The 72,089-nt window shown below is 35.1% G+C and overlaps 5 protein-coding genes and 1 non-coding gene across 7 annotated transcripts; 2 read left to right on the top strand and 4 right to left on the bottom strand.

The window, feature by feature from the left end:
• Positions 1–18,726: 18,726 nt before the first annotated feature.
• Positions 18,727–22,156, top strand: LOC104216417 (B2 protein). The gene is made up of 5 exons (XM_009766444.2): positions 18,727–19,564; positions 20,847–20,947; positions 21,059–21,142; positions 21,636–21,746; positions 21,858–22,156. The coding sequence occupies exons 1-5, from the start codon at positions 18,895–18,897 to the stop codon at positions 21,897–21,899; spliced, it is 1,008 nt and encodes a 335-aa protein (XP_009764746.1). The 5' UTR covers positions 18,727–18,894; the 3' UTR covers positions 21,900–22,156.
• A 12,006-nt stretch (positions 22,157–34,162) lies between these two features.
• On the top strand, positions 34,163–34,234 carry TRNAC-GCA (transfer RNA cysteine (anticodon GCA)). The gene has a single exon. It is a non-coding gene; the product is annotated as a tRNA-Cys (tRNA).
• A 428-nt stretch (positions 34,235–34,662) lies between these two features.
• On the bottom strand, positions 34,663–36,857 carry LOC104216416 (uncharacterized protein At3g28850). Its single transcript, XM_009766443.2, has 2 exons — positions 36,652–36,857; positions 34,663–35,929 (listed from the first exon to the last, which is right to left on the bottom strand). The coding sequence occupies exons 1-2, from the start codon at positions 36,775–36,777 to the stop codon at positions 34,883–34,885; spliced, it is 1,173 nt and encodes a 390-aa protein (XP_009764745.1). The 5' UTR covers positions 36,778–36,857; the 3' UTR covers positions 34,663–34,882.
• A 5,069-nt stretch (positions 36,858–41,926) lies between these two features.
• On the bottom strand, positions 41,927–45,545 carry LOC104216414 (RNA polymerase II transcriptional coactivator KELP). The gene is made up of 3 exons (XM_009766442.2): positions 45,051–45,545; positions 43,969–44,074; positions 41,927–42,187 (listed from the first exon to the last, which is right to left on the bottom strand). Exons 1-3 carry the CDS (start codon positions 45,360–45,362, stop codon positions 42,096–42,098), a joined length of 510 nt encoding a protein of 169 aa, XP_009764744.1. The 5' UTR covers positions 45,363–45,545; the 3' UTR covers positions 41,927–42,095.
• Positions 45,546–54,704: 9,159 nt separating this feature from the next.
• LOC104221965 (uncharacterized) lies at positions 54,705–58,450 on the bottom strand. The gene is made up of 4 exons (XM_009773132.2): positions 58,058–58,450; positions 55,769–56,017; positions 54,935–54,981; positions 54,705–54,813 (listed from the first exon to the last, which is right to left on the bottom strand). Exons 1-3 carry the CDS (start codon positions 58,369–58,371, stop codon positions 54,945–54,947), a joined length of 600 nt encoding a protein of 199 aa, XP_009771434.1. The 5' UTR covers positions 58,372–58,450; the 3' UTR covers positions 54,705–54,813; positions 54,935–54,944.
• Positions 58,451–60,918: 2,468 nt separating this feature from the next.
• On the bottom strand, positions 60,919–66,748 carry LOC104221950 (F-box protein SKIP8). 2 transcript variants are annotated; one of them, XM_009773117.2, is made up of 4 exons: positions 66,144–66,673; positions 62,590–62,786; positions 61,304–61,443; positions 61,006–61,213 (listed from the first exon to the last, which is right to left on the bottom strand). In XM_009773117.2, exons 1-4 carry the CDS (start codon positions 66,510–66,512, stop codon positions 61,191–61,193), a joined length of 729 nt encoding a protein of 242 aa, XP_009771419.1. In that variant the 5' UTR covers positions 66,513–66,673; the 3' UTR covers positions 61,006–61,190. The 2 variants fall into 2 exon arrangements, with proteins under 2 accessions (XP_009771412.1, XP_009771419.1); XM_009773110.2 differs by having other exon boundaries at positions 60,919–61,443; positions 66,144–66,748.
• Between the last annotated feature and the right edge of the window lie 5,341 nt (positions 66,749–72,089).

Genomic DNA, 72,089 nt, shown 5'->3' with positions numbered 1-72,089 from the left:
TCACATCCGACGAGAATCAAACCGACGTAGTTCGGGTAAGAAAAATTGATTAAACCAAGAATCCAATTTTCTTCCTTAAAAAATCAAAATTTTGGCAGAGTTCTCACATTACTTGGACATTGGTTTTTTTTTAATGAGTAGTTCTCAATTCCTGTTTTCACTAACCGGTCAACATGCAAGTTCGGAGGAAATTAAATGCGCCAAACAAACAAGATGCAGCAGGATGGTCATTTTTTGTTTTAGGTTACTTTACCTAGACGGGCCCAACCCCTGTGTTGAGCCCCCTAAGTCAAATGTAACGTGATACAAATAAACGTTTCCTACTAGGGATCCGGCATGAAGTCATGTTTTACTAAGTTTCAAAACTGGTTTTGTTCTAGACCTGGCTTACCCGAGCGGACAACTCGAGTCGAGGAGGGGGCAACTTATCGGGGACCTGCGAGATCGTCCGGCTTCGAAACTTATCTGAGCCTCTTTCTACTTGGTTATGACACTAACAAAATAGGGAGTTTCAAACCAGTGAGCAGCATCCCCGGAGGTAAGAAGAGAAGGGTTCGACACAGTGTATATATACAGTCAAATAATATCAAAGCGGTAACACACATCATTTTGCACATGAAGCACATATCATATGAAAATATCAGATAATAAACAAAGCCAAATAGAACAATTATTCTAAGCTCAAATTTCTAACCCTAAACCAGTGGTTTTGGGTTACGGTCCCCAGCAGAGTTGCCAGAGCTGTCACACCTCCTTTTTTCGCCCCCGCAAGGGGTGAAAGAGTTTTTCCAATTAAAGTACAATCGAAACAAGATTTGTTTATTTATTTTAGAGTCGCCACTTGGGAGATTTAGGGTGTCCCAAGTCACCGGTTTAATCCCGAATCGAGGAAAAGAATGACTCTGTTTAACAGTCCGCGAACCAGAAATCCGGATAAGGAATTCTATTAACCCGGGAGAAGGTGTTAGGCATTCCCGAGTTCCGTGGTTCTAGCACGGTCGCTCAACTATCATATTCGGCTTATTTATCTGATTTTAACAATTGTGCACTGATATGCAAATTATAACTCTTTTACTGCTATTATTATTATTATTATTATTATTATTATTTTAACAAAAAATTGCAACGTTGTGAAAATGTATCTCGAACCACGTCATAATCAATATACTCGTGGTCGTCGACATATTTTAACTTCGTTGAGACTTGGATTTGGGTCACATCAATGTACACCCGAGTTTAAGAAGGTGAGATTAATTAAAGCGCGTACCTAAAGAGACTAACGCGTTGTTATTTTTGGGGAAAAGCCGTGAAGTTCACTAAGCGGCCGATCCCGAAGTCTATCCACTTATTATGCCCATTTATTGAGGCCCCCGCAACTTGTAATTTATTTGGCGAGGCACGCCTTATTTTTATTTTAAAGGATCATCCTACAGTTACTATGTTTTTCTATTTTTGCATCCGTCTCTAAAATGAAAGAAAAGGTCCTAATTTATTTGCATTCTTGTGAATTGTTATGGTTGAGTTTCGAACATGATCCGTTAAATCTGAAAATGATGCAATAAGGGCGGTCCGTTTGCCAACGTCGGCCCAAGTCCAACGTCTGAAATGTTAAACTGAACCTGGGCCGTCTTATTCATATGTTACTACCTAGCTACATTATTTTACATACATTCGGCATTTAAGAGGCAGAAATGTAGAAATGAGAACATCTAATTAACATATCCTCGCGAGTTAGATTAGGCAGTTTGTTAATTGAAATAGCTTAACTTGTCTAGTAGTTAATTAACTAAAGCCTGTTATGCTTTTGAAACATGTTGTTTAACAAGCAAGTTGAAATAGCAGTATATTAAGGAATACACCATCAATCCCTTTTTTAAACTATAAGCAAAACATAGAGTTCACCAACTAAATGACATGTATAAATGTTCAGTTACATCACAACCAACTACATGGTTCTAGTAGAGAAAGTGAACTATCGTACATACAACTAATGTTCAGTATATTTCTAAAGTGAATTCAAAATAACTTCAACTCTTCATTTTTTGTATTCATGCTTCAAATTTTGCCTACATTGACCAGTGTATCAGTTGTGTACCTGGTATAGGAAAGCAAAAGAAGAAGAGGAGTGATCAGTGCAGCAGTAGCATACGCAGCAACAACAACAATAACAACCAGCAATCAACAGCACAAAAGGACCCAGTGGCAGATTTTTAAAACCAAACAGAAACCCAGGACACTCAATGAAACATTAACAGGTCAACCAAGTAACAGACCCAGCAAAACCAGTTTGAAAAACCCAGCAATGTTGAACAATCGACAAACCAATGAAGCTATAACAGTATTGTATTCAGCAGTGAAGAAAAGACTTCTCTTTTCAGTTCCTATCTCTCAATATGCTGAAAATAGCTGTAAGAAAGCAGCCTAGAACCACAAATCTCTAACTCTGGACTTTTCGATTCAAATTCCAGCCTATCTCACACTCAATATCTTCTGACTTATGAAGATTCAAAACCAGCACAGTAGAGCCCTTTTTTTTAATTCTGAAATCTTAGTGTTCAACCCTTTACTTTGTTCTAAATGAGCCTATTTGTAGGCAAAGATAGGCAAGCAACATGCTCCCCTCTCTATTCTGCCCATACCCTCTACTTCCCCACTCCTAAGTGTCTTTTCTTGATGTAAACTATTTGGTTCCCCATGCTAGCATGCATTGTCTCTATTTGTTTTAATCAAGAGTTATGGGAGGGGTTATAATATTCAAATAAACCCATGCTCTCATGTTATGCACCCCACTGACAATTAAACTAAGGTTAACAAATGACCACTAGGCAAACTTAAGCTTACAACCTGTTAAAATCCTATTAAACTCCCAAAATTACCCCTTAACCCTTGCGTATTACTGTATTACCCTAAGCCTTACTTTTCTAAAATTACCAACTATATAAGCTTAAACTTAACACTGATTTCTAGTTGATCTATTAGATTTCTATAGCTATATCCGATTCTCAGCCTAAGTTCAACTTAAAATCAGATCACAAAGGGGTGTCAATCAGATGAAATAAGTTGATCGAATTGGGAACCAATCCTAATCAACTCAAATCAAACAATCAACGGGGAGCAAACGATGAAGCAGTAACAATCAGGCTTCTATGGCAAACTATGAAGAACATGGGATTACTGAATGAACGAGCAGTCTAGTTCAAAGACAAAACTGAACATATCAACAGGTTCATTACAAGTTTAGCATAGCAGATTTAGAACTGGTAAACATACATGGAGAACATCAATGAACTACTATCATGTTTTCTCTAATTTTTAATCAAATTAATTGGCGACACTTATTTAACCGACTATACAAGCTATAACAGATAACAAACAATCAATAAATACACAAGCTAACAGGTGATTCCAGCGGCTTTGGACAAAACCAGGACTTTATACGAAACTAACTAATCGACGAACTTGTTCGTATTGATTGTATAGTTTAAAGAACATTCAAATGAACAGAAGAAAGTTTTGACCAAATAAAAGGTCTGGAGATCAACAGACTCGACAGAAAAATCAAAAAATAAACTAAACTAAACATGAAAAAAGATAAAAATCATAGAAGAACAAAAGAAAGGGAAAAGTTACCTCAGGGACTCGAAATCAAACTGACCCAGGCTCGAACTCGGACTCGACCATTTTTAGGTCGAACGGACCTTAATCGAAGTGTCCTCAACTGAGAACATCTCTATTAAGGTCTATTAGACCTCACATCGTCCTTTAATTTGGACAGATCTCAACTTTTGGTCTTTTAGGTTCTTTGTGGTTTGATTTGGGATTCGTCCAGCTCCGGTCAGATTCAAACCCAACCTTCGTTGGTCTGGTCTGGAGTGCCAGACGGAGGAACTGGAGGCGCTGGGTGCCTTCTAATATCCTCTGGAGGAGATGGAGTAGATGAGGTATGAGAGGGCATCTCACTTTGAGCCTCACTTTGTCCTGCTCTGACTTGGGGCACCTGACTGGTACCCTCTCCCGCTGCTGTATCAAGCCGTCTACTAATCGTTTGCTTCCTAGTCGAAGGCATCACTGAAAAAAACAAGGTGAATATTAGAGACGAACACTTACGACTCAACTCTACGCACGATCTAGATTCAGGAAGAAGGTAACAACCCTAGATGTCATGTAGCCTCCTGATTATAAATGTGGCGCGCTACACATCCATAATCAAGAATCTACTAGACACGGCTCATAGACAACCCCTAGGACAGACTTGCTCTGATACCAAGTTTGTCACGACCCAAACTGGAGGGCCATGACTAGCACCCGACCACACTTGCCGAGCACCAACGTACATTTCATCTAACCTTCATTATTATCTTTTAGGGCTGACGAGATCAATATAAATGGTAGACCTGGATCATGGACAACCAGCAATAAAATATGACGGCATGAACATACATAGCAGGGGATGACCAGACAATCAAGAAACTACATATAAGGTATGAGCTACCACGCTACTATGAAAGACTATACAACAAAAACTAGCCGACAAGGCATACCAAACTATACATGAGTCGACACCTGTCTATGAGCCTCTAAAGGAACATAAGTGCTGCAACATAGCCGGAACAGGGCCCCGACATACCCATAATGTCTATAACAAAAATGCATACCAAGACCAAGGCAAGTCCGGAGAAGGGATCTCGCCAATCACCGCTGAACTGGACAGCCTACTGTGGTGGGGAGCTGCACCTGCCTGTCTATCAGGACCTGCAGCATGACATGCAGCATCCACAAATAAAAGGACGTCAGTACGAATAAAGTACTGAGTATGTAAGGCAGGGAACCATAAATACGATCAGTAATGTAAGCAAGGATAGAGAATATACAACCTGTAACATCTTAGTACCTCTGAGGGCTACTTACATGAAATGCATGATACATATGTATAAATACATAAACCTTTAAAGCATTCGCCTCTGTGGGCATCATCATCATCATATCGTACCCGGCCATAATAGGCTCGGTAGAATCGTACCCGGCCACGTGGAGCTCGGTAAAACCCAACTGATCAGTGGTTGCACAATAGGTGCCGTACCCGGCCAACTATAGCGTGGCTCGGTAGAGTAAAATAGATACATATATATAATGCATGCTCGACTCATGGAATCACATTCTAAACCTTTCGGAGTGACGTAAGGTCGGTATCCTCTGTACACGTTATTAGGACTAACTCTTCACTATGAACCTTATAAGAATCAGGAAGTACCAACAACATTGATAACATAAGAATAAGAGAAGCAACATTAACATCAATCGTTCCATAAGAGGGAAAACAATGTAAGTACTGCTAGCTTCTAAGAGTAGAGTATCTTGGAAGCTCGTTCATTACATTATGTACAATCGGAGTCGTGCAAAAGAAGGAAAGGTATAGCCTCACATACCTTGTATATACTGCCCCAATCTCAAGCTATGCAATTGTCAAAACTCCTTAGTCTACAATAAGAGAAACGATACTATCGTTATCATTTAAGCGTCATAACTATTATGTATCGACCACAACCTATTTTACGATGAAACGGACAGCACCTCCCCTATATATATGACCTCACACCATTCAAAACAGTCACCAAACAGCCCAAACAACATCAATAATAAACATATTGAGCCTCCCAAAATAGTCCACACACAGCCTAATCACTCCATACATACGACGACCACCGTAGTCGTGTCAAACAACCTGGAAATATTACGAATAACTATCAGCCCATAACCCTACATATATATGGTGTTTCTCCACACCCTTCCTCCTCCAAAACTCCACAAAACAGTAGTAAAATACGCAGCCCAACAGCAACGCAAAACAGTCCACAAAACAATAACATTACTACCAAGCCTTTCGATATATATTTCACAAGTTCTAGCTTCAATGGCTTAGCCGCAACTTGGATAATCTTAAATATATATAGAGTAAGAGGTTCCTTACCTTTATACAGAAAGAACAACTCCAATTTGACCTTAAATTTCCATGAAATATCCCTCCAATGCTGCCACAACAACAAAAAAGCGAAACTAGTGATCAATTAGTGTTTTTCGGCACTAGAATCACTTTAGAAGGCTTGAAATCACCTAGGATTGATATTAAAGGGTTTACAGAATATAAACCCTTTAAAACAACCTCCCACACGAGCTGGAATGACACAAAAATGAGCAACAACAAGAAGAACAAGAGACTTACTAGCCCCACGGAATTCCCGACACTTGATTTGTGTTGTTTGCCCTTTTTTGGGTCTTGAATCTTGAGAGGATGTTCCAAGGATTCTAAGGTCTGAAAATAGTAAGAAAAAATGACTTAAAACGGGTTGGAGGTATCCTATATAGGTCCAAATATCTTAAACCGCCTTAGTGGGCCCCATAGAGAGGTATTTGGCGCAGTCTCACGAAAACGTGAATATCTCTCTACTCCGAGATTGTATCGATGAACGATTTAATGCGTTGGAAACTAGACTCATAGATCTTTAATTTGGTTGGTAGATCACCCCGTAATTCCTTGTAAATTAGGAGAAAAGATTAGAAACATTTGACCTAATGTTTAAGTAAAATTATGAACCTAAGTTGCGACAACTTTTGTCGACTTTTGTTTCATAACTCGTTTGACTTCAAGACTTATGATACAGATATTATATGATTAAAATACCTTAATAAATGACCTCTTGAGTGTATTAAGCACCGCTAGATTACCTGAAAATACGAGTTACAACATCCTTGATTCATTTAACTTCTAATACTTGTTAATCACCCTTATACACTCTTGTATCACTTAAGACCAATAGGATTGACTTCTTATCATCTCAAAGATAATTCCTTCTTGGATTTATGTTAACTAATATATGGCATGAACTAACACATGTGGATATGGGTTATAACAGTTAGATCTGTTTGATCAACGGTCCATATCAGATAGGCCAGAACGACGTCGTTTGGTGAGGTCATAGAGATCAGGGGACCGGACTGGGTTATTTAAAATGAATTGGCCTTGATTTTTGGTTTTAAAATTCCAGCCCAATCCAGTTTCCTTTACTTTTTCAACCTTTTATTTTTTTTTTATTTTTTTTTTCTAATTTAAACAAAATTCCTAATTAAATTGTAAAACCAAAATTAAACTACACAAATATTAATTAACACTTAACAATAAATAACACACAAATTAAAATATTTAATTAAAATAAAATCACACAATGACAACAAATAGAATGAAAAATGCATATTTTTGTGATTTTCTTTTTAAAACCAAATTATGATTTAATTAATTCCTAAATGCACAATTAAATCCTAAATATGCATGCAACATATATTTTTATATTTTTTAATTAACTACAACAAGGTAAACTTTTACGGACAAAATAATTACCACTCCCAACAATGGGAGTAGTAGAGCCATCAGCAAGCCCAAAATGTCACGCAAATTCTCAAAATTGTACCCGAAGGCAACTTGCTTTATTTTTTTATTTCTTTTGGAGTAATTTCCGTGAAGCAAAAATCACGTGCTCACAGTTCTCTCGATATTTTGTACTATCTTTATATAGTGGATTGTTCATCTCCGCAGTGGATGTAGGTCAATTGACCGAACCACGTTAAACGTTTGTGTCTCTTTTGGTATATTTCTCTTTTGTTGTCTGATTTATCGTCGTTCAACTGTTGCTTTACTAGCTTCCGCATGACACCTGATTATTTCGGTCCTAACAAGTCACTACAAAATAGAATCAATCTATCCGTGGACAAAATTATTCAATATTTGTATTAATGGAAGATAGCAGATAAATACTTTGTAATTTTGCTGGGACAGAATGAAAGATATCGTTAGTATATAGAAGTTACTGACATCTATGTTCTTTCTAAAATAGAAACACATTACAACAACAACAAAAATTCAGTAAAATCTCACTAGTGAGATCTGGGATAAAATAGAACCACACTATTTAAAGTTATTAATATTTATGCCGGTGATATGTAACAAATAAGTATTTTAAATTTTGCTTCGATCAAACGAAAGATATTATCAATAAATAAAGAAACTTATTTATTATATGTTAAATTTTATTATATTTAGTAAAATTATCAAAAGTGTGTGCAAATCGATCCGAACAACCCCTCACAATAACAAATAAAGGCGAGGGACCACTTTTGCCAAAACCCAAAGTTTCAACTACGAGAATAGAAAAAGGAAGCCAGGGAATTAATTAAGAAAACAAAGACGCATAACGTGTTAAGTTTCTCTTCAATTAGATTGAAAATTTGATTAGATTAGTTTCTAAGGCATTGACTATTTGAGTTTGACTCGGTAATATAACAAATAAAGTCTTGAGACAGACCAATCTCCCCAAAGATTTTGTAAGATAATCCCATGTTCTATTCATGACTTATTAAGTGTGATTAAAATTTTTTAGACTAGTTCTTCTTTCTATGATTTTTATTAATATTAAAAAGAATAGCTCAGTACATAAAGTATTTTGTGTTCACGTAAAATCTAACACTCCGAAAAGTGTGATGTAAATTGTCTACTTTAATGCAAGTATTAGTAATTACTTTGACGGTTCGAAGCCTTGACCTATAGATCAATATTATTAACTTTAATTAGTAGTATTAGTAGTTATCAAGTCTTACAAAAATCGAAAGTTTGTTTCTTCTAAGAAAAAAAAAAGGAACCAAATACGTTGAGGTTAGTAATTAGAATTTAAATACAATGTTTGAAGTGTTTTGGGATTTCATATTATGTGAATATATTGGTACAAGAAAATATGTCGATAATTTATTTATTTTTTACTACTACAAAAGTATTAAGTTACCTAAAATTGTGTTGAATAAAAACCACAATATAACCAATAAAACATTGCAATGAAGTGATAAGTATTCCGTTATCTTCAACTAACAAATTTAATACAGTATGAAATCGTCTTTATTAGAACAATCTTACCTCAATACGAAACTTTAATTGTAAATTCGAATTTAATCAGTCCACTGTGCGAATATCGAACATGAGAAATCAAAAAAACTAGGCACATGGTCCTTGGTGTTGAACAGTTGAAGTGAGGCGATGAACTAGTCCACAGATGAAATATGGCTTAGTCCAAATTTATGGGCAGCTAGTGGTCCAGAGCCAAAAGTCCTGGCATTTAATATCTTTTCTTTGTATTTAATTTCAAAGTGTTAGGAGTTGAAAAATAAGTTTTCTTTAAAATAATTCTGTGAATTTTCGACTGACTATCCCTGATTTGAATTTCCGTTTTTCTGCAAAAAAAAAAAAATGTTTTGTATGATGTTTGATTAAAACCTTATCAAGAAAATTAACCCCCAAAAAAAAAATTGTTATGAAAATATTATATGTGGATGTCCATTTATTACTCCGCTATAGATAATCTTCCAGAAGAAGATTATCCATTTGGTACTCTATTGAAGTTTATCTACAAGCAGCTGATGGAAGCAGGTTGCAAGTAACTCAATGAAATAATTTGCAGCAGCTTCTTATTAAACAGGCAGTTGCGAGCAGCTCATACAGACAGCTTACAAGCAGTTCAAGAAAAGCCTCGTAGTTGCTTCCCGAAAAGCCTTGAAGTTGCTTTCTGAAAAGCCTCGCAGCTGTTTCTTTTCTTCTAGAGATAGATGAGTTTTTAGTTCATTATGTACATTAGTTTGAAGTTGAATAATATATCAATTTCTTTCTATACTTGTTTTCAGTTTATTTACTTTATAGTCTTTATTTTATAACACATTATCAGCACGAGACTCTTTCATCTCGAGCAAATATTTTGAAAGTATCAGAGGTACAAACTTTCTTTTTCTAAATAATGTCAAATCTTCTAAACTTGAATTTTAGCCCTGGATATATCGAGCAAAAGCCACATGTCTTAGGTGCTTGCTGCTGAAATTCATCTTGATGCGATGGGTCTGGCAAACACCATCAAGGACAAAAATCAAGCATCAACCCAAGATCGTAGCAAAGCAATGATATTCTTACACCATCACCTTGATGAAGCCTTGAAAATGGAATATCTCATTATTAAAGATCCAGTTACACTGTGGAATAATTTAAAAGATATATATGACCACCTGGAGATGGTCATTCTTCCACAAGCACATTATGACGGGACTCATTTAAAGCTACAAGATTTTAAATCTACCAATGAGTATAATTCTGCTATGTTTAGAATTATTTCACATTTTCATGCCTCGAATATGCTCCTGTAGCAGCAATATAGAGATATGGATTCAAAAAATATTCTGAACTTATTTCACATCTTCTTGTAGTTGAGCAACATAATGGGCTATTAATATAAAATTATCTAGTTCTTGTCCATTCCCTGAAGCGAATGAGACGAACTTCCACCAAGCTAAGTGTGGAAGAGGTCGTGGACCAACCGTGGTCATGACCGTGGTCGGGGAAGAAACTCTAATTATGGTAATTGTAATGCACCAAAGAACCCTCCTAACCACCAGCATTGGAAAAGGAAGGAACAAAAGCATGAAGCGGTGCAAGCAACAAATGCAGAAAATGCATGCTATAAATATGAGAAAAATGACACTAGTTACATACATGTCGTACACCAAAGCACATGGTTGAACTTTATCAAGCCTCCCTACAGAAGATAGAGAAAAATGCCAAAGAAAATTTTATTTCTGAAGATAATTCAGACTTCATGCATTTGGATGTAGCTGATCGTTTTACACTCCCAGAAGTAGAAACAAGTCATGTGATCGGCGATGAATCTATAGAAATGTAAATATTTTAATTTTTATTGTTTGTAGTAGATAGTATCATTAAGTAATTATTGTACATAAATAAAAGTTATGGTTTAATAATGATGTTTACTATAATATATTTTGTTTATGTCATTTTGTAGAATATAGATAATCCTCAAATTATGTTTGGAAGACCAATCATGAAGATATTTGTGTAATTGATAGTGGAACAACTCATGCCATATTCAAAGATTAGAAATACTTTTCTTATCTATGTAAGAAAAAAGCAAATGTTATTATAATTTCCGATAATATGAGTTTGATTGAAGGCTCCGGAAGAGCCACTATATTTTTTTCTAAGGGAACAAAACTTATTATAGATAATGTATTATTCTCCTCCAAGTCCCGAAGAAACTTGTTGAGTTTTATACATATCCGCCAAAATGGGTATCATGTTGAGTCGATAGATGAAATGAATGTGTAATATCTTTGTTTTACAAAGAATATTTCTGGACAGAAGTGCATTGTAGAAAAATTATCAACTTTATCGCCTGGCTTATCCTATTCAAAGATCAGTACAGTTGAAGCACACTCTATCGTAAACCAGAAGTTTACTGATTCAAATACTTTTCTGATTTAGCATGGCCGCTTAGGCCATCTTGGATCAATAATGATAAGATAAATTATTAAAAATTCGAGTGGGCATCCATTAAAGAACATAAAGATTCTTACAAATGATGAATTTTCTTGTGAAGCTTGTTATCAAGGCAAAATGATCACTAGACCATCACCAATGAAGGTTGGCATGGAATCCACTACCTTTTTAGAGCGTATATATGGGGATATATGTGGACCTATTCACCCACCAAGTGAGTTATTTAAATATTTTATGGTCCTAATAGATGTATCTACAAGATGGTCTCATGTGTGTCTACTATCATTTTGCAACCTGACATTTGCAAAGTTATTAGCCTAAAAAAATTCGATTGAGGACACAATTCCCAGATTATCCTATAAAGGCTATTTGCCTTGATAATGCTGGAGAATTCTCATCTCAAGCTTTTGATGATTATTGTCTATCAGTAGGGATAAAAGTTGAACATCATGTAGCTTATGTTCATACTCAAAATGGCCTTGCAGAGTCATTTATTCAATGCTTGCAATTGATAGCAAGACCATTACTTATGAAAATAAAATTGCCCACTACTGTTTAGGGTTATGCTATCTTGCATGCAACATTACTTATTCATCTAAGACCAACACATTATAATAAATATTCTTCGTTACAATAAGTTTTGGGTCATGAGCCAAATATTGCTCATCTTTGAAATTTTGGATGTGATGTATATGTGCCAGTAGCACCACCACACCGCAGTAAGATGGGTCCCAGAGAAGGTTAGGAATATATGTTGGGTTTGAATTACCCTCTTTTATTTGCTAACTTGAACCATTGGCGCGAGATTTATTTACTGTTCGATTTGGAGATTGTCGATTTGATGAAACAAATTTTTTTGCAACTAGTGGGAGAGAGAAAGGAAATCAAAAGAGAAATTGTATGGAAAGCTTCATCATTATCTCATTTTGATCCACGTACTCTTATATGTGATCAGGACGTCCAAAAGATCATTCATTTACAGAATATAACAAATCAAATGCCACACAGATTTACTGATTTTAAAAGGATAACTAAGTCACATATCGTGCAGAGAATATGCTTCTACGATTTGATATCCTAGCAGGACCATCTACTAACAAGAGAGCTAGTGAACCTAAAGCACGCCTGAAACACGGTAGATCGTTAGATTTTAAGGATCGAAATCCGAGAAAAAAAATTGACTAATGATCAAAATGATACTATGAATGAATCTCCTGAAGAGACCAAGATCTGACTAGTTCTAAGAATACTGAAGAAATCACTAAACCAGAGACTCAAGTAAGCGAGGAACTTTTAATAAATTCTACTGGTGATGAGATTAATTCAAATTGATTTGAAATAGTGGTGGATAATATTTTTGCATATAATAGTGCACTTAAGATTATGCAAGATAATGAGGATCTTGAACCTCGATTTGTCAAAGAATGTTGACAAAGATCTGATCGGCCAAAATGGCAAAAAACAATTCAATTAGAATCGAACGCACTTGCTAAAAGAGAGATCTTTGAATCAGTAGTCCAAACACCTGCTGGTATAAAATCAGTTAGTCATCAATGAATTTTTGTGTGAAAAAAAAATGATAAAAATGAAATTGAAAGATACAAAGTTCGCCTTGTCGCACAAGGATTCTCACAACGATCTGGAGTCGATTTTGATGAAATATATTCACCTGTTATGGATGCCATAACATTTCGATACCTCATCAATTTAGCCCTATATAAAAGGCTTGAAATGTATCTAATGGATGTAGTTACTGCTTATTTGTACAGTTCACTTAATAATGAAATTTATTTGAAAATCCCTGAAGGATTTAAATCCTGGAGCAAATTCAAAAGATCGGGAAATGTATTCAATCAGATTACAAAGATCTTTGTATGGTTTAAAGCAATCTATGTGTTATAATCGCCTCAATGAATGAAAGAAGGTTATATAAATGATATGATTCGTCCATGTATTTTTACAAAGAAAATGGTATCAGAATTGTTAAATTTGTTGTTTATGTTGATGACATAAATCTTGTTGGAACTCTAGAAGAGCTCCAAAAAGCAATTGAATATCTTAAGAAAGAATTTGAGATGAAAGATCTTGGAAAGACAAAACTTTGTCTTGCTTTGTAAATTGAACATTTAGAAGACGAGATCTTTATCCACCAATCTGCCTAAACAGAAAGGGTCTTAAAACGCTTTTACACGGACAAAGCGCACTCATTGAGTATACCAATGATTGTTCGATTACTTGAAGTGAATAAGGACTCGTCTGACATTCAGAGGAGGATGAGGAACTCCTTGGTCCTGAAATACCCTATCTCAGTGCAATTGGTGCACTTATATATCTTGCTAATGATACAAGGTCTTACATAGCATTTTCTGTTAATTTACTAGCAAGATATAGCTCTTCTCCTATACGGAAATATTTGTGTGAGATTAAGCATATTTTGTAATATTTAAAGGGAACTCTTGATATGAGTTTGTTTTATGCTAACAAAGATAGTGCACATTTTGTTAGTTATACAGATGCATGTTATTTATCTGATCCCCATAAAGCTCGATCTTAAACCTGGTACGTGTTTACATGTGAAAGTACTATCATATCATGGCGCTCCACAAATAAATCTATTGTTACTATTTCTTCAAATCATGTTGAGATAATAACTATTTATGAAGAAAATAGGGAATGCATATGATTGAGATCGGTGATTCAATTTATTCGAGAAAAATGTGATTTGGAATGTGATAAAAGATCGGCAATTTTATACGAAGACAATGCCGCATGCATAGTCCAATTGAAGGAAGGATTTATAAAAGGAGATAGAACGAAGCACATTTCACCAAAATTATTCTACACACATGATTTTTAGAAAAATGATGACATTGATGTGCAACAAATCCGTTCAAGTGACAATTCGGTAGATTTATTCACTAAATCTTTGCCAACTTCAATTTTTGAGAAGATGGCATACAAGATTGGAATGCGGAGACTCAAATATTTAAAATAAGATTTTCATAAAGGGGAGTGAAATACGTGATGTACTCTTTTTTCCTTACTAAGGTTTTTCCCATGGGATTTTTCTTGTAAGATTTTTAATGAGGCAACTAGAAATGCGTATTACTATATATTTTTATTCTTTTTTCTTCACTAGGATTTTTCCTACTGGGTTTTTCCTATTAAGGCTTTTACAAGGCACATTATCTTTTAATGAGCATCCAAGTGGAAGTGTTATAAAAATATTATATTGTGGATGCCCATTTATTACTCTGCTATAGATAATCTTTCTGCAAAGATTATTTGTTTAATAATCTATTGAAACTTATCTACAAGCAGCTGATATAGACAGACTGCAAATAATTCAATAAATGATTTGCAACAGCTTCTTATTAAACAAGTAGATTGCGAGCAGCTTATGCAGACAACTTACAAGTAATTCAAGAAAAACCTCACAGCTGCTTCCTGAAAAGCCTGCAGCTGTTTCCTGAAATGCTTTTAGAGTAATTTTCTAATTATTTCGACAGCGTTAAAACTTTTTAAATTTGGTTGGAAATATTTTCCAAAAATCGATAACAATTTCAGAAAAATTATGTCACTTGTTTTTGAAACAAAAGCATCTAAAATGTCCCACCATGATTGGATGCAACACATCATCCTCACTATACAAATGTGACAGCACATAAAAACACGTGTAAATTCCATGTCACATCTCACAAGTACGAGTCTTACCTTAGCAACTAAGCAATAAAAAAAATAAAAAAAATAAAAAAAAATAAAAAAACACCTAAAAAGAAAACCCCTTAAAATTCTTCATGTGAACACAATCTTTTTCAAATTTCAAACAAACATCACTTTTTTGGCTTTTGTTTCTTGAATTGGAAGCTACTAATACTATATTAAAGGGATTTGTACTAACACCTAATTTATCATATTATCCTTATCCCTTAAACTAATATAATTATTTACTATAATTACCAAAAAGAAAAAAGAGAAAAAGACAATATAACAGAACTTTCACCGGTTCAAAATTATAATTTATTTACATTTTTTAAGAAGAAGTTAAACTTAAATAAGGAGGCCGTATGAAAAAATAGTAAAGTATGTGCATAATAACATAGGATTTTCAACTTATAAAATATGATAATTAATTTACTACAACATGTTAAGGCACAATATAATGTTAAAATCTTTACACGTATATAAAATACGTCCATTTAAGAATCAATTATAACTACAATAATTATATAACTACACTTCAATCCCAACATTGATGATATGAATCCGCATTTTTTTTTATTAAATTCAACTCATATTATTATTTAAAAATCAATGGAGTTTAATGTAAATAAGATTTTGTAAAATGCTTTTTTAGATATCATGAAATGGGAAAGGCTTTCAACGTGAGAGTATTTCATGACGCTTTTACTTTTCAAATCAGTAAATGAACTGAATATTTTCATGCCATTCTTGGTTATTTAATTATTAATTGAAAATAAATAATGACTTTATCGACTACCTATTTGTAACTCCCCTGGGTCAAATTAGTACTTTAGGCTGTGCACGGATCGGATCGGATCGGAATTAGCATATTTCGGATTCGAATTTCGGATTTCGGATTTTAGAAAATGCAATCCGAATCTGATCCGAATTATATCGAATCAGATGGATTTTAAAGTTTGGATCGGATCGGATATCGGATCGTATTATTATGCCTCAAAGTTAAACTAATATGTATATTTTTTTTGTAAAAGAGGCAATACATTAAGAAAAATTCATGTTTATGCAATTATGAGAGTACTATGGTGCCAATATAGCTAAATCTAGCAATTGTAAAGGTAATAACTTGGAGGTTGATGTAAATTAAAGTGTAGTATTTATACATGTCCTAATAATTTCGGATTTCGGATTGGATTGGATTAAAATATACCAATCCGAAATCCGATCCGAAATCCGAAATTTTAATAAACATAATCCGAAATCCGATCCAATCCGAAATCCGAAATTCAAAATTGAATGGATCGGTTCGGATTTCGGATATCCGATCCGAATGAACAGCCCTACTTTAAATTGCAAAACAAAACAAAAATTGTAAAAAAAATGTAAAAGCAAAGAGGATAATGTTTGGTAAATTTCTAGGAAGGAAAAATTCATTATTGGAGATGATTGGAGATATCATTATTGGAAAAATTTTCAAAAACAAAAGTTTAGGGTTCCTATATCTTAGTAATTAATTTATCTTTATCTCTTGTCTCACATTAGTCTTTATCTTTTCTTTTTTCTTATTGAGAAAACAACCCAAAAAATGAAACCCCAACTTCTTGTCCATTTCTGGCTATTTTCTAAACCGCGTGGTTTCTTTTTTTGTTTTTTTCTTTGCCGTCACCACTCTCTCATTCGCCCACCTAAAAGATTTTCAAATATAATTAATTTATCTATAAATATACGAGTACTTAATAGTATTAATTAACGAGTTTAACTATACATCGAGGGGTTGTTTGGTACGAGGTATCACTTTATTTGGTTAACAAACTTGATATAAGTTATCTCGTGATTAACATAACATACCAAACAATTGATAAAAAATAATACATGAATAACTAATCCCAGCATAACACGTATTTAAATTACTAATTTGTTTATCTAATCTTCTAAAATTAATTTATTTTGGTAAATATATTTCGTCTTAAAAGTACTTTTAAAGAGTATTATCAATTTATATTTGGTTAATTAATTTAAAAAATATATGTATAAATATTAAAGCAGTAATTGATATTTTACCAAAATTTCAAAAATATTTATGGAAAAAATCTATTGTTTCAGCTTAAACAACTTCTAATATTACTGAAAAACACGTATCTTTTTTAAAGAATTACAAGAAAATACACATGACTTCATACCATAATAAAAGATGGCTCATATTTTTAAGTTTTACCCGGCCTAACCCATATTGTACATATTTTGAAAGCATTAACAAATTCAAAACTTGTGTTCTTACAACCATTACTTCTAAAAGCTATGGAGTTAAATATGTGTTCTCACAACCATTGCTTTCACTCTCTTTTCTTCTCAGATCTTCTACATATGCTTCAAAGGAACGTCCGTCATTGCTGCTTCTTACCTTGTGTCACCTAGTTGCAATGTAAGAAAATTGAAGAGTAGAAGTCCACCATTGAAAGTCATTCAAAGTTTTGCTTTCAAAAATAGGATTTTTTGAGCTTGTTATTTGTTTGGATTGGGCGTTGTTCCAATTGATTGAAAATATCAAAAGGAGTTCAAAATTTAAATTTGAAGTGATTTGGAGTAGATTTGAGTTAAATTTTAGAAAAGACGCAAGGAAGAAGACGAAGTCAGTTTTTATATAATTATGTATAATCTTGTATTATAGTGTATATGAGTATATAAACACATCTTATACACTATTATATACTTTTATACACCTTTATACAAACGTCTGTAGACGAAATTCTTCCATGATTTTCAGTTGCAATTCTTGTTCAAAATCAGTCCAAATCTCCATTAAATGACTTCAAATTTTATATACAACCTCCTTATACTATTTTTAACAAGTCTAAATAACACTCACTCCAAATTTCTCACAAAATCAAATTCGAAATCTAAATCCACATGTTTATGCTTGTTAAAAATTTTAATTTTCACCATCCAAATAGATTTGGTTTGTTGAACTAATATCTGAGTCACTGTTACTGATTAAAAAATTAACTTAAAAGTTTGAACAATCTTTTTTAAAAGTTAATATTAGTAATTTCTATAACATATTGAAGTTGGATGTTGAACCTTAGCCTATTATTTTTGGGCTAGTTGGTTATAAATTGAAATATGAGCTATAAAATTTAAAAGTATAGAGCTCAATTGTTGTTATGTGAAATTTTTCCTATCTTTTTCCTAATATTTTAACAAAACACTTTCAATCTCAAGAGTAAATACTTTTTAAAAGATTATAAACACCTTTTATAGCTTAGTAACCTTTTTTTGCTTTTCAAAAGCTTGGCCAGCAAACTGTATATTTATAGAATAAAATTATTTTAAAAGTAATTATAAATGAATTTCTTAATAAGTTTAATTGACTATTCGATAAAATAGTACTGACATAATATGTAACGTGTAAATAAAAAAGGAAAAGAAAATTATACATAAATCCTTGACAAATTTACTAGCACTTCACTCTTCTTTGGATCCATCAAATTTCTTTGCCTTTTCCTTTTTCGACTGTTTACTTTTCCACACTCTCCTTTGACAATCTCACACGCAATTCCCCCCCCCCCCACACCACCCCCACCCACCCCCACCCCCCCACGCACCCCCACCAACCTCATTTTCTAGGAAATTTCCTCAACGCCATTACACCTAAATTCCATATAAACCCATCTACCTTTTCCATTTTCTCCTCTCAAAAACACCATTTCTCTCTGTAAGTAAAACTCCCAACTCTTTCACAACCAAAGACTCAAACTTTACACAAATTCTTCATTTGGGTATTCAAGAAAAGGAAAAAAGTTTCTATATTTATACAAAAAATGGAGAATAACAATCAATCATCTTTCTGGCAGTTCAGTGATCAACTCCGTTTACAAAACAACAACTTAGCAAATCTCAGTTTAAACGATTCAATTTGGAGCAATAATTATATTTCCAGAAAACCTGAAGAAAGAAGAAATTTTGATATAAGAGTAGGCGGTGACATCAACAACAATTCTTCAACTGTTAGTAATAACCCCAACAAGTCAAATTACAATCTTTTTAGCAACGACGGTTGGAAAATCGCCGACCCATCGGCGGCTACCGGCGCCGGAAGTGGAGTTGCCGGAAAAGGGGTTCTTGATTTTGGTTTAAATGGTGGGTTTAATAAAGGGATATATTCAAACCAAGGTTTGAATTTTAATTATAGTAAAGGTATTAACAATATTGCTGTGAATACAAAGGGTGTATTAAATAAGAAATTTGGAAAAGGTGGTGGTGAAGATGAGTTTGGATATGGGAATAATAAAAGTGTGAAGAAGAATAATAAGAGTAATAATAAAGAGAGTAATAACAAGGATATTAATGGTGAAAAACAGAATGGAGTTGATAAAAGGTTTAAGACTTTGCCACCAGCTGAATCTTTGCCAAGAAATGAAACTGTTGGTGGATATATTTTTGTTTGCAACAATGATACTATGGCTGAAAATCTAAAAAGGGAGCTCTTTGGTAAGTTCTTATGTTATTTTTATTTCTTGATTGGTATTTTACTGTGTTTTTTGTAGTTAAGAATTTGTTTATCAATAGGTGGAATTAAGTTATTTTGAATGGATCTATTGCCTGATTTAATAGGCTATTGCTAAATATTTTGTTGAAGAATTAGTAGACTAAGCAACTTTTGTCTAAATTTTTTTCCTCTTTATTATCTAGAAATTTGTTGATGGTGTCCAAGATTAAATCTTTACAGCTATGAATTGTAATTTTAGTTTAAGTTTTTTTGTTTTAATTTACCAATTGGTGGTATTAAGTTATTTTGGATGAGATTTTTTTGCCTGATTTAGAAGGAATGATAAGAGTCAATTGCTAAAGATTTTTTTTAGAATTGAGAGATTAAGTTATTCTAGTCTAGATATATTCTCCTTTATCTAGGAATAGGTTGATAGTGTTAAAGTTTGAATCTTTACAGCTATGAATTGTAATTTTAGTTTGATTATTAGACAAAGGGAAATGGAGTATAGTATTAGATTATTTGGAGATGCTTATGAAATTCCTAATTTCAGTCTATGGGAAAAAAAAATATTTAGGATTTCAAGAGGAATAGGATTATCTGATGGTAATTTAGGGTTTCCTTATTTTAGCAGTATTGGTTTCGGAGAAGTGGATCTGAATATAGCAGAATTAATACAAAAGATTCATATAACCAAACAAAAATATGGGATTAAGGCATAGTTTATTAATTGATCAGATAAATTTACATTGTTAGCTCCTAAGATTTGATTCTGTTTAATATAGAGGAATCTGTAATTGACTCTTAACTAGTTTAGAATTGAGGATAATTTATTCATTAAATAGTGGAATTTACACTGTTAATCCCAATTAGATTTATGCTTCCTTTAATAAGGATTCTTGAGTTTCTATTGGAAACCGCCTCTCTATCCTCATAAGGTAGGGGTAAGGTCTGCGTACACACTATCCTCCCCCTCCCCAGACCCCACGACGTGGGATATTACTGAGTATGTTGTCGTTGTTGTTGTTGTCCTTGTTTAATAAGGATTCTTTAATTGACTCAAAACAGTTTAGAATTGAGGCTAGTTTATTCGTTGATCAGTGAAATTTACACTATTATTAGCTCCATTAAGATTTGTGCTTCTGTTTAATATATATAGGATTCAAAAATCGAATTCAACCAGTTTAGAAATGAGGCTATTTTATTCATAAGTGGAATTTAGATTGTTATCTCCATCAAGATTTGTTCTTTTGTCTAATATCATCTACTGCCATTATATGTCAGGATTGCCGCCTCGTTACAGGGACTCAGTTCGACAAATAACCCCTGGGTTGCCTCTGTTCCTCTACAACTACTCGACCCATCAGCTTCACGGAGTTTTTGAGGTTTGTATTTCTGTTTGTATTACATGGTTGAAGGGAAATGGATGAATTTTGTAGGACTATCACATTATTCTCTTTTTTTGTTTGGTCGAACTAATACATAAACCACTACAGGCTGCAAGCTTTGGTGGGTCGAATATTGATCCGTCTGCCTGGGAGGACAAGAAGAACCCTGGTGAATCTCGCTTTCCTGCTCAGGTGAGAGGAAGTTACTGAATGATATTACCTTCCGCACATAATTTGTTTTGGATATTGGACTGTCATCAAATGTTAATTGTTACACTTCGCCTACCATCTTTGTTTCGGTTTACCATATTAAAGTTACGTAGTCTGTGTTTGGTTCAACTTGAAGATCATTTCAAAATTAGATGCATACTATAGTAGCATAGTTGAGCCGCAGGACTTTGGTCTAGACGCATAGTGAGGGTTGGGCAAACACCACGGGTTTGTATAGCGCTACAAAAAAGTATGGTATTTAAGTTGAAAGGGGTGGAGGAGGGGTTCATTTTTTCCACCAAGTTACAACCCGTGCACCAGTAGCCGTAGGGGATTTCTCGATTATGAAAATGTTTACTAGAGTTCTTCAAAGTTATACAGTGTGTATCGAAATCAATCTACATACGAATGATTCAGTTGTTTGTTTGTGGTTCTTCCTTTCTGGGGATCTCGACTTATAACTTCTTGCTTACAGGTTCGTGTTGTGACAAGGAAAGTTTGCGAACCACTCGAAGAGGATTCATTCAGGCCAATTCTTCACCACTATGACGGCCCTAAATTCCGCCTCGAGTTAAATGTTCCAGAGGTGATTATCATCTTCTTGACAAGACTAAACCCTAAATATCGATCGATCGTTCCACGTAAATGTAAACGAAATCTTTGCTTAACATGAACACTTTGATTTGTGTTTTTGCAGGCCCTCTCTCTTCTGGACATTTTTGAAGAGAACAAGAACTGAATGAATGTATAGTTCTTGCATTCCAGCAGAGAATGAAAGAGAAGGATATATAGAGGAATTTGCTTCTAGTATACTGAAGAGTTTGCAGAGCATAAAACAAGAAAGTATTTACTGTATATATATAAATATATATATGCAAAACATATGATCTGGAGGAACACTTTTTGTGTGGAGATTAATATTAATATTATGTTTTGTGTAATCAGCAGGAATTGCTGCATAATAAGGAGTTAATATGAGTAAACAACTTATATTTATGTTTTGTTCTCTTAATAATCATCTTATTGTTCGGTGTTTAGTTGCTACGTATAGCCCGTTTGGCCAAGCTGCAAAAATCAGCTTAATTTGAGAAGTCCTTTTTTTTTTCTTTAAGCTCCTTTTTTTCAAAAGTACTTTTGGTGAGAACAGTTTGTGTTTGGCTAATTAGTTTGAAAAGTACTTCTGAGCAGCATTAGTGTTTGGTCAAGCTTTAAAAAATTATTTTTAAGTGTATTTTTCTCAAAAGTGTTCCTTAAAAAAATGCTTTTGGAGAGAAGCTACTTTTTTCTGCTTCTCCAAAACTGCTTCTGTTCTCCTCAAAAATACTTTTTTTCCTTCCAGAAACTTGGTCAAACACCTCAATTTTTGGTTAAAAGTGTTTTTGGCAAAAAGAAGCACTTTTGGCCGAAAATATGTTTGGCCAAAGAGACTATTAGTCTTCTAGCCTGTTTGGTCAAACTGTAAAACCTCAGTTTACTAATTAACTTGAAATGTACTTTGAGCGATAATTGGTATTTAATTGTTTTTAAAAATTACTTTTAAGTAGTATTTGTCAAAAAGTACTTTTTGTGAGAAGTTATCTATTTTTGCTTATCCAAAATTGCTTGTGTTTTTTTCCATAAATATTTTTTTCTAAAAATTTGGTCAAACACTTCTACTTAAAAAAAAATACTTTTTATTTTTGAGAATCTCGGCCAAACAGGCTATTCCTCTTATTGCTCCGCTTTGGACACTTCAGAGGATACTGTTAACCAACGAGTTTCTAGGAAATTGAGGAGTAAAAAAAATTACTTGCATTCGGTGTTTATATCCAATTGCATCGGTTATTCTCTCGCATAATATATTTACATCAAATTGTATTAATTTATCTTGATTAAGTGATTTATTAGGTAAAACATTATGTATTAATCACGATTGAGTGAGATGAATTTATTTATAAATATATGTTACGTACTTATTAGTTTGATGTAATAAGTTTTTACCATGTCTATTACAATTTACAGAAAAAGATAGAGAAGATCAAGTGCAAATTCTTAGCGAGATATCCAGAGTTAAAGCTTTCTAATTTAGGTTTATTTCACACAAATTAACATTTGAGAAAATGACAATGTATAGTCATTGTAAAAATAATAGCCGATATATATATATATATATATATGCACACACACACATACATTTTGTATATTTTATACAAAAATTATATAAATTTTATACACTATTCGGCTACCATATATAAATAATTTTTTGCGCGGGCTAAAAATGATAATACCCTTAACATTTATGCATACATTTTTTTATAAATATTTATCGTTTATATGTATACACACACACATACATTTTGTATAGCCTTGCTTCCCATTGTAATTGTCACTGTAGCAGCAGAGACACCGAGCTACTTCGTACCTTTTTCATATTTTATACAAAAATTATACAAATTTTATATATTTTTCGGTTACCAGATATAAATAATTTTTTACGCGGGCTAAAAATGATAATACCCCTTAACATTTATGCATAATTTTTTTTAATAAATATTTATCCAACGTGAAAATTAAGATAGATGTAAAAATTGAATGGATCCTTTAAATTTGCTATTCCTGTACATGATAAAGCATCTCAAAAATATCATATCCAATGATATGTGAATCAATTAATCACTTAATAGATGAACCACCCAACTTAATAGTGAAATTTAGCTTATTTGCTTTTCTTTATACCATTATTTGTTTTTTCTTTATATGATTTATATGGACGGTTCACCAGTAATACTTAATGTGCAAAATTTACGCCATCAAATGTTTTTTTTTACATAATATAATATGATACTTATTTAATATTTTAGGTTATTAATCTCGTTTGCTAGATAATTTCATTTAATCAAAGTAAAAATCATATGATTATGTGAATTTTTTTCTTTTGTCCACGTACACAACTTAGACTCAAGCATAAGTAATCACAATCAGAGGCGAAGCCACATGATCGTCGAAAAATTACACTGTGTATATACGTATAATATTACGTTTTAGAGGTATATAACGTATACTGAACATCTTTTGACGGAAATTATTTTCACTTTTTTTTTTTTTAAATTTGAACACCCTTTGAGAAATTCTTAGTTTCGCCACTGATCACAACGTTAATTGGAAGAAATATTTGTTGGCATAGTAGGTTTTTTTTTTTTTTTTGGCTTATAGTGTTTCCTCGACAAATCCTAAGGAACATGAAAATGGTTTATGTATTTGGTTGTGGAATAATTGAACAAAAAGGTGTAGGGGTCAAATGATTAATTCAATATTTAAGCTGAGTTGGTTGAAATGTCACAACCTAGAAAAGGAAAATGGTTCAGCTCTTCTTTCACGGCACTTCATTTGGAAAATAGACTTAGTCGTTGGTGATGTAGAATTGAATATTTGTTTTGTGGGTCAATTCCAAATAAATGAGACTTTGGTGGTAGTTGGCAGTGGCATTTGATTTAACAGTTTAACTTCTATGCACGGGTTATTTAATTCTTTTTATACAAGCAGTGTACTTATAATGAGTTCGGAACCTTTTTATTATCTTTTTGGACAAAAGTTACGTAAGTAGGTATAAAAAAAAGTTACATTTATATGTATAACGCCAAAATACACCACGCTATATCTTAACGGTAATTTTTACCGTTAAGGTATAGCGTGGTGTGTTTTCGCGTTATATATACTGACATTTGGCTGACACAGGTATAACATGCTGTATTTGTACGCTATATAAGCTATACCCCAAATTAAATAATCCCCTTCATCTTCTTCCCCGACCAGAACGATCCCTCCCCAATTTGTTTTTACTTTGAAGCAGTTTCTGGTCCCCCCTCCTCATCGTCTTCTTAAAAAAAAAATTGTGGGTCCTACCCGTCACACAAAACGTTAAGAACGTAGGTCTCACATCGTAGTAGAGCATCGTATTATTGTGGTTTCACTCTTTCGGACTCAAATTTTCACACAAAACACTACATCGAGGTATTTCGATTTATTTTATGTCGAAACTTATATAATAATGCATATTTATTAGTTGATTGAATGTGTTTTCATGTCATTTTGTGTTTTATTTGCGAAACTAGTATGTTATATTTATCCGAACTTAGATATTAGTGTTCTAAAAAAATTTAAAGTTGAGAAATAATTTTTTTTGTTAATATCAGGATTTAGATATTACTATTTCCATGTCGTTTTGTGTTTTATTTTTGCGAAACTAGTATGTTATATGTATTTTTGTGAATGTTATGTGATTAAAATGTATTTTTTGTTTATATTTAGTTTAGATTATTTATTAGCGTAGTAAAATATAGAACCTTTTAGCGTAGTAAAATGTAGAGTATTTTAGCGTAGAATCCCTATAGTTTAAGTATTGCTTATATTGGTAGATGAAAATATATATTTTGTACAATTAAATAATTAATAATTATGAATTTAAATTATAAAACAAACACACACAAAATTATCAAAATATTGAATTTGACACACATAATTATTCATGATAGTTTGGTGCTACTGGGCCTCACTGGGCTATATATAGCGTAAAAATACAGCACCCGTGCCAGTCAAATGTCAGTATATATAACGTGAAAACACACCACGCAACGGCAAAAGTTACCGTTAAGGTATAGCATGGTGTGTTTTGGCGTTATATATAAAGGTAACTTTTTTTTACACATATTTACGTAACTTTTGTCCAAAAAAATAATAAAAAGGTTCCGGACTCTACTTATAATTGGGTAATTATAAAAAAAAATTTATAATAAATATTAGTAATTGATAACCTAATAAAAATTGTAACTAATATATTATCACATAGTATTACACTGCACATTTATTTTAAAAATTTACATTGTCAATGTATAAAACTTGATCATCGAATTAGAGATTTCTCTAAGTTTGGTGTAATGTATAGTGTATTCGGGTGTCATGTGAATTATTATTTTGAAAATGGCACTTTTGATTTGTTAGAATTTTGTTGAACATATTGGTTGGTCACCAAAACCAACGTTAAAATGGGCATGTAAAGTTGATGAGATAATTTCTGTGTGTACTTTTGTTTTAAATAATGTGTATCAAATTTGTAATTTACTTCATATACAAATGCAAAAAAAAAAAAAAAAAAAAAAAACATATTCTTTATGTATTATTCTTATTAAGATCGATAATGAATTTGGTGTTAAAATGTCCATTACAACTTTTACAAAAAATGATTACAAAATTAACAAGGAAAGACAAAAAATAAACGAACATGATTCTAAACCTTGTACAGTTGTTTAATTATACTCCTATATGATTATCCAGGACATTTTGCATAAAATCAACAAGTTTAGGATAATACAAATTCTTTTATCAAATTACAAAAAAGAAGTAATAAGTCTTCCTGATAGAGAGAATGTTCATTTTGCTAATATGTTTCAATGCATCGTTGAAGTTTTTGTCAATAGATCACAATTACAATTACTCTAGAGAGGTTAATGATGTTAGGCTAGAAATCCGTGTTTTAGCCGTAATATTGCACACTAATTACTGTATTTTTATATGTGTATGAGCTTAAATGATAGTGAATTACACTTAGTACGTGTTTTATGCTTGCGGGAAGTGATCCCGAGTTCAAAATTTAATTTGGAGCTAAATCGATCAATTTAAAGCTTTAAAGTGTGAGTAAAAGCCCAATACATTAAGTCGGGATCGTGTTCGAAGGTCGTGTACCAAGTCTAGATGTCAAAAGAGGATGAAATAATTTTACTCTGAGGAATTTACACTGCCGCGCCGCAGGGCACGACGCAACAGTGTAAAACTGGTCTGACAAGAAAAGTTGATGTCCGCTGATGAAGTCCACAACCGCACCGCATGGTGCGGCGCGCCTGTGCAAATTTTATAGATCGAGAGTCCTATTTCGCGCAGGAAAATGTGTTTCATCTGAGCCCAACCCTACTTGGTATAAATACATGTAAAAACGCTATTTTGAGGACTTTTGACATATCTTAAACCTAGGGAGACTATTTTGGCAAGGAAAAGACGTTTGGAACAATTTTTGGAGGAGAGAATCATCAAGTTCTTCATTCCTTCATCTTTACTTTGTAATTTAATTATGCAAAATATTTGGGACATTGTTACTAGGAGTATGAGTAGCTAAACTCCTAATCTAGGGTTTTAATGGGACCTATTGGAGGATGATTTTCCTGTTACGTTAATATAGATTTGCCGTAGTATTTTCTCTATTTGTTAAGTAATTTAATTATGCAAAATATTTGGGAAGCTAAACTCCTAATCTAGGGTTTTGATGGAACCTATTGGAGGATAATTTTCCTGTTATGTTAATATAAATTTGCCGTAGTATTTTCTCTATTTGTTAAGTAATTTAATTATGCAAAATATTTGGGATGTTGTTACTACGAGGGATCAATACGGAAGGTTTAAAAGTGAGATTAGGAATAACGAAACCTTGGTGCGATCCGAGTGACCCGTACTTAAGGCCAACTAGCGTAGTTCGGGAGAATATGTCGAGTAAATTGTGGTAGTTACTCGGGAGAAAATTACGACACTCAGAGCGCTCATGATCGGTAGAGAAGACTTAGGTAAATTTATAGAAAACGTAGCGGAAAGGATTCCGACAATAGGGGAAATCATAGCCTTAGATCATTCTAATTCTTGTCTACAACCCGTTCGTAGTTAGTTATTAATTATTGCATTTTCATTACGTGATATTTAATTAGTAAACATCCAATTTGTTACTTAAATATTGCTGAAGATTGATTACGTGAATTTGTGCGAGTTTTGTAGGTGTGTTTAATAGGTTAATTCCCTATGGGATTCGACTTCGGACTTATTAACCGGAATATATTTGCAACGATCGCTTAGTCCTTTTTATAAGGCATAGTTGGGCGTGATCAGCTAACACATAAAAAAAAAAGTTTAGACAATAATCGACGTGTTTAAATTCTATGTAGTGTAAAAACAAATATACACAATCAAGTCAGTTGAAGGAAATAATAAGTAATTGATATACCTAGAATATATAAATAGTAAATAACCATTTATACATATTAAGTTATATTAATGTTGTACGAATTTAATATACTATCAGTATATAAAAAATGTCCTACATGCTAGGTTTTATTATAATTACAAAATCGGAGAAGAAATCCCTTACAATATGACGAATTATTGGGAGATAAATGATGAATAGCCCTTTTAACAATATATTGTATAGATGTTTCTTAAAATAATAGTCAGTATATATATATAAATATATATATATATATATATATATATATATATATATATATATATATATATATATATATATATTATGTATATTAACGTATAGTATACATAGTTTATAAATAATCAATGTATAATTTTTTGTATATTTGACTAACGAATATAGTTATTTTTGGTCAATCAGTTAAATGTGTAACTTGCCCTACTTTATTCATATGACCAATCAATTTTTGTACTTTATTAAGGAAATCTATCTGATGTTAGAAAATTCTTCGAATGATCTTAAAAGGAAGAATTAATTATCATCAAAGAGAAGAAAGAATCTCCTAAAAATACATATTACTTGTGTAAAACTACCAGTACAGTAATGATAGTGTATTTGTTTGTAAATTTGGTGAAAAAAAAATGTTACTAGTATATGATTATTTGCCAGTACATAAAATTTAAATTTTTTTAATTCTGAACTTACTCTCGTTAATTTCGATATCATTTAAATTAATGGAATGTAATATACTAATCTCTCCATTAATAATTAATGGACCAAGTTCATATGTATTAGCCCGAGCATTGAGGCTGTAAACAAGTGGTAGTCACCTTCACATGGTTGGTAATTTGTGACATTTCTCAATGAGCTTTTGACATGTTAGAAACATGAGTAGACAAGATTTTAATTTTATGGGTTTTAAGTTTTAGAAGGACGATTGTAAACGCTAATAACTCAATTCTAAATCTAGTATGTATATATATTTAATGAATTTTTTAACATATATATATATTAATTGAGCAAAAGTTAGTGGATTCGATCAAAACAAACATATATGTACGTGCGTCGCACGTTAATAATGGTATGTGATGATTTAAATATTTATTTATATGAAGGAACAATAAAATTTAATTAATGAGAGAAATTTTATGTATAATAATATAAATATCATCTAAACGACGAAAAATATTATTACATTAACATAAGACATGAATTTAAAATAAAAAGACATCATTAAAATTTACACAACTGATCAATTTTGTCATGTTAGTTAGATAATTATGTATTATAGTTTAAAAGTATTTAATGTGATGATATCTTAATGAACACTTATTTGTGGATAATATTTTTTGTGTATGTTTCCTCCCAATGCTTTGATTGTTCTGCCTTAACTAAAACTCTTGTTGTCAATCTTGATATTCCTGTTGAAAGTACAACATACATTTGTTCGTGCAAGAAAATATATTGCGGCAAATATAGTCCAATATTTAGGATGTTTGTCTTCGTGCTTTATTTATTATATTTGCAAAACAGTAATATACTAAAAATTATTTTCATACAAATTAAAAAAGATATTCTTTAGTTTCAGAAGACGAAAGTTAAATTCAAGGATAAGAATATACTTAGAAGCACATTGATCAGTATCATAATTTTTGCATGTGTGACGTTATTGTCAAAACTTCTATATACCATCTGTGTGCTATTACATAAGCTATTCGGTGATCTAAGTATTTCAGTAGCATAGCGAGCATATATTTCTTTAAGATAAACCTATATACAATGGAAGATCAATTTTAACTTAATCTATTATATATATGGCGACACTAACATACGTAAAAAATAATAAACTTGACAACAAATTAAACATGTATAGTTAACGGCCATTTGATATTAAAGTATTTAAGTATTCTTCTTGGTAGTAGTTATTAGTGTCATTTTCTGCTAAGTCAAAACAGAAAATATTTTATTTTTACTATAAAATTTTGCAATCAACCTTTTATTTAGTTGATCAACATATTCATTTCTACTAACTAAGATATGATATCTTTTTAATTCTATCACGCGATTTGCACCATTTGTATTTTAATCTAATGATGAAAATAGTTCTCTTATTAAATGCACTACTATTACCATTGAGATTGATAACCAAGTGTTTAGAAAGACCAAATCATCTTTTATTGGATGTTTTTTTTTCGTTTCCGACACGAAGCAAGAAGACATTGTATACTGAATCTGTTCTTACTTTATATTTCTTTGAGGCTAGAATTATAACTTTGACAAGCTAGCTTTTATAGTCTCTGCTCTTGTCGATTTTGGAAATACTGGTAGTACTTGACATAATTACCTCCCAAACCATTAATTTACCACCAAATGGTTCATTAATATCCAATATATCTCTAAAATTTATTTTGATCGTTTGACACTTAGCTATAAGTGCTTCATCCCATATTATTAATTTTGCTTTCCTTATAAATTTAGCAACATTGCTCTGCGTTGATATATTTGTAATGGTTATTTAAGTTGTTTGAAGAGGTATATCAAATCTAAAGTGAGTGGCCTCACAATAAAATCATTGTTGGTACATCACTTGCTATTATTGCTAACAATGTCATGCCTCTTGATAAGATATTTGTAAGTAATGCATAACATAGAAATATTGTTTCGATTTTGTCGGAGACATCTACAAAGAATAATCTCGTTATAGCAGAGTCGACTCTTCATAATATAGTCTTGACAGCTTGTTATTATTCAGAATTGCTTCCTAATATTTGTATAGTATTTTAATTCTTAATAATATACTAAACTTTTTACTTTCTGCTCTAACGCTCTTTTTATGGAATAAATTTATTTACCCTAAGATTTATTTTTAACTTGAATAAGAAATTTACTCATATGACGAATTTAAAAAATAATTGAATTGGATTTGTTTGCTAAATAATTAATTAAAAGATTTAATTATTTGGTTTTAAAATAAAAAAATATCTATTTTATATTGATTTAGATCTTAATATTAGTTCCTCTTGTTTATTTAATCATAATTATAATTTTATCCATCATAAATTTTATTTTCAAAGAGTAAAAAAATGACACGACATTTCACTTTACATCTTTATGTCTGTAGAATTATTAGTAGTATTGACTCTTACCAACCATTTTTTTCTTTTTCTCACACATTTATAGTCGTAAATATTTTTTTAGTTGTTGTTTAATAATTGGCTATTTTTTAATATTAAACAAAAATTAATTAAAAAGTATTATTTTTTTAGAAAAATAGTTCAAATATAATATAAAAATATATTATCTCGAGGGTATTTTTTGTTTTTCTCAATTTCAACTCTTCATGCCGTCTAGTTAGTATTACTTTTTTTTTTTTTTGGTATTGAATATTATGGAGTGGTAATGTATTGCCAATATGGAGGATTCTTATGAAATTAATTTTATTAAACCTTCCTATATATTTTTAATAAGAATTTAATAGATAAAATTTTATTAATTTTAAAATCTTAAATATTAAAATTAGCATAGAAGGTATTGTAATCCAATAAATAAGTTATTGCAGTTATGTCCTTTCCCTATGAGTTCTTCCGTTTAATTTTTTAGGGCTATTTTAATATATTAATATTGTATTTATGCCTTTATAATAATATAGGCTCTCTTTTTTTAAAATGGATTTGGACAATTTAATACATTTTCAAATTAAATTAGTAATAGGGCATTATAATACGTTTTCAAATTAATTAGTAATAAGAATTTTTAAGAAGTATATTCTAAAAGCAATAAGATTACATGATTAAAGATATTTACTTGTTCAATTTTATATGAATTAGACAACCGGAAAGTAATTATACTAATATGATTCCTAAAGGTAATCATGTAAGATTCGTAACGTATAGTATTATGTCCTAAAACTAATAGGATTATAAGGCTAATATCTAGAATTCCGGTTATGTCATTTTATTATGAGTTATTATGTTTAATATTATAAGATTATTTTTTGTATACCGACATTATATTCGTATTTTTATAATAATAATAATACTATATGTGAAAAGGAACATGTAAGATTTTATATATATAAATATCCTCAAAGGTCTATTGCAAAATCTTCTCAAACACGAAGAAACAACTCGAATTTTCCATCTATGATTTTATTTCATCTTCAAAAGAGAAAATTTTCGTAAAATTTGGAGGTTGAAAAGTGGTTCTTGCATTCATTAACTATAGTATAAATGGTAAAAGATATTTCTCCAATTCCTTTTTTTACGGACAAATAGCTAGAGTTATGCGGCCATTTCACCGAAATTTTAATGGCTTCTTTTAGACTATTTGTTTAAAAATTATTTTTTTCTCTCTAAAAACATACTCAAACAAAGAGTTAGAAGCTAAGGTCTAACCGATAAGAACAAAGCTATCAAAATAATCTAGTGCAATAGAGTGATTCAAAGAGTAATGTAGGGACAACTTTTGGCTTTATAAATAATATTATTACCAAACAGAAAAAAAAATCCACAATATTTTAGACACATAGAATTAATTAAAATTATCTGTAACCTTTAGTAAATCTTTTTTTACCTTAGAAACTATCTCAGGAACTTCAAATTATTTGCAAAAAAATTATATATGTATTTTTTAGGTTTTTGGTTTAATATTTATCTCATGCAATAACGATAGTAAAAATATAAGAGAAAATTATTTTCTAAAAATTGAATCAATTTGAACCCACTGAAAGCCAACAAACACTACACGTGTAGTGGATATCAAGACCGATAAGCTATAATAAAACAACTTAGTTGATAGTTGACACGAAAATCTCTAAAGAAAATAATAAAGTTAATTAAAAATATAATAATATGAGGGAATAGTACCTTTTGAAAAGTTTGCCGATTTATGATGAAGAATGTGGAATAATGATTTCTTTTGTAGAAGTATTTGGCCCCAGTCTTTTCTAAATGGATTCATATAGTAAATTCATATCAAATTGAATTGGAAATACAGTCCAAATAGAAAAGGAAGAAAGATCAAGCTTTTAGTCTGTTGTGGCTGTTGATGTCCATAAAGAAATAGAATTATAGCCTTATATCACGAGTATTGAAAGTAGAATTTGAAGATACATAGCCAGTGATTATGCTGAAAATACTCCAGCATAAGTATACTAGAACTCCAGTATAATATATCGATCCAGTATAATATGCTGGAAGTTCATACAGAGGTGCTCCAATCTCCAGTATATTATGTGGGAACTTTCCGTGTGTTGGAGTTCCAGCATAATATGCTGGAAGTTCATACACAGGTGTATCGATCTTCAGTTTATTATGTTTGAATTTTCCGTGTTGCAGCAAAATAGTGGCTATTTTTCAATGACTTTACAAACGCTGTCTATTTTTGAATGATAAGTTCGAAAACTGACTAACCCGTGCTATTTTTACCAGTTTAGTTGGCCACTCGATTGATAATAATTAGCAGACTTTTAACTATATAAATTAATCAAAATAAAATCTCTTATATATGTGTTTACTTGAAGTACAAAAGCCTAAGGTGCATTTGAACTATCACTTTTTATAGCTTCAATAGATTAGCTAGTCATGTATATCAAGTTTTATATTTTTCATTTGGTCATATATACAGTGACGAAGCTAGGAAATTCAATAAGTGTGTTTAAATTTTAAACACTCTTTGCCAGTGGACTATGCAAAGGTATTTAAAGTCTATTTTTAATCTATAACAAATAATATTTTACCTTATACGTAATATAATTTTTCGGCGAAGGGTGTTTAGTTGACCACCCTTGGGCCAACATACGTAATATAATCTCTATATATATATATATAGAAAAAATTGACAAAAACAAAGAAAGACCTAAGTTGAATAATCAAAACTCATTGACAATAAACACACATGACGCAACCACCACATCCTAAGAAGTTAAACTCAAAACATAGCGATTCCTAATACAAATCAGGAAAATTAAAAAGGTTAATATTTGCTTTAAGCAGCTGAGGACAAAGGGGTCCTTAGCTCAGTGGTAGAGCATTTGACTGCAGATCAAGAGGTCACCGGTTCGAACCCGGTAGGGCCCTACAAGAAATGTTATTTATTTTCTTTAAACTTTTCCTTTTCTTAAAATAAACTATTATTTTGTGACTGCAATTATCAATTTGTATTTAAAAATTAATTGAATTGGAATTGCATCTCCAGCTTCAATTCCTTTCAATCCACAGCACTCGTAAACTTATTCAATGGAAAGCAGGTCAATGAATCAATCCATAAAACTGACAAAATCTAATACTCCCTCCGTTTCAATTTATGTGAATATGTTTCCTTTTTAGTCCGTACAAAAAAGAATGACCTCTTTCCTTGTTTGGAAACAATTTACCTTTACACAAAGATTTATAGCCACGCATAATATACGTGCCTCATTTTAGACCACAAGATCAAAAGTCTTCTCTCTTTTCTTAAACTCCGTGCCCAGTCAAATGAGTTCACGCAAATTGAAACGGAGGGAGTATACCTCAAAAATAAAGTATATAAATCATTCAACTGAAAACTTTACACTGAACCCAAACCATGAAAAAGTTTGTTACAAAATTATATATATGCAAAGTAATTGCATACATTCGTGTAACAATTCAGGCACCTATACTTCGTTCACAAAAAAGGAATTACATTTTTGCGTTCACTAACTTAAAATCTTATGTATGTGTACATACGAGGATACATACACTCATTCAATCGCAAATAGGGCAATGAATCAAACCATTTTCGTTACACTTTGGACATCTTTCCTTAACATCCCCATTCACAACTTTGCAACTTCCTCCACAATCAAAACATGGCACAAACCTAGCCCCTCCACACCCTTCACACCCTAACCTCCCCACACCCCTCTCTACTCTCGCCCGATTCAGTATTCTCCCCAGTCGACTCGTCTCGTTCAAGTTCACTACTTCCTCTACTCCACCAATATACCTTCCTTTAACAAACAACCTCGGCACGCTCGCGTCTTCTTCTTCTCCTAGAAGCTCTTTCAATTCCTGACGAAACTCACCGTGCAACGCCACGTCGCGCTCGTCGAAAACCACCCGGTGTGATTCCAGGATTAGCCTCACTTTGTTACAATCCTCGAATGTACGACGCACACCGCCAAGTGATGTCGTGTAGACAACCAATGAATCCTCGCCATGTGGCGGACACTTTTCGGGGTAATCACTTAAAGGGTCAAATTTTATGAAAGTTGGAACTTTCCCTTCTTTTTCTCTTTCCATTTTGTCTCTTAACAAAAATATATTCTCTTTCACTGGCTTGTACCCTTCAGATTCTATCTTTTGTTGTACATTCCCCGTATGAACCACAATTTGTGACTCATTTTTCACTGTTTTATTACCAAACTTTTGCAACTTTTTATATTCTTCATAAGTAGGCATGGACTCAGTTTTCTTCAACTCATTAGGTTTTTTTGAACCTTTGGATGAAATGTTGGATTCAAGTTCTTCAAGGGTATGAAAGGAAAAGCTTTTTCTTGGAAGTCTCCTTTTAGGGGAAGCGCCGCCATCTTCGGCGGCTGGCGGCGGCGGCGGCGCGGGGAGTGCGAGGAGAGGTTTTTTAGGTGATTTTAGTGGTGGAGGATTTTGTAGGGTTGGTTTAATATCTTCTAAAGCTTTGCTAACTTCATCCCATGAACGAGGATTCTCATCAATATTTGCATTGAATTTTGCAAGAATTGGTTGTGGTATTATTGCAAGTTGTTTCTCTTCTTGTTCCTCCTCATCTTCTACCTATTGAAACGTAAATTTATCACGTCAAATCATCAAGAAAAAATAAAAAATACGGATGCAACCTACAATTGCAAATTTGCTTTTCCATAATTATCAAACCAAAACATATGAATTCAAAAAGGTTTATCATAGATATCCGTTGAGTGACCTCATAGCAGTGTCGAAGCTAAGAATTTTTTCAAGGGTGTTCAAATTTAAAAGAAGTGAAAAACATTTCCGATAAAGGGTGTTCAATATGTGTTATATACCTCTAAAACGTAATATTGTACCTAAATATGTTGCTTAATTTTTCGACGAAGGGTGGTCAAGTGACCCCTTATGACCATGTGCCCATGCCTCATAGTATAAAAAATTCTTTAACTGACGATATATAAAACTTAAACTCATTTTAAAACTTCTCTATTTTCCAAACATGAGATATCAAGAAAACAATTATTTGTATAATTGCACTAGTTTCTTCTTTCCTATTTAGCCCGCCACAATTGAGAAATTATTTAGTTTCTAAATAGAGTTTTAAAAAAAAATGCACTTCAACATAAAAACCATATTTTTAAAAACAATTGGAAATGGAAGGGACATTGAATAGCATCAAAAGATTTTTTTCGTTAAGTGAACTTAATTAGAAATTACGTCAGGATATCTATACATAAAAATTTATACTTTGTGAGGTATTATCGACTCATTTAACATTGAATCTTAGTTTAATTTATGCCAAACAGTACCTTGTTATTGCCCGCTTTGAGCCAAGGCTCTTCGATAGAGTTGATATCAAAGACGGCGAAGCTCGTCGGCGGTGGACGGTAGACGTCGACGGTAGCCTCTATTCTTTTCGATGAGGCGCAACCCATAATTCGATAAGTTTTATTCTGAGTTCAACGAAATGTGAATTTAGTTTTTCTGAGTTATGACTTATGCTAAGCAACTATTACATGGATATAGTCATATAGGTAAGTCTTAGCCTTAAAAATTATATGTGGTGTTTGGTATTGCCAATTGGTATTGAGACAACCAATTGAGGATTTAGCCAAGATTTTGGTCGTATGGATATTGAGATGACACGTGGCATTTTAATTTTTTTTTTCTCTTTTTATTCTTTATCTGTTTTTCTTAACCAGGAGAAAAATGGAATTAAATAAAGGATGGACATAACTTCATTTAAGACCAAAGTCGTTATCTCATTTTATGCCGTGCCTTATTTTTCTTAGTTTTATCCCATATCCTTGTTTAGGGAATAATATAGATTTAAATTATGAAATAATGCTTTATTTAGAAACAATATAATAAAACGTTTTACAAATTTTATTTAGTAACAATATAAAAAGTTTTACAAGTTTTGTGCAAATTGAACGACTCCAACACTAATCCACTCAGATTATCATCTATGTTAACTAACATTTACCAGTAGTTGGTTTATAACTCACTCAACTTTCTCAAATTTCACTCCCCTTATTTAATTTATGTAAACTTATTTAATTGGGCACAGAGTTTAAAAAAAAAAAGAAAACTTTTAAATTTGTGGCACAAAATAAGGCACATCTATTGTAAAGTAATCTGCTTTCAAATATATTTATTTATTTATTTATTTATTATTAGTATTATTATATAATCGTGGTGTTCGGGCCAGCTTGTGCGCACCTAGATTAATTCCACGGGATACGTGCCACCTCCCACCAGCGGGTATCAGGTAACTCTATCCACCAAGGTTTGGATAGATGGGAAGAAATCACCTAGAGTTTTTTGTCTCCGCCGGAATTTGAGCATGAGACCTCATGGTTCTCACACATTTCATTGACCACTAAGCCACACCCTTGGGTGCAAGTGCTTTCAAACACCTGCCATCTCCCATCAGCAACAGGTACCAGATAACTCTATCCACCAAGGTTTTGATAAATGAGAAGAAATCACCTAGTATTTTTTATCTCCGCTGAGATTTGAACCTGATACCTCATGATTCTCATCCACTTTATTGACCACTAAGCCACACCTTTAAGTGTAACTGCTTCCAAATATGAAATGAGGCCCTTCTTTTTGGGCAAATTAAAAAGGAAATCGGTTCATACAAATACAAAATTAGGGACTAAAATTTTTAGACATGTCCCAAAATGGATACAGCTCATGTATCATTGTCAAAGAGGTAGATAGAGTGGGTACTAAAGGCTGCTAAATTTGGGATGTGGTAATCAGAGACACAAGAGGGCCATTCCTTTATAATGGTACTTGGATTTTATTGGCTTGGAACATAGCACGTACCCACTAATATACTCTGTTTAGTGTCATTTAGACCACATGATAGAAAATGCCAAAGTTTGTGTATGACCTACTTTATTTTCTTTCATCAATATCAACCAGAAATATTACTAATCCATAGGATTAATGGTTTGAAATTATGTATAATGAGACGCTGTTACCATCGTATATAACCCTCACCTCTATTACAACACGTAAATGGCTATCGTAACTCTTACAATCCATGGACATTCTTATATATGGTCATAGATTTTTGCTTGGCAAAAATTAGGAGAACCTCGGGCAGCAAATTTTATGTTACTCCCTCCAGCTCGATGATTCGGAGTATGAGGGTCAAACAGGGGCGGAGCTACGTACTAAATTTAGGTGCTTCAGCACCCATTAAACTTTACACAGCATAGGTATAGTTATATAAGAAATTTGAGGTATCTGATATAAAAGGAAAAGAAAGCACCTACCAACCAAAAAATTAAGTAGTTACTACACATCAGGAAAAATTAAGCACCCACAAACATAAAATCCTGGATCCGCCACTGGGGTCAAACTATAAAAATTTCAATGTGAATTTAGATGGTTGACAGTAATTTGACTTTCTAAATAATAACTGCATCAAATAAAGTGGGACATAGAGTAAATGATAAATAGTCGTACTAGCTATAAGTTGGGTAGTCAAGTGCGTCGATTAATATTTGTACGGGCTACTAATAGTTAGGTGAAGAAAAACAACTTCTCCATTGAACCACGCCTCAAGTATAGGCCATTTTAGTCCTAGTCGTAAATTATCCATGGGCCAAATAATTTTAATTAGGCAATATAGTATTATCTATATACGGTCAAAATCGAACTTGCCCTTTTGTGACTAATCGAGACCGAAATATGAAAGGCCAAAGTTCAACCTCGTGTTATATCGAACCATGGTGCAAAGTTAGATTGACGAGCTCGTGACCCAGAGACCGATCAAGATCGAGATTGACCAAGATCGAGATCGAGTAAGAAAGAGATCGAGGGAAGCTTACCGAGCCAAATAACAGAAAGCCGAAATATTCGCAATCGGGCGAGGATCACGCAGAAATCCTGTCACGTATCAAGAAGAGGCCGATTAATTAGCTAATCATGAGATTTTTTACCTCATATAGAATTGTATCAAGAGTAGAACTCCCTTACTATATAAAGGGAGTCTGATCATTTGTAAAAACATCATATTCACGCAATACAAAGCAATATACTGTCGTTTTCTAGCTTTCATTATCTTGTTATTCTGTTCATAATTCAATTGAAATATCTTTTGGTTCAAGGGTGACTGAACTCGAGGGCCAAGGTTATTCAATTTGTGTCGTTTGCATTTACTCTTTTATCATCAATTTCAATACGAATTTATTTTTCTTAATTTATACCAAATCATATCATGTGTCCTTTAAACCGCGTATAAATTCAATTGTTATCCGATTTTAGGGTAAACAATACCTTAGGGGAAGAGACTAGCTAGATGAAGTAAAAGATACATGGAAAGTCAAGGAAGTGGATTTAAGAAGCAATCTTTAGACTTTCCGAAATCCAGCTACCTATTATAATTAGATAACATCAACAATTAATAGCTGACGTTCTCCACAAAGCAAATAGCTCCTGAACAAGAATTGCAGAAGAAAACTGAAGAGAAGAATAGAGAAGGAACGAGATGATATTATTTTTGATAATCCCCAACGATACAAGATTTCCCTATTTTATAGGCATCAACTTCCAACCGAGAGGTTGTGAGTTCGAGTCTCCCCAAGAGCAAGGTGGAATGTTCTTGGAGGGAAGGATGCCGGGGATCTATTTGGAAACAGTCTCTCTACCCTAGGGTAGGGGTAAGGTCTGCGTACAGACTACCCTCCCCAGACCTCACCAAGTGGGATTATACTGGGTTGTTGTTGTTGTTACTCTCCTAACTGAAAGTGCGACAGAAACCGGCAACTCCCCTAGCCCCTAAACCCTTTTCAACTAATTACATTTCATAATAAATGACAAATATACCCTTATACTAACAAACTAACTTCTTGACTCTATTAACTCTCTGAATTGGCATATAACACAATAACGGGGACCGGTGTCGATCTTCATTATCAAACAAGCCGCTTCAAGTTATATATGTATGAATCTAGCAGTCAAAGTTGGTGTGAAGCAAAAAAATATAGGTGAAAATGTGTTGTTTTTGGGACTAAACGCAATTTCAATAACATCTAGTTATCTTCCTTCTTGTGAATATTATAAAGGAAACCGTATCTACTTTACTCTGATGATAAGCAACCTCCACTTCCAACCAAGAGGTTGTGAGTTTGAGTCTTCCCAAGAGCAAGGTGGGAAGTTCTGGGAGGGAAGGATGTCGGGGGTCTATTTAGAAACAGCCTCTTCTGCGTATACACTACTCTCCCCAGACCTCACTAAATGAGATTATACTGGGTTGTTGTTGTTGTATCTACTTGGATGATTATATCGAGGGTCATAAGGTTGGTGGTAAAGGAGGTTATGACATTGGTTTCTATGACTTGGATAGTAGACATATAGAGTTGTGGCGATACAATAATAACACCAAATACTGGCGGTGGCTGTGGCCAACACCAATTTGGTACATATACAACCCTGAAGATTTCATTAAGGAGTAGTCATGGGCCTTTGACAAGGATGAAGATGGAATAAGAAAGGTTGGTTTACTAAATATATATTTTTTTCCACGCAATTAATGTCATATACCCAAGTTTTACTCTGTTATGTATGAATATTGTTTTTCATTTTCTTTATTATATAAACCAGTTTGTTTTAGAATTTATCAATTTGTTAGTTTACCTTTTGGATTTGGCTTTTTTCCTGTACTCGACTTTGCTAGAAAATTTTGGCTGGAACGATCTAATTGTGCTTTTGTGTGGGACTTGAACATTTCTCAAAAGGAGTAGAATGTGAGCAAAATGAATACTGCTACTATTACTACTAGAACAGTATAAGAAATGCTACTGTACATTCTAGGCTAGTAGCAAAATGAATACCGCTACTAGTACAATAACAAGCTAAAATGTTCAAGTCCCACACAAGCACAATTAGATCGTTCCAGCCAAAACAATAATTTCAAAACTATTCGTTTTAGCTTGTTGGAAGCATAAATGAATACTGCTACTATTACTACTAATTCCATTTTTGTTCTTTTGCTTTTGCTAAGATTGTGATAGATAAAACTCCAATGAGTACTAGACTGCCACAGGCTTAAAACTGTATGATATTAGTGAGAATGATATCTGAGGGCAAGTGCACAGACAGTCATTCTCAGGGCAAGTGCACAAACAGCCCTACTTCAGGACAATTCGGTACATTTTTTACCTGAAAAATTGAGTTGAAAAACTCATATCCGATATGCACCGGCTAATTCTTAAATAACAATCCTTTAGAGTGACTACCTGGTGTCTTGAATTTTAAACTAAAATCTTAATTTCAGGACATTTAAGTATATTTATATCCTAAAAATTTGAACTGAAAAACTGAAATCCAAACGCACTAGCTAATTCTTAAATAGCAACCCTTAGAGTGGCTACCTCGTGTAAACAGTGTCAGATGTTCACAATGTTTTGCTTATGGTCTAACTAATAGCCAGGTGACCAAGACCAACTTAACACCATTGAGCCACGTCTCAAGTATAGGTCATTTTAGGCATGTCTTGATTAGCCTTTGGCCAAATAATTTTAGTTAGGCAATATATGGGCACAGACTAGTTAGATAAAGGAATTTAAGAAAATTTCTTTAGTCTTTCCAAAATCTAGCTACTTCTTATAATCAGATAACATCTATATACCCAAAAAAGCAGGCGTAATGCTAAAAAATAAGTCTCCTACTGTTCAAGTACTTTAGATATTACAATCTACTACTGCATGTTACGGAAAAAGGAGGAAATAAACTAACACCTTGACTCCATTTTCTTGATAGCTTTCTCAACTGCAGGAATATTCTTGTTGAATGTTGCCCATTGCTCAGCTGTCAAGCTTATGCCTGCAGGGAATACCATAACTAGTATCAGAAATGGTCCTTTTTTTTCCTTTTGCAATTTTACCTGGATGAAATCAGGATATTTACATAATGAAATTTTAGAAAAGCCAAGGGAAGAAAGAAGAATATTGCTGCAGTGTCACCACCTATATTGCAGGTACAAGGACCATATAGTGAACTTATAGGGGAAAGACATCTATAGAGCAGCATAAACTTAGCCTTATGATGGAACTGGCACTTGTTAGAGTCGAATGAAGATAAAACATCTACTTCTATCAAAAAGCCTTTTTTTAAGCATCCTCAACAAATCATCAGTACCATCGTCATCCGTTTCTTTTGCTTCTAAACTCAGATCGCTCATTGGCTAAGTTTAACACCTCTAATGATTCAGAAGAAGACAAGAAAAACAAAGCAGAATGCTACACTAGCAGTTATAGTGTACATTCATGATTCAATAGAAAGACCAGAAAGCAAAATATCCAGGCGGTCTTATAGTGGCCCATTGAGTCCAACATTGAGCTGAAAAAAATCTTTGCAGAAATTAGTGTAAATGTTTTTCTTTTGTTGGGGGAGGGGGTGTCAGAACCACTTATTGAATGCTCTAAACATAAGCCGGTCTAAGAACTCATAAGCTGAGGTTCTCTATAAAGCAAATGAATCAAGAAAAAATAAAGGAGAAATGTTAGGAGCCTTCTTTTCTTGCTCTCAAACATCTGATCTTCTTATCGTGCTCATTTGCAACATGATACACTTCGACATATTCATGCTATGTTGGTGGGACCACTATAAATTCCGGATGACGTAAAAAGCGGGGTTGAATAACATATGGATAGAGGTATGCAGGGGTGCCAAAAACCTCCACTGCAGAAGGTGGCGCACTTGTTTTAAGATGGACAAAGACAGATAAAATTACAAATAATATCTAGTAGATGGGAAACCAACGAAAATCAAATATTAACAAGGTAACTTTGGAAACCACTGAAAAGCCTGGAAAACACTAGAAAGTACAGCCATTGACTTGGAAATAAACAGCTCAAAGATCAGAGTGTAGATAGCTTTCGTGACACTCCTCGTACAATACTCTCTGGTGGAGGTTTAAAATCAGCAATAAGGCAAGAAATGCTCATTCAAAAAATTAAATTCTTTATTGCTTACCCAAGCAATAGGGCAACCGAAGTGCTTATACAGAAACCTTCAAATTGTTTATTGACCACAAAGCAATAGGGCAAGAAGAGCTTATATTATAAGAACCTAAATGCTTTACTTAATTTTTATGTTCTCTCGACCTCTTTAAGTGATCGCAGTAGACAGCTAATAAAATCATGTATAAGCTAATTAGATATTTTGTCGGGGTAAGGGCGTAAGAGTGCACACAGATTATGGTGGTACAATAAGCTAATAATTCCTCTAAGAGATAGACTTGAAAAAAATCAGGCAATAAGAAAGGAAGCAAGAAGGCAGCAAGAGATAAAACTCTTCCGTCAAGTTCTTCCTACTCCACAAAACCTAGGACATAAAATACGGAGCAGCCTTAAGATGGATAACAAATAACTACAGATTTTAAGCAAAGAAAGGAAATATACTTTTTCTCCTCGTAGCAATTCAAACTATGAGCATAGTGCGATTTAATTCCTCCATGCAAACAAGAATTGAAAAAAAATTTGGACAGAGACTTCATTTCTAGTTATAGCAATCACCTAAGCTTATTTCAAATGAGAAAACATGCAAACATGTGTATAAACAATGCATACATGTAATAAACAATCTAATAAAGATAGTATTACCTTTAGAAGTAGGTAACTCCTTGCCATCTTTGTTGTAGTACTCTCTTATCGACACCAGAGTTTTTCCCCTAAACTCAGTAATTGTCACTCTTCTCTTATGTGACAACTACATGGAATGTCCAAAAAAGAAACATCAGGAACATCAACTCAGCAACAATAAAACAACATGAAACAAGGAACATTTCACATCACAAATGATTTTTAAGACCTAATAACTAGTACTGTAATGACTGAGTTCCAAGTACTAGTATCAACATCTAAATTTCAGTATGAATGCAAACAAAGATTTTTCAAGTGCTTAATTAAAGTTAGATACCAGAAACTACATATCACAATTCCCTTAAGCCTATAGTTAAACTACTATAACATTTTAAAAATTATAATCAAAGAAAAAACTGTTTAATTCCAAAAATAGTACTACCTATGTTACAACTTATATGACATTATTCCTTATTAGTCATTCCAAAAGAAAGAAAAACACATTTCTACATTTGAAAATTGTGAGAATGCATGGGAGAAAAATCTATTATTAACAATGATACAATAAGTCTTATATATAATACATACTCTACTCCTACTACATATGAGACTATGACATATTCTACTCCTACTACATATGGGACTAGGACATATTATACTCCTACTACATATGTGACCAGGCATACTTACACATAACTATCTAACAAAAATAATTAACTTTACACTTCCCATTTTACTATTAATGGGAAGTTTTTATAGCCCACACAAAAATGTTGTATTCCCGCCGTCCCATTTTATGTAATGCACTTTGAATAGACACATATTTTAAGGAAAAAAATTTGTGAATGTATGACCTAAAACAAACTATAGATATTTGTTTGGCTATATCTCAAAGTTTAATCATTACTAAAACAGACTAAAAAGAAAAGTGCATCATTCTTCTAATACCACAAGCTTCAAAAGTTCTATTTTTTTTCCTTAAAATTCAAGCTATGCCATATAAGTTGGAAAAGCAGGAAAAATTTCATTCTTTTTGCTACAGAGAGAGGATTTCAAAACACATAACAAAAAATTACATAATTACAGCAGTTGAGAGAACTTACTCGGCAAACGATGAGATCGCCGTCGTCATCGTACTCTTTATCACCGGCGCCACTGCTTTTCTTTTTATCGTCCTCTTCCTCCTCCTCCTCTTCTTCTTCTTCCTCATTTGCCTCCGCTTTAGCTTGTTCTTCGGCGAGGAACTTCTCCACGACTTGCCGTACAAATGCCTTTCGGATCGGGTCGGATAGTTCAAGCCCTAGTTTTTCGGAGGCCATTTTTCGGATTTTGAGCTCCGTAACTTCGTCCAGGTTACAGGATTTCAGGATTTCCAGTACTGTTTCTTCGATTTTGTTCGAAGTTTCTGAATCCATTTCTAAGAATGTTCTGGAATTTCAAAAGGTTGCAGAGATTTTGCAGCGGTGGATTTTAGCTCAATTTGGGAAGTAGTTGGAAAGACACTGTATTTAGGTTTTTATGTCGCTTCGTTTCACTTCTCGAGGGTTTCTAATTATCTCTGTTTTATTTGTCGCGCTTTCAGAGTAAAATTTAAAATTAAATTAATATGTTACCAAATATGGTCTATAATATGTTCACTCTACACTTGGAAGTAGGCCATGAATGTCTCAATCTTGTTTACATTTGTTTTTATAGTAGACTCACTCTACCGAGGGGCAACAAACCGCTTTTGGGGGCGAGAACCCTAGATGTCATGTAGCCTCCTGATTATAAATGTGGCGCGCTACACATCCATAATCAAGACTCTACTAGACACGGCTCATAGACAACCCCTAGGACAGACTTGCTCTGATACCAAGTTTGTCACGACCCAAACTGAAGGGCCATGACTAGCACCCGACCACACTTGCCGAGCACCAACGTACATTTCATCTAACCTTCATTATTATCTTTTAAGGCTGACGAGATCAATATAAATGGTAGACCTAGATCATGGACAACCAGCAATAAAATATGACGGCATGAACATACATAGCAGGGGATGACCAGACAATCAAGAAACTACGTATAAGGTATGAGCTACCACGCTACTATGAAAGACTATACAACAAAAACTAGCCGACAAGGCATACCAAACTATACATGAGCCGACACCTGTCTATGAGCCTCTAAAAGAACATAAGTGTTGCAACATAGCCGGAACAGGGCCCCGACATACCCATAATGTCTATAACAAAAATTGCATACCAAGACCAAGGCAAGTCCGGAGAAGGGATCTCGCCAATCACCGCTGAACTGGACAGTCTACTGTGGTGGGGGAGCTGCACCTGCCTGTCTATCAGGACCTGCAGCACGACATGCAGCGTCCACAAATAAAAGGACGTCAGTACGAATAAAGTACTGAGTATGTAAGGCAAGGAACCATAAATACGATCAGTAATGTAAGCAAGGATAGAGAATATACAACCTGTAACATCTTAGTACCTCTGAGGGCTACTTACATGAAATGCATGATACATATGTATAAATACATAAACCTTTAAAGCATTCGCCTCTGTGGGCATCATCATCATCATATCGTACCCGGCCATAATAGGCTCGGTAGAATCGTACCCGGCCACGTGGAGCTCGGTAAAACCCAACTGATCAGTGGTTGCACAATAGGTGCCGTACCCGGCCAACTATAGTGTGGCTCGGTAGAGTAAAATAGATACATATATATAATGCATGCTCGACTCATGGAATCACATTCTAAACCTTTCGGAGTGACGTAAGGTCGGTATCCTCTGTACACGTTATTAGGACTAACTCTTCACTATGAACCTTATAAGAATCAGGAAGTACCAACAACATTGATAACATAAGACTAAGAGAAGCAACATTAACATCAATCGTTCCATAAGAGGGAAAACAATGTAAGTACTGCTAGCTTCTAAGAGTAGAGTATCTTGGAAGATCGTTCATTACATTATGTACAATCGGAGTCGTGCAAAAGAAGGAAAGGGATAGCCTCACATACCTTGTATATACTGCCCCAATCTCAAGCTATGCAATTGTCAAAACTCCTTAGTCTACAATAAGAGAAACGATACTATCGTTATCATTTAAGCGTCATAACTATTATGTATCGACCACAACCTATTTTACGATGAAACGGACAGCACCTCCCCTATATATATGACCTCACACCATTCAAAACAGTCACCAAACAGCCCAAACAACATCAATAATAAACATATTGAGCCTCCCAAAATAGTCCACACACAGCCTAATCACTTCATACATACGACGACCACCGTAGTCGTGTCAAACAACCTGGAAATGTTACGGATAACTATCAGCCCATAACCCTACATATATATGGTGTTTATCCACACCCTTCCTCCTCCAAAACTCCACAAGATAGTAGTAAAATACGCAGCCCAACAACAACGCAAAACAGTCCACAAAACAATAACATTACTACCAAGCCTTTCGATATATATCTCACAAGTTCTAGCTTCAATGGCTTAGCCGCAACTTGGATAATCTTAAATACATATAGAGTAAGAGGTTCCTTACCTTTATACAGAAATAACAACTCCAATTTGACCTTAAATTTCCATGAAATATCCCTCCAATGCTGCCACAACAACAAAAAAACGAAACTAGCGATCAATTAGTGTTTTTCGGCACTAGAATCACTTTAGAAGGCTTGAAATCACCTAGGATTGATATTAAGAACATTAGGGAGTATTTACAGAACATAAACCCTTTAAAACAACCTCCCACACGAGCTGGAACGACACAAAAATGAGCAACAACAAGAAGAACAAGAGACTTACTAGCGCCACGGAATTCCCGACACTTGATTTGTGTTGTTTGCCCTTTTTTGGGTCTTGAATCTTGAGAGAACCTTGAGAGGATGTTCCTAGGGTTCTAAGGTCTGAAAATAGTGAAAATAAATGACTTAAAACGGGTTGGAGGCATCCTATATAGGTCCAAATATCTTAAACCGACTTAGTGGGCCCCATAGAGAGGTGCTTGGCGCAGTCTCGCGAAAATGCGAATATCTCTCTACTCCGAGATCGTATCGATGAACGGTTTAATGCGTTGGAAACTAGACTCATAGATCTTTAATTTGGTTGGTAGATCACCCCGTAATTCCTTGTAAATTATGAGAAAAGATTAGAAACATTTGACCTAATGTTTAAGTAAAATTATGAACCTAAGTTGCGACAACTTTTGTCGACTTTTGTTTCATAACTCGTTTGACTTCAAGACTTATGATACGGATATTATATGATTAAAATACCTTAATAAATGACCTCTTGAGTGTATTAAGCACCGCTAGATTACCTGAAAATACGAGTTACAACATCCTTGATTCGTTTAACTTCTAATACTGGTTAATCACCCTTATACACTCTTGTATCACTTAAGACCAATAGGATTGACTTCTTATCATCTCAAAGATAATTCCTTCTTGGATTTATGTTAACTAATATATGGCATGAACTAACACATGTGGATATGGGTTGTAACACCCTCCCCCCTTAGGAACATTCGTCCTCGAATGTAAGGGTTTATGGGGAGTTTAAATCATCGTGGATTCCAATGGAAATTTCCGATCAATTTTCCCCTTTAAAATGGTCACTAGCAAAACTTGCAAGTAATTAAGCCCAACATATGGCTTCACAAGGCTACACAAAGCATTATGCGTATTTACATTATCTACATATCACCATTTTGTATTAAGGAGGAGTATTCTCAAATTATTGCTTACCTCATAGAGCCGTTTCACCTTCCAATGTATCCTGTCTTCCACCAGCATCCTTGTTATCTTCATTCTGGAATAAGTAAGGGTATTTAGACTTCATCTCCTCTTCTGCTTCCCATGTCATTTCTTCCATATTTTTGTTCCTCCACAATACTTTGACGGAAGCTACATCTTTTGTTCTCAGCTTGCGGACTTGCCGATCTAATATCGCCACTGGCACTTCTTCATATGATAGGTCCTCTGTAACTTGTACATCTTTGATAGGGATGACTCGAGAAGGGTCTCCAATACATTTTCTCAACATAGATACATGGAATACCGGGTGGACAAATTCCAATTCGGATGGCAATTCTAACTCATAAGCAACCTGTCCAATCCGTCGAAGAATTTTATACGGCCCGATATACCTTGGACTCAGCTTACCTTTCTTCCCAAAACGCATAATACCCTTCATTGGTGAGATCCTCAGGAAAACCCAATCACCAACCTCAAACTCTAGATCACGACGTCGGACATCAGAATAAGATTTTTGCCTGCTTTGTGCCGTCCTCAATCGCTCCTGTATCACTTTCACCTTCTCAATAGCTTGGTGAATCAAATCTGGCCCATATAATTCTGTTTCACCGACTTCGAACCATCCAACTGGTGATCTACATCTCCTCCCGTATAGTGCCTCATATGGGGCCATTTTAATACTGGAATGGTAGCTATTGTTATAGGCGAATTCTATGAGTGGAAGATGATCATCCCAATTCCCCTTAAAATCTAGAACACATGCTCGTAGCATATCTTCCAGTGTCTGAATGGTACGTTCATCTGGGAAAACATCTGGGAATTCGTTGACCACAGGGATTGATTGTAAAGTAGGCGGTTTCGCCTCCGCATCCCTAACGCGAACGAGATGATAAATGTAACCTTTTGAGATCATTTTCCTTGCCTTAAGATAGGAAATAAACCTACCTTTCGGTGTAGCAATGTTCCCTTTCCATTCAATGACGGGTTCACCCGGAAATTGGAACCTAACCATCTTCGTACGACAGTCAACATTTGCATAGCATGAGGCCAACCAGTCCATTCCCATTATCACATCAAAATCAACCATTTCTAACTCAAATAAATTTGCCGAGGTTTGACGACTACAAATCATCACAGTGCAACCTCTATATACCCTTCTAGCAATCACAGAATCTCCTATCGGAGTAGATACCGCGAGGGGTTTACTTATCAATTCAGGTTCAATGCCAAACTTATTAGCCACAAAGGGTGTAACATATGATAATGTAGATCCCGGATCAATCAACGCATATACATCATAAGAAAACACAGATATAATACCTGTAACAACATCTGGAGACGACTCGAGATCCTGTCGACCTACTAGAGCATAGGTTCGATTTTGAGCACCACTCGAACTCGGCACTGCACCTCTACCCCTACCACGACCTGTCGACTGCTGAAAACCCCGTGCTGGAGGTCGAACTGATGAGGAAGAACCAGACACAGATCCAGTCGGCTGAGCCATACCATCACCTCCTCTATTAGGACAATCCCGCATCATATGGCCAGGCTGCCCGCACGAATAGCATGCATCAGAACCTCGACGACACAGTCCAAAGTGGGCCTTGCCGCACTGATCACAATGTGGTGTTGGGGGTCTCATCTGACTAGTATCCCTGTGATGTTGCGAGCCAGATGCCCGCGAACTCTGACCTGGACCAGAATAGGATCGATCATATCGAGGCCTCTGAAACTGTGGAGGAGCACTAGCTACAGGTGGCGCCGAACTCCTCGAAAACTGTGGCCTGATGCGGCCTCTGAAGTCATCAGAATACCCTGCAAATCTCGCCCTCTTATGTTGGCCCCTATCCTGCTCCCTAACTGCCCTCTGCTGGCGCTTACGATCCTCTAGGGTCTGGGCATAAGCTTGAATACGGGAAATATCCATGCCCTCCACCAAGGAGGCTGTCGTACACTCATTTATCAGATGTGGTCCCAACCCATTCACGAACATATGCACCCTATCACTCATCTCGGCCACCATATGGGGAGCATACCTTGCCAAAGAATCAAACTGCATACTGTACTCTCGCACACTCATATTACCTTGTCTAAGGTTCAAGAACTTATCAGCTCTAGCTCGTCGTATCTCAACTGGCAAGTAGTGACGAAGAAAGGCCTCAGAAAATTCCTTCCACACAGCTGGAGGAGGGTTCGGACCCCTGGATCTCTCCCAACTATCATACCAGAGAACCGCTAAATCCCGTAGCCGATAAGAAGCCAACTCTACTGCCTCTGTATCACTAACATGCATAACCCGAAGTGTACGATGAACCTGGTCAATAAAAGTCTGTGGGTCCTCCTTGGGGTCTGATCCGGTAAACACTGGAGGGTCTAAATTAATAAAATCACGAACTCTTGTACTAACTGGTTTCTCAGCAGCACCTGTATTCTGCCTCTGAGCCTGAGCAGCTACCAAGCTAGTCAATAACTGCAAAGCACTCCGCATATCCTGGTCTGGAGTGCCAGACGGAGGAACTGGAGGCGCTGGGTGCCTTCTAATATCCTCTGGAGGAGATGGAGTAGATGAGGTATGAGAGGGCATCTCACTTTGAGCCTCACTTTGTCCTGCTCTGACTTGGGGCACCTGACTGGTACCCTCTCCCGCTGCTGTATCAAGCCGTCTACTAATCGTTTGCTTCCTAGTCGAAGGCATCACTGGGAAAAAAAACAAGGTGAATATTAGAGACGAACACTTACGACTCAACTCTACGCACGATCTAGATTCAGGAAGAAGGTAACAACCCTAGATGTCATGTAGCCTCCTGATTATAAATGTGGCGCGCTACACATCCATAATCAAGACTCTACTAGACACGGCTCATAGACAACCCCTAGGACAGACTTGCTCTGATACCAAGTTTGTCACGACCCAAACTGAAGGGCCATGACTAGCACCCGACCACACTTGCCGAGCACCAACGTACATTTCATCTAACCTTCATTATTATCTTTTAAGGCTGACGAGATCAATATAAATGGTAGACCTAGATCATGGACAACCAGCAATAAAATATGACGGCATGAACATACATAGCAGGGGATGACCAGACAATCAAGAAACTACGTATAAGGTATGAGCTACCACGCTACTATGAAAGACTATACAACAAAAACTAGCCGACAAGGCATACCAAACTATACATGAGCCGACACCTGTCTATGAGCCTCTAAAAGAACATAAGTGTTGCAACATAGCCGGAACAGGGCCCCGACATACCCATAATGTCTATAACAAAAATTGCATACCAAGACCAAGGCAAGTCCGGAGAAGGGATCTCGCCAATCACCGCTGAACTGGACAGTCTACTGTGGTGGGGGAGCTGCACCTGCCTGTCTATCAGGACCTGCAGCACGACATGCAGCGTCCACAAATAAAAGGACGTCAGTACGAATAAAGTACTGAGTATGTAAGGCAAAGAACCATAAATACGATCAGTAATGTAAGCAAGGATAGAGAATATACAACCTGTAACATCTTAGTACCTCTGAGGGCTACTTACATGAAATGCATGATACATATGTATAAATACATAAACCTTTAAAGCATTCGCCTCTGTGGGCATCATCATCATCATATCGTACCCGGCCATAATAGGCTCGGTAGAATCGTACCCGGCCACGTGGAGCTCGGTAAAACCCAACTGATCAGTGGTTGCACAATAGGTGTCGTACCCGGCCAACTATAGTGTGGCTCGGTAGAGTAAAATAGATACATATATATAATGCATGCTCGACTCATGGAATCACATTCTAAATCTTTCGGAGTGACGTAAGGTCGGTATCCTCTGTACACGTTATTAGGACTAACTCTTCACTATGAACCTTATAAGAATCAGGAAGTACCAACAACATTGATAACATAAGACTAAGAGAAGCAACATTAACATCAATCGTTCCATAAGAGGGAAAACAATGTAAGTACTGCTAGCTTCTAAGAGTAGAGTATCTTGGAAGATCGTTCATTACATTATGTACAATCGGAGTCGTGCAAAAGAAGGAAAGGGATAGCCTCACATACCTTGTATATACTGCCCCAATCTCAAGCTATGCAATTGTCAAAACTCCTTAGTCTACAATAAGAGAAACGATACTATCGTTATCATTTAAGCGTCATAACTATTATGTATCGACCACAACCTATTTTACGATGAAACGGACAACACCTCCCCTATATATATGACCTCACACCATTCAAAACAGTCACCAAACAGCCCAAACAACATCAATAATAAACATATTGAGCCTCCCAAAATAGTCCACACACAGCCTAATCACTTCATACATACGACGACCACCGTAGTCGTGTCAAACAACCTGGAAATGTTACGGATAACTATCAGCCCATAACCCTACATATATATGGTGTTTATCCACACCCTTCCTCCTCCAAAACTCCACAAGATAGTAGTAAAATACGCAGCCCAACAACAACGCAAAACAGTCCACAAAACAATAACATTACTACCAAGCCTTTCGATATATATCTCACAAGTTCTAGCTTCAATGGCTTAGCCGCAACTTGGATAATCTTAAATACATATAGAGTAAGAGGTTCCTTACCTTTATACAGAAATAACAACTCCAATTTGACCTTAAATTTCCATGAAATATCCCTCCAATGCTGCCACCACAACAAAAAAACGAAACTAGCGATCAATTAGTGTTTTTCGGTACTAGAATCACTTTAGAAGGCTTGAAATCACCTAGGATTGATATTAAGAACATGAGGGAGTATTTACAGAACATAAACCCTTTAAAACAACCTCCCACACGAGCTGAAACGACACAAAAATGAGCAACAACAAGAAGAACAAGAGACTTACTAGCGCCACGGAATTCCCGACACTTGATTTGTGTTGTTTGCCCTTTTTTTGGGTCTTGAATCTTGAGAGAACCTTGAGAGGATGTTCCTAGGGTTCTAAGGTCTGAAAATAGTGAAAATAAATGACTTAAAACGGGTTGGAGGCATCCTATATAGGTCCAAATATCTTAAACCGACTTAGTGGGCCCCATAGAGAGGTGCTTGGCGCAGTCTCGCGAAAATGCGAATATCTCTCTACTCCGAGATCGTATCGATGAACGGTTTAATGCGTTGGAAACTAGACTCATAGATCTTTAATTTGGTTGGTAGATCACCCCGTAATTCCTTGTAAATTATGAGAAAAGATTAGAAACATTTGACCTAATGTTTAAGTAAAATTATGAACCTAAGTTGCGACAACTTTTGTCGACTTTTGTTTCATAACTCGTTTGACTTCAAGACTTATGATACGGATATTATATGATTAAAATACCTTAATAAATGACCTCTTGAGTGTATTAAGCACCGCTAGATTACCTGAAAATACGAGTTACAACATCCTTGATTCGTTTAACTTCTAATACTGGTTAATCACCCTTATACACTCTTGTATCACTTAAGACCAATAGGATTGACTTCTTATCATCTCAAAGATAATTCCTTCTTGGATTTATGTTAACTAATATATGGCATGAACTAACACATGTGGATATGGGTTGTAACATTAACATAGTAGATCTACTATCTAATATTGGGTTACGTTAGCTAAAGATATTCTTAACAATGAGAATGGACAAGAGGCTTGTGAGATAGACGTGAGGGGGCAATATGAAGAACATGGATACAAGTTATGCCTTGGAATAAAAGACAATTCCAAATCTGCTTTGTCTACTAACAAGGAAGCTATAAGTAATGCAACTATGAATCTCATGGAGAGTTCGATCCTGGCTCAGGAGAACGCGGGCAGCATGCTTAACACATGCAAGTCGGATGGGAAGTGATGTTTGCAGTGGCGGACGGGTGTAATACCATTTATATTTAAGCCAAACCTGCTTGGTTTTCTGCAAAACAAACTGTAATAGATGGATCCAAGGGTAATTATAAGCAAGAACTTTTCATGTTGCAAACTAGTAAAAGTGAAATCAAAACAATATAGATCATATTGATTACAATGGCTGATATACATTTCACAATTTGGAACTAGTATAAATCCATAGAATTCAAGTTTCATCACTCCACATGAAGCCTATAGAGAGCCAAAAATTGCTAAATTAGTAACTGAATATATATCAACAACATTCTTCAATCTCTTAAAAGATAACTCCAATTGGCTTCTCATCCTTAGAGCAGGAAGCTGATTAAATTACCTTCTGATAGTTAGCTCGTCGATCTGCTTGATCCGTTCTTTTTCTTGCTGCCAAGTTTCATATAAGGTGAAACACGGAATTTATGAGTTTACTAGCTTTGTATAAATTCACTAAAATACTTAAACTCTTAACATCAGCAAATCCATTTCAATAAAAGAAAATTCATAACTGCAGAAGTAGTTAACGCTGCACAATGAAAACATCTGAAAAACGTCGTATGGGAAAGAAAACAAAAAGAGAGTACTAATTCATTGCATATATATAACTTTTGTCATTTTAATGTAACATGTTCCAGAAAATATTGGCTGCTACGGAGTAATATAGGAAAAGAAAAATAGGCAATAGTATATGCATTGGCTAATCAAGATTATGGTGGAGGAAACTATTCTTATCATGGCATTGATGTAGGTGGCAAAATGTACTATAGAAACTAAGTTGTTATAATAATGGATTGGGACGAGCTTAAATGGAGCGACACGGATAGTGAGAAGTCATATAGCTGACCCTAACTTGCTTGGGGTGGAGTAATGGTTTTTGTCATTTTTGTTGTCATTTAGACTAAGTTTCGACATTCAGTAGCATGCGGTAGCACCGTAGCAGAATGTTTTATCCCAAAGACGTTTCTGCGGTTGCTTGTGTGAGATTTGGTGTTGGTTCAAAACTTCTGGTATGATATGCCAGATTACTTTCCATTTATCACTCTGCTACCTATCAGCATCTATCTTGTATGTACTAATAATTTCAAGTTAAACTCCTCGTTATATCACCATACAGTTGACGTTGCAAAGTGCAAAGAAGATGAAAAGAGTGGAAATAGACCAATTAGACGTCTACCTTGATTGAACCTCAGCATCAGTACCCGCGGAACTAGCTCTACCTCCTCTCCCAGAGCCAGAAACAACTTCATCCATGCTTTGCCCAAACCTTCTGTACCTACCACCCGAAGCAACAAAAGCAGGGCAAGGCCTGTAAGCCTTTATTGGCCACCAACCAAAACCTGGAATTGTTGCAATCCCTCCTTGTATCCGTCCCTCGCCATTACATCCTCTTTCAATCTCCTCTCTCCCACAGGCCTGACATGCCCTGTGAATACATCAAATTCAAATCATTAAGATTGCGGAATATGTCCTTGTACATCAGCAACTGCTTGACAGAAATAGCGATATGATATTAAGAGAAACAAAATCATCATTCAAGTTATCTACAGCTTCCAAAATTCAGCCCTCTGTAACTAATAAATAAACTTGCCATATTCCCATTCTAATGTAGCAAACACATTCTATGGTTTGAAATAGGAGTCATTGGAAAAGGAAGTGGTTAAGATCTCTTAAGATTGAAGCATCTAATCCATAAATTGAATCATTAAATAGCTAGCACAAGGTTAAAACCTGCATAGCCAATAACTTAATGTGTTATCCTTACCAAGAAAATATAGAACAGAGAATCCAAAAAATAAGTAATTTCAAAATATTGCATTATCAAGATGTTGATCATCCTTGGAAAATACATGCAAGAGAATGGTGTTATGCATCGCATTGCATCCTCCTCTTTTACCCTGAGAATTGATCCAGCTAGTTTTACGCATCTTTCATTGAACATCACAAACCTTCAATTCCGGATTGTACAGAATAAACTCACAACTATTTGTCCTTACAGTATCAATTGCTAAATCAGTCACTAAAAAAACTACTCAAGTGGCAATGCAAATGTGCCTTAGCCTTAACCATTAAGTTTTAAGTTGGCAATTTGTCTTAAGCGAGTCCCGTTAATTATTGGTTCAATATTAATTGTTCTAATAGCTTGTCAGTTGTATCTAAGGAGTAAGCTATCTTTCAAAGTCACTCATCTTACTTTCCTTCTCAAACTGATCTTAACGACAATTACCAAATCAATTCATTTGCATTTGAGAAGTGTTTAACTTTTTTTTAATGCATTGAACAACCTAAAAGCTCAAACTTCAAATCTCCTAACATTTCACACACAAACCTAAAAGAAATACAGCAATAAAAATGTCCACTCTCTAACAAGTTAAGCTTTTGGAACAAATAGCGAGTCAGTTAAACTTGATAATGGAGACAAAGGTTTAGCCCCCAAGGATTTGGTCAAGTGGAAAGAGCACAACATGTGGTGTATAGATTAGGTGTAGGTCACGGGTTTGAACTTTACCACAGACAAAACCTTAGTATCTTAGTGAGAAGGGTGGAGGGACGGGCCATTATCCGCCAAGTCTTGAACAGTATGCCACTCGTCCTCGTAAATTTATGTTATAAAAAAAAATAGAGACAAAGGTCTGTTCTAAGATTAAAATAAATGAATAAAAGTATCACATCTCTACCAATTTAGATTTTTAGTCCTGTGATCACACATTCCTAATCAGAGGCGGAACCAAGATTTCAACTTTATGAGTTCTGGATTTCGGAACAACGGTCAAGAGCTAATAACTGGGTTCTAAATTTAATTTTTTATATATATTTAGTGAATTTCTTAACACAAATACAACGTTTGAGCAAAAGCTATTGGGTTCGACCGGATCCGTTTCCAGCTTTCTGGCTCCGGTAGAAAGAGCGCAGCATGTGATGTATGGGTTAGGTGTACGCCACGGGTTTGAACTCTACCACAGACATAAGCTTAGTATCTCAATGGAGAAGGGTGGAGGGACGGGCAATTATCCACCAAGTCTCGAACAGTATGCCACTGGCAGTGGCGTAGCCACATAGCGTGAAGGGTGTTCAACAAAACACCCTATCGGGAAATTACATCGAGTATATAAACAATTACATTATGTATATAAGTCAACAAATTACATTTTATAGATATATATTAATCCTTGAACACCCTTTGAAAAATTTCTGACTTCACCACCGGCCACTGTTCCTCGTGAATTTATGTCATAAACAAAATAGATATAGAGTCTGTTCTAAGATTAAAATAAATGAATAAAAGCATCACATCTCCACCAATTTAGATTTTTAGTCCTGTGATCACACATTCCTAATAGGTACTTTTTAAACATTCCTGAAGCATAGGCTTTACATTATCAAATAAAAATAACTAGCTGAAACTTTCCCAAAAAAGGGGGGTAAAATTCAAGAAATGAAATGAAAGCAGAAAAATTATGCATACCCGGGAGGTAAAACTGAAGTAGATTCTTGGCTTATCGAAGCTGGAAGAACATCATCATTTGACCCACTTTCTTTAACTTCTTCTTTTTCTTCTTCTGTAACAAGAGGAGTTGACGATGTGGAAGAAAAACAGAGAAAAGGATAAGATTCTAACGAACAATTACCCCGACTTAAGAACAATGTAGACCAGTAATTGTTGTTAGTGAAAGAAAGTTGTTTGTGTGATAAAACTGGTATTTTTTGTGATGGTGGTGTTGGGATAGATAGAAAAACGGAGCTGCTCCCGCCGGTGGCCATGGTGGTGATGGAGCTCATATTCTCAGCCGCTCAGCTCCGCTATGGTCAGTCCCGGTCAGCTTATGACTGGTGATAACGTTTGTTATTGGACATAATTTTGACACCAAGGAAAAAGAAAAAGAAAAAGATTTAAAAATTTCCTGACTATCTAAAAAAGAAATCCCAAGTAAGGAAAAGTATAGAAAATAATTTTAGTAGTATTGCCTCGAAAATATTTCGGTAGGACCATAGTAATGGGTGAATGCGATATCCATGGAATTTTTAGTAAAAATAGCACGGTATAGCCAGTTTTCGAACTGGTCATTCAAAAATAGTCAGTGTTTACGAAGTCAATGAAAAATAACAACTATTTTGCTGCAACAGAGACCGATCCAACATAATATATTGGAGTTCGGTGCACCTGTGTATGAACTCCAGCATATTATGCTGGACCGGTATACTTTGCTGACTCCAGTATAATATACTGGAGACTGGAGCATCGGTGCTCCAAACTCTAGTATATTATACTGGACAATAATACTTGCTGGAACTCCAGCATATTATGCTGGAGTTCTAGTGTACTTATGCTGGAACTCCATCATATTATGCTGGAGTTCCAACATACTTATCCTGGAACTCCAGTATAATATGCTGGAGTTCAAGCATACTTATGCTGGAACTCCAGTATAATATACTGGCGTATTTTTCGGATTTTGAACAGTGTTTTCGCTCAGATTTATCTTTACATGAAAAGTGGCTAAATTTCGATTACTTTTGAAACTGGGCTATTTTTGAACGACCAGTTATAAATCTGGCTATTTTTGAATTTCTCCCAATTTTTTAGGGTAAAGATCACTTTTAACCCGCGGCCGAAATTATTTGCATTCGGTTGTGTCTAAAATTTGCATATTTAACATATATATATATATATATAAGAGAGAGAGAGAGAGAGAGAGAGAGAGAGAGAGAGTTTATATCTTTCGACTATTATTTTGAGAGCGGTTATATATATATATATATATATATATATATATATATATAGAGAGAGAGAGAGTTTATATCTTTCGGCTATTATTTTGAGAGCGGTTATATAGTATAGAAACTAATGAAGGTGACACCAACATAAATCTCATATTGTTAATTTGACTTAACATAAGGATTTCCTTGCATGAATTGTCATTTGTTCTTCCCATTTCTCACTCATACCACATTCTTGTGTCAACTACAGAATATGCTTTTTGCATAGTAATATGCCCACAAAGTTTAAGCCAAGGAACTTAAACGATTTTCTCAGTGAAAGAAATGCGTTAGAGGCTGTTTAGTAATCAATCAACGACATCTTAATTCCAAATTAATTAAAATCAACTAGAATATTCTTTAGAATCCATCATTAGATTATTATGTTAATCATCAAGTTACCACACAATTGACAAAAACGGGTTTCCCAGTTATTGTATGCATAAGTTTTAGGCAGAATAGCCTAATAGACCATTGTACTTGTTCCGATTTGACATTTCGGTCCTCATACTTCACTTGTTTTCATCCAAACATTTTAACTTGATCAAAGTCTATATTTTAAACCCCTCTGACGGTGTGTATCTCACTTGCTTGACGTGGATGACACATCATATTCCACGTCATTTTTTTTATTTTATCTACTAAAAATACTTATTGTATACTATTTTCTTAAAGAAAAAGACGATTAATGCCTCCGTCGCATCTCCCTTCTCTCAAATTAGGGCTGAAAGCCCAAATTAGATGAAAACAGAAGAATATAAGTATTGATAGCAGAAATGGCCACTTTTAAGGGATCTTCAGGGATTGTTTTTCATTTCTTAAAGGAGAAGGGGGCAGTGGGGAAGAAAAAGGGGAAAAACGAAAAGGGAGGGGGCGGGGGTGACGTGGGGGAGGGGGGGATGTGGATAAACAAAAAGGGGGGGGGGAAGGGGGAAGAACAAGAAGGGGAAAAAACGAAAAGGGAGGACGGAGGGGGCAGTGGGGAAGAAGAAGAAGAAGAAGCGTACATAATATCAATTTCCAAATTTTTTTTTCCTAATTTTATTTTTATCTTTTTATTTTATTTTATTTTTATTTTTCATTCTTATTTCAAGTTAAGTAGGAGGACCGGGATGTCAAAACGAAAAAATTACAATGGTCAGGCTATTAAACTTTGGTTTGCGTTTCACCAAGCTAAGTAGTAATAATTTGCATGTTGTCATGTTAAGCTAGGATGTATCATCAGTTTCTTCAGCAGCAAGTGGGCTTTTTCTTTGTTGAAGTATTTTCTGTCTGTTCTTATTTCATGTAGAAATAACACCAAGTAACCATTCTAAAAGGCTGTTATTTAAAAATTAGCCAGTACGTCCTGAATTTCAATTGTGCTGAGTTATCCTGAAGTTAGGATTTTTTTATTTAAAATTTTAAGACAAAATAAGCACCGACTAATCTCCAAATAGTATCCCAGACAATGGCTATATGTGCAAGTCCCCCATTTGATGCTGTCATCTAATCTTCAATTGGAAGGAAGAAGGTTTTCAACCTCCAATCACACTGTCCAAGTTTTGACGACGCCGAAGCCTAATGTCATCTCCACGACCATGGCCACATTTGCAAATTCTGACAAATCAAACTGTGCATTTGTATTGCCAAGAAACTTAGCAAAGCAAAAATAGGTGGGAAGAAACTAGCGATTTCTAAACCACCAAAGATGGGAAAAATAAGAAAAAAAAGGAAGCAGGAACTACATAAATAATTTTATGGAGATTCCAGAGAGTCAATCCTACTATAAACGAACACTATACCACTTTTCAATTTCAAAAGAATAATCAATCTTCTTCACTGTTGGCCTCTCTTTAATCCTATCCATGCACAACTTGTTGCCCTGCACCTCCATGAATGAGCATCACTGAGCAATGATGATGCACCATGTACCATCTCCCGTTATGGAACTCAAACACGTTAGTCACATTACCTGAACCCATATTAAGATACGCTTTCATAGTCACCCAAGCCGCATCTGTCATTACCCTTGCCCTTACGTCTCTAATCTCGAAGTCAACATTTTGCTCCCAGTTAAAAGCCAGCTGCCAGCTGCCCATGACTGCATTATAACTACAATGAAAGTACGATTTAGAACCATCTCACGGCATGCTGAAATAAATAAAGACATGGTAACGAAACATGTCATGTCAAAACATTCTATCACCCTAGTGAGCTCGCATTAGGGAGAGCTGTCAATAGAAAGAACTATGCAATATTTCTGATTCCAATAGAATCTTAGTTGGACAAATCAATGCCAAATATGGAGGAGGACCGGACTTCGAAAGAGCCCACTCGAGGTAAAAGAAAATCAAGAGGGCATCTAAGAAATACCTTAAGGGTAACGGTGAAGCAGCTCAAAACCATGACAAAACAACAATGTGACGGGTAAAGTTCTAACACACTACCACTCGTGTAACCCAATACTAGGGATAGACGTAGATTTGAAGATCTTCTTTCACCTTTTTTAAAGAATTTTTTGACAAATCGAAGTAGCTCAAAGTATGGAAGAATGGGCCTAAAAGGTAGTCCAATACTCAATAGATGGAGGAAGTGTGGGCTTGGAATAGAAAGAGTAGGCTCAACTCTGAAATAGAGCTAATGTATAAATGAACTGAATCGTGAAAAGAAGCCCAAAGTGATACAGGTAGAGGAAAAAAAAACTGATGTAGTAACCCAAGATTGGCTCAAATTACCATGAGAAAGAATCCAAACATCCTATCCAAGACCTTAATACAACGGGTAGAGTAGCCCAGGAGTCAGGACGATCATCGAGCCCTTTGAAAACCTTAACCAATATAGGACATGTATACTCTAGCAAAGAAACAAAGTATATGTTAAATCTCGACCCAATTGCAGCGCATTTACCCCAAGGTTTGCTGTGTTTTTCCTAAAATATGTAAAAGTAGATTTATAAACAACTGCATCAGCAAGGCCTCAACCCACACACAGAAGAAAAAGAAAATTAGCAAACATCTATTCAGAGAATGAAAACTTTAAAGGCACATAATATGCACAGAGAAACCAGACTCAAGAAATTTGGTTGGTGCAGGCAGAAGCATGACAAGTTTGTCATATGAAAATATTTCAGAGAATTTAATCACAAAAAGGAAAAAGGTCGGAGGCTGAGAGGGAGAACACAACAAGAGATGCAAGCGCAGAGATGAAGATGTAGTAAAGCTCAAGAGAGATCCCCTTAGAGGATGGAAAAACTCATACCCTGTAAAGTACTCCCCAGAGGCATGAAAACACTTCACATAATCTGCATTGAGCCAAAAACGTTCCATAGCTGGGAGTGATCTTTCTTTAATGATTTTAAAAAACTCAGCATTGACATTCATAATGGCTCTTGTAGCGGCATAGTAAGCCTTCCATCCATTGATTGGAGTCATAGAATCCTGCTCCAATGTGAAATCCTAAAAGGAGAAAATAAAAGATAATCACAACACTGACACTTTTTTTTGAGAAGGTACAACAATGACACTTCCAAGCAACATTCAAATACATGTAGAAACAAACAAAGTGTATATACATTTTCCAACTTTTCCCTATGCTTAAGCTTACGTAACAACTTATTGCGTACGTTTGGTGTTTGATTCTCAATCATTTTTAAGAACAAAAAGGTAAGTTGATAAACAAAATTATTTGATATAACAGAAGTAGCACGGTAAGCCCTCGTTTACCCTTTTATCCCTAATTCTTTTAGATTTCACGACCTTCATCCTTCAGCTTCAATTTTTTCCATCCAATTTCAAAGCCAATGACGATCAAAATGAGAGACTTTTTAACTGGTGTAGATACCAGAAGTAGAGCCAATCTCATATTTCCCTCTTCTGTTTTATTCTATATCTTCTTTTTCTATTGGTGGTGTCCAGGCCACTTGTGCACCTCGCGTAAACCAGTTGCCAGCCTGTCCAACCCACAAGCACAGGCTGTCATGCTAATCCTGCCAACCAAGGTAGGAGCTGAGGGTTTACACCTTTTTTTCTTTTGGGAGAGAGAAAACAGGGACTTGCACCAAGTGTTTGTGGTTGGATTCAGACCGAGAATATCCAAGTTGTTACTCTCATCCCTTAACCACTCAGGCCATCCCATTGGGGACCTTCTGTTGTATTCCATGTGGCTAAATATCTCTATAAATCTGTGCTAAGTTGCTCGGACTCGGGTGTTCGATACGGGTGCAGATCTAGGGGTCGGATCCTTCATGATCTAAGTTTTAGGATTTGGGGGTACGGATCCAGGTACGAGTATGGGTGCGTAGATTCGGCTAAAAATAATTCAAATATCTAAAAATAGATTTATAAAACTATGCCTAGATTATGATTCCACCATAGCTTTTGTTTTTAATTAAGAAATCGTTGTATCTGTCTCGGACTCCTCCGTCGATTTTGGTTAAAGTACTCAAAATCAATTGACCAAATCTAGTATGGATCCCAATCCCACACCCACACCCACACCCACACCCACACCCACACCCACATCGTGTCAACACGGGTGCAGCCTCGAAAGTGAAGAGTCCGAGCAACTTAGAATATGTGCATCAACTAGTATCAAAGCCCATAGGGATCAAGCAACGTCTACAGAAGTACTGACGGCCTTACTCAAAAGGAATGCTCCACCACATATTGTGTTACACAAACAAAACATTGGACCCATTTTCCCAATAAAGTAAACTCTTTTCTCCCTTAAAATTCCTAATTAATGAATAAGTAGCTTGCTTTCCTTGTGTATTCATCGCTTCCCTTTTAACATTGAACATTGTTATTTCCCTTTCCGTATACTTCTTATTCTTCCCTTAGAATGACTGTCCACCTTTGATGCTTTTTTCTAAAAGTGAACTGTACCATACACCATGTATACCAGCGATTCCCCCTATATGGTGCAGTAAAACTCTTATTTACTTATAAAAATGGGTGTATTTTTTAAATTCATATGTTGTAGTTATGATATATCAAAGAGGAGTATACAGTTTGGGGTAGATAACTAGATGGTCTACCAAAAGTTTTGAACTCCGAATCGCAAGCCCAGAAAATTGCTGGCACAACTATTATGTGATGCAAGAGAAAAGCTTTTCATCTATAATTTGGCATAATATTGAGCAATTCTAACACTTTGAACACTGACACAGAAGTTTCACAGAGTAATACAGCATTGTTTCAGTGTCTTTCTCATGCTTAAACAATTTTAGGCTTCAAAATTCCATATTGTTGGAAGAAACAGTTAAAAATTTAGCCCATGATAGAAGACAATGAAAGATAGGTGATAGGTCATAGCTTCTGTTTTCTTAAGACAAGATAAAAGACCGAACAGATAATACTTGTTAATCCTGTACTAAGCTTTTTCCTAAATGAAAAACAATAATTGCAGCAAAGCTCAAAAATCGTTCAATGACATGAAAAAAGAAAACTAAGTCAAACCGAACTTCAAAAGCTACCCATTTATCTAGGAGTACAATGAAACAAAACATTGGGAAGCAGATGGAAACTGGAACATAGTGTTTCCTTATCGTCTAACACTTACATGACTTTCCTCCTAGAAGGAGTTATAAAGCCAATCAGCGCCAAGAGAATTCTCATATACACCCCTAAATGTGCAAACACATACAGAAAGCACCTGAAGGACGAAGCAGTAAGAAACTATTTGACAGCAGTCTTCAGATAACCTAATGAGTGCCTATGTAAGATTACTATACCCCAGTAATCATTTAAATAGAGTCGTGAAGTGGCAGTTGATTTCCTAAATCACAGATAACAAAAAAGGAAACGGAAAAATATACAAAGCATAGTTTCTCTTAAACCATCCTCAGAGACTTTTCCTACCACTTTCACAACATAATCAGTGAAATACAAAATGAGTAGCTTTGTGAATTCTTGTTATGCCATAAATCCATGCGCTAGGTGAATTAAATGACTATTTGACGGTGCAACTTCCAATATAGACAATACTACTCTAAAGCTATTTAATTTTGCCTTTGATTGGAGACTGCTCAAAGCTTATCCTCTACACAGTTAGCGAGGCAAAGAAAAGTCAAATTATCCGTTTCAACTGTCAGTTCAGCCATGAAGCACAGAGGTAAGAATAAGATTAGGACCAACCGACCAGATTAATCTGTACGCGAGACAAGCTTCCTTGAACTAAATCTCAACTAGTCCGGATACCTATCCCAGCATAGTTGGTGAATCTAGCTGTTCTAAAGCTAATAGCCTAATAATAAATAGTCTTCTTTAATCGTCCTTCATAAGAGTGCCAAATTAATACTACACCTTTTCCATTTTGAGACGTCCCGGAAATTGGCGGAATTCTTCTTCTAAAGAACTTTCAAAACTTCCAAGAATTCATATTCCTTAAGCTGTTCAATTATTAAATTTGACGCGATGTTTACTCTATCAAGCTAGCTTTTCAATAATCACTTTAATATTTTCTACCACTATCACTAATGTAATACTAGTACTAGTATACAATATAAATTTGAGTTGAGGCTCTATGTAATGACGGTTTAATAAATATTTACAGAGGTCACCTAAGAGGTAAATATTAAGATTGGTAATCTTTATTAAATAGTAAGTAATCTTTTAATATAAGGAATGGTAAGTAACCTATTATAAATGGTATAAGAAGTTCATTACATTGTCGGTGCGTGTAACTTAAATCCTTTAATATGGAGTAACATTTTAAACTTCATATCCCGTCAAATAAGATTATATTAAATGGGAAGAGACAACACTAATAATGTGAAAAAATTAAAACTTTCAAGGAAATTTCGAATGGCGCACCTTATGATAGAGAGCTTTCCAGGCATTATCATCATTTGCAGCTTTCCTCATTAGTGAATTCGTCATAGAAAGCCTACAAAGACTCGGATAATCCAAATAGCTCAACGCGTGCGTCGTGATCTCCGGAACTAGCTGCTCCATCATCGACGCCCCTGTCTGCTTCTCTCCCGCCGCCACTGTCACACTAACCTTCTCCACCATTTCGAAACTTCCTCCTCCACCACTGCCACACGCACAATTACGAGAATTATCTCTGCCGTTCGTCGGAACTGATTTTGATTTTGAATTTGATCGGCGTGTTAAAATAGCGGCGGCGGTGAAAACGCAACAGATAAACGTGACGGCGCCGGAGAAGAAGCTAATATCCATTCATAAGTCATGAAAAAATCGTCGACGTTCATGAATAAAATTAAAACCTAATAATCCAGTACGGTGAATTCCAAGGAAGAATGTTGTAGGCGTTTTCTGGAGATATTTAGAAAGGAATAGGGTTGCACAGAATGAGAATTGAATTTTGTTCGGACTTTGAAACCCTATTAACTGGTTCTAAAAATGGAGAGTGAGGAGGAACACAAGTTTTGGGGGCAATTTGGTGTCAAATTGAAATATGCAGAAGTTGAAGGGTGAACATGTAAACTATTAACATGATGTACTATATTAATTAATTAATTAATATGCATATTACTCAAATGAAAATGTATTGGGCATATTAGGTATCAAATTGAAATATGCAGAAGTAGAAGGGTGAATCTGTAAACTATTAACAACAACAACAACCTAGTAAGTGGGGTCTGGGGAGGGTAGTGTGTATGCAGACCTTATTCCTACTCTGGGGTAGGGATACAGACTTTATCCCTACCCCGGCATCCTTTCCTCCAACGGCATCCTTTCCTCCAAGAACTTACCACCTTGCTCTTGAGAGACTCGAACTCACAGCCTCTATAAACTATTAACATGATGTATTATAAACATTAGATGAGCGATGGCATGGGCCAACTCTTAATTACAAAAATAATATTCTTAATTGTATTACTCCATTTATTTTGTAAAGATCACTCATGTTAATTTAAATAATATTTGTAAACGATAGAAATTTCATATGTATTTTTATTCAATAAAAATTATTATGTTTCTGAGTTAATTATCTCATGTTAAACTTATTTTGTTGGAATTAAACATAAAAAGAAAAGAAATAAAATGGTACCAATATTTCATCAACTTGCTTTTGCTTTGTGTTTGTGTGTTGTTTTTTCCTCGTATTCTAATTTGAAATTTACAATATATCTTTTTTTTTCAGTAAAATAATAAGTAGTCTTATTAGTAGCACAGTAATTCATAGGCAACACATTTTGGTAATTTTCAGGCGCGTTAAATTTAAGAAAACAAGTCGCTAATTTATTTAAACATCGTTAACTTGTAGATAACCAAAGAGTTTGTATTTTTATTCGTCGATAATTCACTTGTTAATAGTATTAAAAATAAGATGAGTTATCTTCTTTTAACATAAAAAAATAACATGTGTGATGACCCAAAGGGTCATCTTACGTTTTAGAACTCGATCCGTGTTTCGAGACCTTAAAACCTCATTTTATATCTCTTCGATTTGCGTGCGTAGTCCAGGCGTGATTCCGGAGCCTTTATGTGAAAAATTTATGAAATAATAATTTTTGGCCTTAAAAGTTGATTTTAGTTGACTTCGGTCAAGGTTTTGGGTAAACCGACTCGGACCCGGGTTTTGACGGTCCCGGTAGGTCCGTAGTAAAATATGGGACCTGACATATGCCCGAAATCGAATTTCGAGGTCCCTAACCCGAGAAATATTTTTTTGATGAAAATTGTAAAACTGAAATTATAATAATTTTTGAGAAAAATGGTTAATACTTTATCTCGTTGGTATCGGGTCCGCATTTTGATTTCGGAACCCGGTACAAGTCCGTTATGATATTTATACCTTATCTGTGAAATTTGGTGAGAAACAGGATTGATTTGACGTGATTCGGACCTTTGGTTGAGAAAATAGAAGTTTTAAAACTTTCTTGAAAATTTCATGCAATTTGGTGTTAAATTCATACTTCTAGGTGCTATTTTGGCAATTTGATCGAGCGAGCAAGTTCGTATAATGTTGTTAGACTTGTGTGCATATTTAGCCCCGATGGCTCGGGTGAGCTTCGGATAGGCTACAGAGGGATTTGGAACTTAGAAAAATTGCCGGTGTTCTTTAGCTGTGTTGCAGGCCTCAGACCTCGCAAAATGCAAGGTCAAGGTTCGCATTTGCGATTGCTGTGAAGGTCGCATTTGCGAGCTTCTCATCGCAAATTCGAAGAGAAGCTGGGCCAGCCTATGTTCGCAAATACGAACAATCTTCGCATTTGCGAAGTTGTCAGGGGAAGGGGTCCTTCGCAATTGCGACAACTAGTTCGCATTTGCGACAGTAGCAGAAATGCGACAGGTTTACATTTATGATGCCTGTCTCGCATTTGCGAACTTCGCAATTGCGAAGCTCAGGTCGTAAATGCGACATTTGCAGCTGATAAGTCTAGACTTAAACGGGATTTTTCATTCACTCTCCCATTTTTTAAAACCTAAACCTCAAAAGGCAATTTCCCAAAGACCATTTCTTCCCCAAATAATAGGTAAATGAATCTTAACTCATTTTTTTCAATCTTTTACTTCTTTTTTACAAGACTTCATCCTAGAATCTAGGGTTTTTCATGGTGAAATTTGGGGATTTTTGGGTAGAACTTAGGAATTTCGAAATTTGAGGATTTAGACCTCAAATTGAGGTCGGATTCCAAAATCAATTGTATATCCGGGCTCGGGGTGAATGGGTAATTGAATTTTGGTCCGAATTTCGGATTTTGACCAAGCGAGCCCGGGATCGACTTTCGACTTTTTGGGGGAAATGTTGGGAAACCTATAATTATGCATTGGAATTGATTTCTTTAGCGATAATTGATGTTATTAAGTTAATTATGACTAGATACGAGTGGATTGGAGGTGGAATCTAAAGGAAAAGCAGTAATTGAGCTTTGAGTTGGTCGTTGGATAGAGGTAAGTATTTGGTCTAACTTTGACTCGGGGGCTTAGGGATCCCCGACTGAAATGCTATGTAAAATTCCATGTGCATGGCGTATAGGTGTGGTGACAAGTACCTATGCGCCGCCAAATTATCTGTTTAGCCTATTCCCTTCCCCGTTCTTAATAAATTGTCTACATGTCTTAACTGCTACATGTTTATTGGTGTTTCTATGTTTAATTGCTTCTTGTTAAATGTTGTTTTCTTCATTGAAGGTATTAATTATTCTATAGCTTCATTGTATTTCCTTATTGGTTTAAGTTGGTTTATCGGTGTACCATGGTATATTTTGGTTGGACTCGCTGTGTAATACTAATTGAATGAAGTTTCATAAGAGTATAGCCTCCTATTTGCTTTGGTTTGAGGCATACATATTGTGGAGGGTTTTGAGCTAAATGGTGAAATACTTGTTCTTATTGTGTGATTGTTACATGGTGGGATCGGGTTGCACGCCACAACAGTAGTAATAAAGGTGATATATTGAGGAGTAATAAGGGTGGATTAGTGAGATCGGATTGCACGCTGCAGCATGAGTAATAAAAGTGAATGTTCATACTGTTACTGATGATATGGTGGGATCGGGATGTGTGCCGCATCATTTTGTTGTTTATGTATTCTTCCTCTGTGATGATTGTATTCTGTAGCATTGTAACTCTCTTAAAGATTGGTTATAGCTGAGTATTGGCAAGATGATTTAGTTCCGTATTTATTTTTGCTGCAAGTTACTGCTCCATTTCGTTCCGTACTTCCTTTTTACATTATTATATACTGTATTCAGGTTATATTATAAATGTCCTCCCGTAGCCTCGTCACTACCTCATCGAGGTTAGACTCGACACTTACCAGTACATGGGGTCGGTAGTATTGATACTGCGCTCTGCATTTTCTATTTAGATTTCAGAGTTGGTAGTGGCCGATCGAGAGGTCGGTTGCAGATACTTCATCCAGGAGACCTAAGGTAGTCATGCTGGCGTCCGCAGACCCTGGCGTCCCCTCCTATATTTCTACTTTCTTGTTTTCTTTTCTTTCGAGACAGATGTAATTTCTTTCAGACCAGCATTTGTAGTAATTCGTAGTATGTTCATGGATTGTGACACCAGTTTCTGGGGGGTAACAGTTTCGGTATTGTTAATAGTATATATGTAACCGGTTTATTATGTACTTCCACATTTATTTCTATTTGATTTAGCTTTGTTAATTTTAACTATAAAAATGTAAAGGAAAAAGGTGAATATAACTCTAACATTAGCTTGCCTAGCGAGTGCGATATTAGGCGCCATCATGGTCCCGACGGTGGAAAACTCGGGTCGTGAAAAGTTGGCATCATAGCACTAGGTTGCCTAGGTTTTACAATTCACGAACAAGCTAGATAGAGTCTGATGGATCGATACGGAGACATCTGTGCTTATTCCCCAAAGGCTACAGAGTTTAGGAACAATTTCACTTCTATTCTTCTTTGTCGTGCGATTTGACCTCTCAATGCTAATTGAACTCTCTACTCATGTTCCTTTGCAGTTGGCGAGAACATGTACCACTTCATCAGCTGATCAGCAGCCCGAGCCGCTAGTGGCAACTCCTACGAGGGGCAGAGGATGAGGCCGTGCTAGAGGCCGAGGTAGGGCACGACTCAACCCAAAGCTCGAGCAGTAGCACTAGCGGCGGAGCCTCAGGTAGAGTTTGATGAGGAGGCTCCAGCCCAGACCGTTCCAGCAGAGCCAACTCAGGTTCCAGAGGGATTTATCGCTACTCCGGTACTTCAGGATGCTTTGGTCCGTCTAGTGGGCCTTATGGAGAGTGTTACTCAGGCCGGTACATTCCCTGTAGCACCAGCCATCTCTCGGGCTGGGGAAGGAGCACAGACTCCCGCTACTCACACTCCGGAGCAGATGGCTCCCCAGTTTTAGACTCCAACAACTCAGCCATTTGGGGTAGTTCCGCCGGGTGTTGCAGCACAGATTGGCGATGGATCAGCTATGTCTTCTGAAGCTTTGTGGAGATTGGATAGGTTTACCAAATTAACTTTTCACCACTACCTATGGTGGTACATCTTCAGAGGATCCCCAGGACTATCTGGACAATTGTCACGAGGTGTTACAGAATATGGGGATAGTGAAGACCAATGGGGTCGACTTTGCTGCTTTTCGTTTTCTAGGTTTAGCCAAGAAATGGTGGAGGAATTTGTTTGGCTAGACCAGCTGGGTCGCCTGCTTTAACTTGGGATCAATTCTCTCAGCTATTTCTGGAGAACTCCTATCACTCAGAGGAGCACTCAGAGTAAGGGCTATGTTCTTCATTTTAAATTATGTTGCTTCTCGTACTTAGTGTTTCGTATATGCTCAAAAGATTGAGCTTCATTAAATTTCAATTTTCTGTTTTTACGAGTTTGCGAAGATAGAAAGTGCTGAGATAAAATAGGTTTGGACCCTAAATTTGCCCAAGCTGAACCTTGTATAATAGCAAATGGATGAGTATTGATTGTAAATTTATATAAAAACCTATGATTTCATAGAAATAGACCTAAGACTGGTAAGGTTTGATTTAATAGGGTTGGTCTATTTCTAAAGAACCATTGACACTTATAATTATGGTAGTGTTTGAGTCATACTGTGTGTATCCTACCATTCACAAAGAGCTTATGTATTATTTTAAAATATATTTAGGCTAGTAAAATATTTATAAAAGATCTCATCGCATAGTAATAATGATTCTTTACTACTAAGTAAATTATCAAAATATAATTCTATATATCTTGTTCAATCAAGTCTTATCGGATTGGTAAGGTTTGTGGTGTTGTTCAATATTCACAAATTTTGCCGGATTGGCAAGTCATGTACTATCTTCATTCTACCTATTATGTTAAATTGTTCACA

The sequence above is a fragment of the Nicotiana sylvestris genome, chromosome 8 (assembly GCF_000393655.2).
Source record: "Nicotiana sylvestris chromosome 8, ASM39365v2, whole genome shotgun sequence".
Lineage (NCBI taxonomy): Eukaryota > Viridiplantae > Streptophyta > Magnoliopsida > Solanales > Solanaceae > Nicotiana > Nicotiana sylvestris.
Note: the sequence above shows the minus strand (reverse complement) of the source record. Positions and strands in the feature narration are given on the sequence as shown.

Excerpts from the sequence above, each read along its gene's own strand:
- LOC104216417 (XM_009766444.2), top strand. The coding sequence starts at position 18,895 with ATGGAGAATAACAATCAATCATCTTTCTGGCAGTTCAGTGATCAACTC. Across the intron at positions 19,565-20,846 it reads TCTAAAAAGGGAGCTCTTTG|GATTGCCGCCTCGTTACAGG; the intron begins GTAAGTTCTTAT and ends ATTATATGTCAG. Across the intron at positions 20,948-21,058 it reads AGCTTCACGGAGTTTTTGAG|GCTGCAAGCTTTGGTGGGTC; the intron begins GTTTGTATTTCT and ends AAACCACTACAG.
- LOC104216414 (XM_009766442.2), bottom strand. The coding sequence starts at position 45,362 with ATGGATTCAGAAACTTCGAACAAAATCGAAGAAACAGTACTGGAAATC. Across the intron at positions 44,075-45,050 it reads GCGATCTCATCGTTTGCCGA|TTGTCACATAAGAGAAGAGT; the intron begins GTAAGTTCTCTC and ends CATTCCATGTAG. Across the intron at positions 42,188-43,968 it reads GGAGTTACCTACTTCTAAAG|GCATAAGCTTGACAGCTGAG; the intron begins GTAATACTATCT and ends TATTCCCTGCAG.
- LOC104221950 (XM_009773110.2), bottom strand. The coding sequence starts at position 66,512 with ATGGATATTAGCTTCTTCTCCGGCGCCGTCACGTTTATCTGTTGCGTT. Across the intron at positions 62,787-66,143 it reads GGAAAGCTCTCTATCATAAG|GATTTCACATTGGAGCAGGA; the intron begins GTGCGCCATTCG and ends TTCTCCTTTTAG. Across the intron at positions 61,444-62,589 it reads TCTGGGGAGTACTTTACAGG|TTATAATGCAGTCATGGGCA; the intron begins GTATGAGTTTTT and ends CTTTCATTGTAG.
- LOC104216416 (XM_009766443.2), bottom strand. The coding sequence starts at position 36,777 with ATGGGTTGCGCCTCATCGAAAAGAATAGAGGCTACCGTCGACGTCTAC. Across the intron at positions 35,930-36,651 it reads TCAAAGCGGGCAATAACAAG|GTAGAAGATGAGGAGGAACA; the intron begins GTACTGTTTGGC and ends ACGTTTCAATAG.
- LOC104221965 (XM_009773132.2), bottom strand. The coding sequence starts at position 58,371 with ATGAGCTCCATCACCACCATGGCCACCGGCGGGAGCAGCTCCGTTTTT. Across the intron at positions 56,018-58,057 it reads ACTTCAGTTTTACCTCCCGG|GGCATGTCAGGCCTGTGGGA; the intron begins GTATGCATAATT and ends ATGTATTCACAG. Across the intron at positions 54,982-55,768 it reads GATGCTGAGGTTCAATCAAG|CAAGAAAAAGAACGGATCAA; the intron begins GTAGACGTCTAA and ends GAAACTTGGCAG.